Here is a 72089-nt window from a genome sequence, read left to right as displayed (position 1 = left end):
CAGATAATATGTACATGTAGGTAGAGTGAAAGTGACTATGCATAGATTATAAACAGAGAGTGGCAGCAGCGTAAAAGAGGGGTCTGGGTAGCCCTTTGATTAGCTAACAGTGTACATGACTAACAGGAGGAGACCTACCTAGCTAGCATAGCTAACAAGTTAGCATGAAAACACGGTTAAAACCAAAATACATTTCACATTACAAGAAACGACATACAACTTCTGTGACAGTTTGGACATAATTCTATGTCATCACTCAACATAGAGAACACCTCCATTGTCTTCTTGACATCATAATATTTATATTTTCCCCTACATTTACAGCAACAAATGCCCTCTGGTCACCCCTGTGTTGTTGTCTGTGCATGGCTGGCCTTCTCATTAGGCAGGATTAGGATGGCAGTCTATGGCCAAGATGCACCTCCAAAAACACATAAAACCTCACATAATTCTTCCCCCCCCCGAAAAAAAACTATTACAATTGCTCTCAACCTGTGGCATATGGGCTTATAAATGATGAGCTCTGATGCCGCCCTGTGATAAGCAGTGCCCACTTTGTCAAAGGCAAGGGACACAACATATGTCTCTTGTCCACTCCCAGCTCACCTCTCCGGGGTTGGAGAGATGCATCGCCGAGGCATTCCACTAACGTTCCGTCAAGAAAACCATCTGACATAAATCATGTAGCAGATGGAGGATATGGTAGAAAGAGTATGTGGCCTTTTTCTGTAGCCTACAGACTGGAGATAAAAATGGATGACAATGTAATGAGACGGACACTTTTTCTCATCGTGCAAGTTTCTCCGATCAAGTAGCCTAACCTAAATGACGCCCAATCAAAAAAGAAAAAATGCGCTTACATGTTAACAAACAACATATTCTAAAAACAGGGCAAAGTATAATGGATAATATGGAATGGACAATCAGGCTACTCACAACTGCTGTCCAGGAGTTTCATCCCGTGGGCTAAATTGTCATGATCAGTGGTTTCAAGTTTGTATCTGTAAAAAAAATTGCGAGCTGGTCATAGCGGGAAAGTGAAACACTTCTGCATTTCCTGTTGTGTAAACACACTGCAAATAGGCTCAGGATCACTCCTCCTGATAAAGTTGGATAGCCGATATTCAGAGCTTAAATAGCCACATTGATTAGTCACAGGAATCAGGACTAATAAAGCCAGTAACAGCCTGTTTTACAAACGATAGGCCATAGATGTCGACACTTTTGGCTATACCTCAATACAGACGGTCCGATGCTGACGCCGGTCTGGACGTCTGTTTTTGGTCCTTAATTTCCCCGTTCGCAGACGTTGTGTTTTTGTGTCCGGTCTGGATCAGCCTTGATTTGGCCCAAACATAGACGTCTATAAACGACGTCTTTTCAACTTTCATTCAGAACCGAAAGTTTTACCTGATTTCAACATCTAGAAAATACTTATTTTCAAAGTCCAGAAAATACGTATTTTTAACTTTAATTCAGAACCGAAAATTAACTTGATTCCAATGTCTGAAAAATACGTATTTTCACCTTTCATTCAGGACCTAAATCTTCAACTTCTGGAAAATACGTATTTTAGACGTCTTTTCAACGTAATTTTACCTACTGGGACTATTCTAGTTCTGCAGGGGGGCAGAACGGCCATTACCGGCCGTGTGTGTGTGTGTGTGTGTGTGCGTGCGTGCGTGCGTGCGTGCGACCTCAGCGTTGCCCTCTGCTCAGTGTTGATGCCCTGAGTCTGTGTTCTCTATAGCTCATGTCATCAGCATGGTCTTTTACCAGCCTCCTGCTGGCTTCTGGCTGGCCCTAAGGTCCACACACTGAAACAAATAGAAAATTAGTCTTGTGAGAATATGCCACAGAAGCTCTAGATCAACCAGAAAGAACCAAGAGATTTTTGGGAGCCTTTTTTGGAGCCTTTGAAAGGACAGTCATCAACTCAGCAACACTTCCCCATAGAAACACAATATCCTGAAAGTGTTGCCCTCATGAACTCATGCGTAATGTTTCCCCTTCAACAACAAAAAACAATCTCTGTTATGTCTTCAGTTACCCCATCAGTCACAGCAGCAGTGTCACCTCATTGCCGACATTATGATCTGAGAAACTAACTAATGATTTTTATAAGAGCTCAGTCCCTTGGTCTCTGGAGAGATGACGTGTGCAGAGATGACAGCTGTAAAGGTTATTTGTTAAAGTCTGTCTTCCCTGTTCCCTGCAGTCATAATTAGGAATGAAGGTTCACACACACACACACACACACACACACACACACACACACACACACACACACACACACACACACACACACACACACACACACACACACACACACACACACACACACACACACACACACACACACAGGCGGTTCAACACAGATAAGGTTATTGTCGTCCATATTATCATCCTGGCACAGCAAAGATGCTTTCCGTCACTGGGTTTGGTTCTCGGGAAAATGTTAATTCTGAAATGTTAATTCTGAAATGTTAATTCTGAAATGTTAATTCTACAATCTGAGTTAGACAGTTATTAGCTGTATCATAGAGGCTTTGGAATAATCCATGACTGATGTTCACTGAAATACTGGGATGTACTAACCCCTTTATATTCCATGGTGCTGGGTTAACATACTACAAGTTTCTTAAAGGGGTGAATCTGTTGCATAGGAGGGCGAGGGGGGGGAGGGCGAGGGGGTGGGGGCGGCAGACTCAGTGGGCTGTTTTGAAAACTGTACACTGTGTTCATGTACCTCAGATATCAAATAGGTATCTATCTTTCTCTGAACAGCTCCATCACAGAGATTCTGTCTACGGGCCCGATTCAGACTTAGGACATTTACGCCTTTCCTACGCACTTCTCAGTAGTTGGTATTCACACTTACCTTACGCAGGTGCGTAACGGGCTTTGCAGACTTGGTTCCATTGCGTACTGGCTAAATGTAATTCAACCGCTGAAAACCCTCCTACATACTGGCCAATAAGATTTTCTAATGGAGTTTTAATTTAATAGGAGTTTTCAGTACATTTTATCTAAAGCCATCACTTTCAGTATGGTTTTCTCGACGGACACTAGAATACATGGAGAGAACGGTTGAGAATGTCAGGGACCAATGAAACAAAGCCATGTAGGCTTAAATACACAAATATTCATCTCCATTTCAACACTAATTGGTTGATTTAAAAATACTCTGATCTTGTATATTATTTAGGGTTAGGAAAGTATTTATGAAATCAAAAAAATAAAATGGAGAGCCTTTACACACAAAATATAGTGAATCAAAAATACAATAGCTTGATTCATCCTAAAAGTTGGGATGGAGGAGAGGGATGGAGGAGAGGGATGGAGGAGAGGGATGAGGAGAGGGATGGAGGAGCGGGATGGAGGAGAGGGATGGGAGTAGAGGGATGGAGTAGAGGGATGGAGGAGAGGGATGGAGAAGGATGAGGAGAGGGATGGGAGGAGAGGGTTGGAGGAGAGGGATGAGGAGAAGGATGGAGGAGAGGGATAAGGAGAGGGATGGAGGAGAGGGATGAGGAGAGGGATGGAGGAGAGGGATGGAGGAGAGGGATAAGGAGAGGGATGGAGGAGAGGGATGAGAAGAGGGATGAGGAGGGGGATGAGGAGAGGGATGGAGGAGAGGGATGAGGAGAGGGATGGTGGAGAGGGATGGAGGAGAGGGATGGAGGAGAGGGATGGAGGAGAGGGATAAGGAGAGGGATCGAGGAGCGGGATGGAGGAGAGGGATAGAGGAGAGGGATGGAGGAGAGGGATGGATGGGAGGGATGGAGGGGAGGGATGGTAGGAGAGGGATGAGGAGAGGGATGGGAGGAGAGGGATGGAGGAGAGGGATGAGGAGAGGGATGGAGGGATGGGAGGAGAGGGATGGAGGAGAGGGATGAGAAGAGGGATGAGGAGGGGGATGAGGAGAGGGATGGAGGAGAGGGATGAGGAGAGGGATGGTGGAGAGGGATGGAGGAGAGGGATGGAGGAGAGGGTTGGAGGAGAGGGATAAGGAGAGGGATGGAGGAGAGGGATGGAGGAGAGGGATAAGGAGAGGGATCGAGGAGCGGGATGGAGGAGAGGGATAGAGGAGAGGGATGGAGGAGAGGGATGAGGAGAGGGTTGGAGGACAGGGATGGTGGAGAGGGATGAGGAGAGGGATGGAGGAGAGGGATGGAGGAGAGGGATGGAGGAGAGGGATGGAGGAGAGGGATGGAGGAGAGGGATGGAGTAGAGGGATGGAGGAGAGGGATGGATGGGGGGGATGGATGGATGGAGGAGAGGTGTTAAATGGGATGATTCAAGCTAACATCTCAAGTGTAACTATTGATTACATTGGACTGAGTTACCGTACTAGTACTGTATATACCTGTCTCTGGTGAAGGGCAGGTTTCCCAGACACAAACCGCCCTTAGTGTTCTGTTTTCTACTTTGTTTCCTGACTCTAGGTTAACTTGAGAAGAAAGACATGTTTGTAGATAAATGATAGCCTGTTTAAACCAGACTGAAATCTGTAGCTACACTGGTTTAAGTCTTTCAGTCTGGTTTAACCAGGCTATGGAATGTTGTAAACTGGTGTACATCCATCTAGGTCTCCAGCTGCCTTCCAGGGCCGGTACTGTGCTCCGCAACACAATATCTGTCAAATGTCAACCAAGACCTCTCTGTCTCCTCCGTACTGAGCCTTCACAGTGCATTCAGAGTGAATCAAAAAAGGTTACTTACAAATACCACAGAGTTCCTAATGTCTCAGAGAGCGGTGAACTGGAGAATGGCCAAAATAGGATTACTGAAGCTTGAATGCCTTGGATGTACTGTCGTGTCACTATCTCTATCTCCCCTGCAGGTCTCACAGGGAAGCCCTTCTACTGTCAGAGTACATCGTACAGGGAAGTCCTTCTACTGTCAGAGTACATCGTACAGGGAAGTCCTTCTACTGTCAGAGTACATCGTACAGGGAAGTCCTTCTACTGTCAGAGTACATCGTACAGGGAAGTCCTTCTACTGTCAGAGTACATCGTACAGGGAAGTCCTTCTACTGTCAGAGTACATCGTACAGGGAAGTCCTTCTACTGTCAGAGTACATCGTACAGGGAAGTCCTTCTACTGTCAGAGTACATCGTACAGAGAAGTCCTTCTACTGTCAGAGTACATCGTACAGGGAAGTCCTTCTACTGTCAGAGTACATCGTACAGGGAAGTCCTTCTACTGTCAGAGTACATCGTACAGGGAAGTCCTTCTACTGTCAGAGTACATCGTACAGGGAAGTCCTTCTACTGTCAGAGTACATCGTACAGGGAAGTCCTTTTACTGTCAGAGTACATCGTACAGGGACGTCCTTTTACTGTCAGAGTACATCGTACAGGGAAGTCCTTTTACTGTCAGAGTACATCGTACAGGGAAGTCCTTCTACTGTCAGAGTACATCGTACAGGGAAGTCCTTTTACTGTCAGAGTACATCGTACAGGGAAGTCCTTTTACTGTCAGAGTACATCGTACAGGGACGTCCTTTTACTGTCAGAGTACATCGTACAGGGAAGTCAGAGTACATCGTACAGGGAAGTCAGAGTACATCGTACAGGGAAGTCCTTCTACTGTCAGAGTACATCGTACAGGGAAGTCCTTCTACTGTCAGAGTACATCGTACAGGGAAGTCCTTCTACTGTCAGAGTACATCGTACAGGGAAGTCCTTTTACTGTCAGAGTACATCGTACAGGGAAGTCCTTCTACTGTCAGAGTACATCGTAGTGAGCTATGCCTGGCAATCCAACTCGACAGTTACCTCCTAAACCATGCAGAGATTATAGATACAGTAGTTTGATCCTGAGATTTGGGGAGGGAAGAGAGAGAGAGAGAACAGAGTTTAATACCAAGATGTTCATGCATTATAAACTGTAATATCTCTCATCATCTTCTCTCTTATATGGAATAATGGGATTTTTGATCCCAAACGTATTTTTTTTTTTCTCACATAATCCCTCTATGAACTAAATACTGTAACGGCCTAAACGATTTTAAAGATATTAAATGGTGAAAAAGCACAAGCAATCCAGTGATACTACCAGTGAAGTTTAAAGTGTGTGAAGACCCTTGGGCCCTTGTTTAAAGTAGTGCACTAAAAAGGGAATAGGGTGCCAAAGCCCCTATGGGCCCTGGTAAAAGTAGTGCACTAAAAAGGGAATAGGGTGCCAAAGCCCCTATGGGCCCTGGTAAAAGTAGTGCACTAAAAAGGGAATAGGGTGCCAAAGCCCCTATGGGCCCTTGTTGAAAGTAGTGCACTATAAAGGGAATAGGGTGCCATTTGGGATTCATCCATGAGTCAAGGACAAACTGCTTGTGAAGTTGAGAACTCCCCCCCCCCCCCACACACTTTTATATATTTTTACACAACCTAATAAGTCATATAGGGTTGAGAATCCTCAACATATCATCAATCAAACAAATATCAATCGATTGACAACATAAAGTTTTAAATTGCTTGCGGTGCAAAGAGTTGTTGTCGTATGCAGCCCACTCCACTTTGTCAGACTATCATCTAAAGACTGAAGCTTCTATGTTTTTATTTACTTAACCTTTATTTAGCCAGGGATCGGGAGACGTGAGTCAAAGCGTAACCTTCTGGTGCCCTTCTTTTGGAAAACACCATAATACGTCAAATAAGGCGAGAACATAATCATATACATATAAATGGATTATAACATAGATTTGGAGATTGCTTGTGCTCCTAGGTTCACAGATTTCTCAATCTATACACAGCTGTCTTTAACTTTAGAGTAACTACTACAGTACAGACAAGCTGCTGGGGGACACTGTTCTTGACTCAGTCGCCAAGCCACTGCCAGAGTTTACCAGATTGCTGTTGACAAAGATAATTTGCAAGGGCATCTGGAATCGATCAGGTAGAGACTCTCATTACCTCCGTTCCGTTTCCACACACACACACACGCACAAACACACACACACACACACACACACACCCCCAGAGCTGTAAGTAAAGCCAATACTGTGGCCCGGTATACCCACAGCCTCAAGGTCTCCTTCATGACTGAGGAACTCTGGGTAATAAAGTGGAATTATGGGTAATGACACCTCAACATAATGAGCACTTGGGACTATAAGGTTCTATCCGCAAAAATATGATTCTGAGATACACTATACAGTGCCTTTCGAGGCTGTTCAGACCCCTTAACTTTTTCCATATTTTGTTACTTTACAGCCTTATTCTAAAATGTATTATAGAAAACAATTTCGTCAGCAATCTACACACAATATCCCATAATGACATCACAATACCCCGTAATGACATCACAATACCTCATAATGACATCACATAACCCCATAATGACATCACAATACCCCATAATGACATCACAATACCTCATAATGACATCACATAACCCCATAATGACATCACAATACCCCATAATGACGGTTTTTAGAAATGTGTGCAAATGTATTACAAATACTTATGTAAATAAGGTATTTCTGTTTTGTATTTTTAATACATTTGCAAAAATTTCTAACAGCCTTTTTAGGATTTGGCATTATGTGGTATTGTGATGTCATTATGTGGTATTGAGTATTTAATCCATTTTAGAAATAAGGCTGTAACGTAACAAAATGTGGAACAAGTCAAGGGGTCTGAATACTTTCCTAATGCACTGTAGGTAAGGAACATTGAACAGAAAACGGTTTTGCCAATAACTCAAATTTTGACACAAATCCGGATAGAACCTTACTACCCCCCGGATAGTGGGTTGGCGCCCCCCCCTTGGATTGTGTCGTGGCAGAGATCTTTGTGAGCTATACTCGGCCTTGTCTCAGGATGGTAAGTTGGTGGTTGAAGATATCCCTCTAGTGGTGCGGGGGCTGTGCTTTGGCAAAGAGGGTGGGGTTATATCCTTCCTGTTTGGCCCTGTCCGGGGGTATCATCGGATGGGGCCACAGTGTCTCCTGACCCCTCCTGTCTCAGCCTCCAGTATTTATGCTGCAGTAGTTTATGTGTCGGGGGGCTAGGGTCAGTTTGTTATATCTGGAGTACTTTTCCTGTCTTATCCGGTGTCCTGTGTGAATTTTAGTATGCTCTCTCTAATTCTCTCCTTCTCTCTTTCTTTCTCTCTCTCGGAGGACCTGAGCCCTAGGACCATGCGTCAGGACTACCGGGCATGATGACTCCTTGCTGTCCCCAGTCCACCTGGCCTTGCTGCTGTTCCAGTTTCAACTGTTCTGCCTGCGGCTATGGAACCCTGACCTGTCCACCGGACGTGCTGTTTTCAACTCTCTAGAGACCGCAGGAGCGGTAGAGATACTCTTAATGATCGGCTATGAAAAGCCAACTGACATTTACTCCTGAGGTGCTGACTTGCTGCACCCTCGACAACTACTGTGATTATTATTATTTGACCATGCTGGTCATTTCTGAACATTTGAACATCTTGGCCATGTTCTGTTATAATCTCCACCCGGCACAGCCAGAAGAGGACTGGCCACTCCTCATAGCCTGGTTCCTCTCTAGGTTTCTTCCTAGGTTTTGGCCTTTCTAGGGAGTTTTTCCTAGCCACCGTGCCTCTACACCTGCATTGATTGCTGTTTGGGGTTTTAGGCTGGGTTTCTGTACAGCACATCGAGATATTAGCTGATGTACGAAGGGCTATATAAATAAATTTGATTTGATTTGATTTATAGTCCCAAACTCTCGATATTAAAGACTTTCTGAACCTGTGCACCTGATCTGAGATGGAGCTCTAACAGGAAGAAACAGATCACTTTATAGACTAGAGACATGGTAGCAGATCACTTTATAGACTAGAGACGTAGCAGCAGATCACTTTATAGACTAGAGACGTAGTAGCAGATCACTTTATAGACTAGAGACGTAGTAGCAGATCACTTTATAGACTAGAGACGTAGTAGCAGATCACTTTATAGACTAGAGATGTAGTAGCAGATCACTTTATAGACTAGAGACGTAGCAGCAGATCACTTTATAGACTAGAGATGTAGTAGCAGATCACTTTATAGACTAGAGATGTAGTAGCAGATCACTTTATAGACTAGAGACGTAGCAGCAGATCACTTTATAGACTAGAGATGTAGTAGCAGATCACTTTATAGACTAGAGATGTAGTAGCAGATCACTTTATAGACTAGAGATGTAGTAGCAGATCACTTTATAGACTAGAGATGTAGTAGCAGATCACTTTATAGACTAGAGATGTAGTAGCAGATCACTTTATAGACTAGAGATGTAGTAGCAGATCACTTTATAGACTAGAGATGTAGTAGCAGATCACTTTATAGACTAGAGATGTAGTAGCAGATCACTTTATAGACTAGAGATGTAGTAGCAGATCACTTTATAGACTAGAGACGTAGCAGCAGATCACTTTATAGACTAGAGATGTAGTAGCAGATCACTTTATAGACTAGAGATGTAGTAGCAGATCACTTTATAGACTAGAGATGTAGTAGCAGATCACTTTATAGACTAGAGATGTAGTAGCAGATCACTTTATAGACTAGAGATGTAGTAGCAGATCACTTTATAGACTAGAGATGTAGTAGCAGATCACTTTATAGACTAGAGATGTAGTAGCAGATCAAGAAGCACGAAGCATGTTTTTTTAGTGTCTGCTAAGCATTCATAAATGTAACGAGCACTGTTGTGTGTCAGGGAAAATGTACGGAGTAAAAAGTACATTCTTTTCTTTAGGGATGTAGTGAAGTAAAAGTGTAAAGTTGTCAAAAATATAAATAGTAAAGTAAAGTACAGATACCCCCCAAAACGACTTAAGTTGTACTTTAAAATATTTTTACTGAAGTACTTTATGCCACTGCTCTCATACGTCCAGTGTATGGAGGTGATATTACATAAGCCTATTTTCTGAGGTAAAAACAGAGAAAATAACTGGGTTTCTGTGTGTTGAGAGGTTTCTAGTGAGACGTGCTTTCCTCCTGGGAGTCAGACTGAGAAGGTTAAAGTGCAATCTACTGTCACCACCGTCCTTCCTCCTGCCTCGCTCTGCTAATGCTGCACACACACACATACACACACACACACACACACACACACACACACACACACACACATACACACACATACACACACACACACGCAGACACACGCAGACACACACACACACACATACACACACACACACACATACACACACACACACACAGACACATACACACAGACAGACACACGCAGACACACGCAGACACATACACACACACACAGACACATACACACACACACACAGACAGACACACGCAGACACACGCAGACACACACACATAGACACACATACACACACACACACACACACACACACAGACAGACACACACACACACACAGATAGACACACATGCAGACACACACACAGACACACACACACAGACAGACACACACGCACAGACACACGCAGACACACACAGACACTCACACACACGGACAGACAAACGCAGACACAAACACACGGACAGACACACGCAGACACACACACTCACACAGACACACACACACACACACATACCTTCCACTATCTTCCAGCTTTCACCTTGAGGTCATGCTGAATGATCCCATGTTAATATCATTTTGATTGTTAGTGAGAAGAGAGGAGGAGAAGAGGAGAGGAGGGGTCAAGGAGTCGAGGAGAGGAGGAGAGGAGAAGATGAGAGACAGAGAGGAAGAGAGGAGGAGAAGAGAAGAGGAGGAGATGAGGAGACAAGGAGTGGAGAGGAGATAAGCGGAGGAGAAGTGGAGAAGACTGGAGTGGAGGAGAGGAGGAGGAGTGGGGAGGAGTGGAGAGGAGGAGAGGAGAGGAGCATAGGAGAAGAGGAGTATAAGAGGAGGAGAGGAGAGGAGGAGGAGAGGAGAGAAGGAGTTGAGGAGTCGAGGATAGGAGAAGAGGAAGAGATGAAGAGAAGAGGAGAGGAGACGAGGAGTGGAGACGAGGAGAGGAGAGGAGACGAGGAAGAGAGGAGGAGAGGAGGAGAAGTCTCACACCTGGGCTGCGGTCCAAACACTTAAAAGACACACCCTATCGCCTCAGCCCTCAAATTAAGTGGACACTTCTGATGACGTATCATGACGTCTGACGAGTATACACTTGCAGGGCAAGGGGCGAGGGAGGAAGGAATGATTTTTAAAAACTTCTTAAGGCTAGGGGGCAGTATTCAAAAACCCGAGGAGAATCCATCCGGATTTTTTTTTTTTAGGTCATCACCCATTGAAAATGCTTGTCTATGGGAAATTCAAAGGAAATCCTCCCAGATTGCAGTTCCTATGGCTTCCACTAGATGTCAACAGTCTTTAGAAAGGGTTTCAGGCTTGTTTTTTGAAAAATTAGCTAGAATTTGTAGTTTTTCTAGGTGGCTCCCATTTTGACTGTAGTCTCGTGGCGGGCGTGGATGAGGGCTCGCACTTCGTTATTTATCTCCGGTAATGAACATACTATTCTCCGTCTTAAATTGTATCATTTATTTACATATTCGGGCACCTGAGGATTGATTAGAAACGTTGTTTGACTTGTTTGGACGAAGTTTATTGGTAACTTTTGGGATTCATTTGTCTACACTGAATCAAACGAGCCAACTAAACTGACTTTTTGGGGATATAAAGAAGGACTTTATCGAACAAAACGACCATTTGTTGTGTAGCTGGGACCCTTGGGTTTGCAAACAGAGGAAGATCTTCAAAGGTAAGTGATTTATTTTTTCGCTATTTCTGACTTTTGTGATGCCTCTGCTGGTTTGGAAAATGTTTTTAATGATTTTGTACGCAGGGCGCTGTCCTCAGATAATCGCATTGTATGCTTTCACCGTAAAGCCATTTTGAAATCTGACAAAGCAGCTGGATTAACAAGAAGTTAAGCTTTTAAATGATGTTTGACACTTGTATTTTCATGAATGTTTAATACTACGATTTTTGTATTTTGAATTTCGCGCTCTGCAGTTTCACCAGATGTTGGCGAGGTGGGTCACTAGCGCCCCACCTAGCCCATAGAGGTTTTAAATGGACCACCCTTGGCGCGAAATTTGTCACTCGTTCATCCCACGATGAATGTGTTTTCAGCCACCGGTAACTTGTGGGTGCTTTATATGCGCTACAGTCAATTATGAGTCCATGTCTACATATATTAAATATATAATTATTAATATACACCTACTGTATGACAGCTAGTAAATGAATTAGCTAACTATCGTTAGCCTGCCTAGCTGGAACTGAAGAAGAAGAAGGAAATTGTTTCATTTCTACAATTTCCAAAAGATAACCAAACAAAAAACATATTTACTTTTTACAAGACGTGTTTGAGCCTTCATGTTCATTAGTAGCACCATTTCTATCTTATTTGCATTCGATTTTACACTTGTATGTTGATCTCTCCATTGATGTTGTTTTTACGTTTTTGCTGACTTTTCTTAGCGGATGTATAATTAAATTATAGGACGTTCCAGGCCCCAGAAGTGAACATAATTGTACACTCGCAAAGCCGACTAAAAACGAGGGCTGAGGGGTTTGCGTTGCAAACTTCCCTTGCTTGGCTAATCATTTGGACCACCCTCCAAGATGGTGACGGGGATTCCCCCAAGGGCATAAGGCGAGGGTAAGTGGACGAGGGCGTGTCTTTTAAGTGCTTGGACCGCAAGCCCTGGTTATTGTTCTCTACTGACTATTCTGCAGTCAGTACACAACGGCACTTACAGTGATGCACAGTGAGAAATAAATAAATACAAACAATGTGCACACACACACACACACACACACACACACACACACACACACACACACACACACACACACACACACACACACACACACACACACACACACACACACACACACACACACACACACACACACACATCCCCTGGGAGCATAACCTGAAACGTCTCATGTTTCAACTCTTTCCCCCTGGGAACATAACCTTGAAGAACACAGTGTGTTTTCCAAGGGTTCCTGCTGAATCTTTTATGACAAAAGTTGTTTCCCCCCCCTGCTGTGATGACCCACCCTTACTGGAGTTCAAGTGAAGTGCAATTTCTTTATTTCCTCCATGGGATTTCAAGGCCAATGTACATCTATGTATTCCCTTCAGCTAGTTTACACAGTCACACTACTGGTTTGGTGCATAGCAGCAGCAGCTCAGCTAGTTTCCACCAGGACTTCTACAGACTCTATATGCTGGTTTCTCTGGGGGACTCTGACAGCAGTATCTCAGCTAGTTACCACCAGGGCTTCTACAGACTCTATATCCTGGTTTCTCTGGGGAACTCTGACATCAATATCTCAACTAGTTACCACCAGGGCTTCTACAGACTCTATATCCTGGTTTCTCTGGGGAACTCTGACAGCAGTATCTCAGCTAGTTACCACCAGAGCTTCTACAGACTCTATATCCTGGTTTCTCTGGGGGACTCTGACAGCAGTATCTCAACTAGTTACCACCAGGGCTTCTACAGACTCTATATCCTGGTTTCTCTGGGGAACTCTGACAGCAGTATCTCAGCTAGTTACCACCAGGGCTTCTACAGACTCTATATCCTGGTTTCTCTGGGGGACTCTGACAGCAGTATCTCAGCTAGTTACCACCAGGGCTTCTACAGACTCTATATCCTGGTTTCTCTGGGGAACTCTGACAGCAGCAGCTCAGCTACCTACCACCAGGGCTTCTACAGACTCTATATCCTGGTTTCTCTGGGGGACTCTGACAGCAGTATCTCAGCTAGTTACCACCAGGGCTTCTACAGACTCTATATCCTGGTTTCTCTGGGGAACTCTGACAGCAGTATCTCAGCTAGTTACCACCAGGGCTTCTACAGACTCTATATCCTGGTTTCTCTGGGGAACTCTGACAGCAGTATATCAGCTAGTTACCACCAGGGCTTCTACAGACTCTATATCCTGGTTTCTCTGGGGAACTCTGACATCAATATCTCAACTAGTTACCACCAGGACTTCTACAGACTCTATATCCTGGTTTCTCTGGGGAACTCTGACAGAAGTATCCTTTTGAAAAGTTCTTATTTGTCTTAATTCTGGTGCGGCGATAAAAAAACAACTAAACAAAACAAAACATGAAAGACCCACTGAATATTCATAACAGGTCATTACATTGAATCTACCAATATACCTTTTTACAAACATGCAGTAACATACAGTAACAAACAGTAACATACAGGCGATATTCACAGCTGTACTATTTGGAGGTAACTAACGTAGGAGAAAACCTATAGCATCAACTGCCACTTCTATTGTGTTACTTTCTATTGATCAGATCCCTATGAGCCCTGGTGAAAGTAGTGCACTATATAGGCAATAGGGTGCCATTTGAGACTCATTCTTGTTTGTAGTGAAGTCGTTGTTTTTTTGTATTTTGAAACTTTATTTAACTAGGCAAGTCAGTTAAGAACAAATTCTTATTTTCAATGACGGCCTAGGAACAGTGGGTTAACTGCCTTGTTCAGGGGCAGAACAACAGATTTTTACCTTGTCAGCTCGGGGGATTCGATCTTGCAAACTTTCGGTTACTAGTCCAAACCCCTGCAGCAGTGTCCCTGTTAGTAGTGAAGTCATTGTGAAGGCCAAGCCCCTGCAGCAGTGTCCCTGTTAGTAGTGAAGTCATTGTGAAGGCCAAGCCCCTGCAGCAGTGTCCCTGTTAGTAGTGAAGTCATTGTGAAGGCCAAGCCCCTGCAGCAGTGTCCCTGTTAGTAGTGAAGTCATTGTGAAGGCCAAGCCCCTGCAGCAGTGTCCCTGTTAGTAGTGAAGTCATTGTGAAGGCCAAGCCCCTGCAGCAGTGGAAGGACATAACACAACAGACGGTCTTTAGTGAAACACCAATTACATTCACCCCCCGGAGTTTCTCCAGTCTGCTATTCTGTTACTATGGATAAAAACGCAATGCGTTGGGTTCCTCCTGCTTCTAAATGCTGTTTGGGATCATTTCATCAGCTCATATTTTGCAGCTTTTTGAAGATGTCTAGTCTTGCAGCATGGCAGCATTGTTTGTGGGGAGCGCTTCTGTACAATATATTGCATACCAAGGTGGCTAGGTGGCTAACGCTATTATTATAACAAAGCCACGTTTTATTATGAACGCTATGCTGCATCTTAAATACTGTACTTGTGTCTGACAAGTGTCAATTAAACATAGTTGGCTATAGACTGACATCTAGTGAGCATGAATGGAAAGCATTCCAAAGATGGTATTTTACCAACATTCTAATAGGAATCATATTTTGAACTCGCTCAAGTAGCATTGGCGCCATCTAGTGGATGTGTATGGAACAACATCACATCTTTATTAACAGGCCAAGAACATAATGTACACATCCTTCTACAACTGAGGTATAATTGGCTCCTTCCAGCTAGGGTTAGATATGATTGGTTCGGTTGGTGGAAGTGTAACAGGGGTCAGATTATATTCATTTTTTGGGGTTGAACATGTCCACTGATATTTGTTGTTGGGGCCTTCCTCTTCTCCTTCTCCTCTTCTCTTCTTCCTCTTCTCCTATTTAATCTTTTATAACCACACAATCAAACACAGCCTAAAACCCTCTGTGGTTCACTCATACACAGGCATAACTGTGTCCCTCCATCACAGTGAAACAGTGAATGTTGTGCCTCAGTCACACACTGGTTGGTTGAATTCACTCTGCATCCAGCTCCCCCCCCCCCCCCTGTAAACATTGTAAAAGGGGGGCTAAAGCCAGAAGCAGCCTAGCCTACAGACCAAAGCTGTTCCAGTCCAGTCCTGGAGGGCCAATATACTTCTCGTTTTTGTTTCTACCTGGTAGTTAATTGCACTTACCTGGTGTCCCAGGTCTGAATTAGTCCCTGATTAGAAGGAGAGGATAAAAACCAGAAGGGTTTGGCCCTCCAGGACAACATTTAACAACCCTGCGTATATACACTGCTCAAAAAAATAAAGGGAACACTTAAACAACACAATGTAACTCCAAGTCAATCACACTTCTGTGAAATCAAACTGTCCACTTAGGAAGCAACACTGATTGACAATACATTTCACATGCTGTTGTGCAAATGGAATAGACAACAGGTGGAAATTATAGGCAGTTAGCAAGACACCCCCAATAAAGGAGTGGTTCTGCAGGTGGTGACCACAGACCACTTCTCAGTTCCTATGCTTCCTGGCTGATGTTTTGGTCAATTTTGAATGCTGGCGGTGCTTTCACTCTAGTGGTAGCATGAGACGGAGTCTACAACCCACACAAGTGGCTCAGGTAGTGCAGCTCATCCAGGATTGCACATCAATGCGAGCTGTGGCAAGAAGGTTTGCTGTGTCTGTCAGCGTAGTGTCCAGAGCATGGAGGCGCTACCAGGAGACAGGCCAGTACATCAGGAGACGTGGAGGAGGCCGTAGGAGGGCAACAACCCAGCAGCAGGACTGCTACCTCCGCATTTGTGCAAGGAGGAGCAGGAGGAGCACTCCCAGAGCCCTGCAAAATGACCTCCAGCAGGCCACAAATGTGCATGTGTCTGCTCAAACGGTCAGAAACAGACTCCATGAGGGTGGTATGAGGGCCCGACGTCCACAGGTGGGGGTTGTGCTTACAGCCCAACACCGTGCAGGACGTTTGGCATTTGCCAGAGAACACCAAGATTGGCAAATTCGCCACTGGCGCCCTGTGCTCTTCACAGATGAAAGCAGGTTCACACTGAGCACATGTGACAGACATGACAGAGTCTGGAGACGCCGTGGAGAACGTTCTGCTGCCTGCAACATCCTCCAGCATGACCGGTTTGGCGGTGGGTCAGTCATGGTGTGGGGTGGCATTTCTTTGGGGGGCCTCACAGCCCTCCATGTGCTCGCCAGAGGTTGCCTGGCTGCCATTAGGTACCGAGATGAGATCCTCAGACCCCTTGTGAGACCATATTCGGGTGCGGTTGGCCCTGGGTTCCTCCTAATAAAAGACAATGCTAGACCTCATGTGGCTGGAGTGTGTCAGCAGTTCCTGCAAGAGGAAGGCATTGATGCTATGGACTGGCCCGCCCGTTCCCCAGACCTGAATCCAATTGAGCACATCTGGGACATCATGTCTCGCTCCATCCACCAACGCCACGTTGCACCACAGACTGTCCAGGAGTTGGCGGATGCTTTAGTCCAGGTCTGGGAGGAGATCCCTCAGGAGACCATCCGCCACCTCATCAGGAGCATGCCCAGGCGTTGTAGGGAGGTCATACAGGCACGTGGAGGCCACACACACTACTGACCCTAATTTTGACTTGTTTTAAGGACATTACATCAAAGTTGGATCAGCCTGTAGTGTGGTTTTCCACTTTAATTTTGAGTGTGACTCCAAATCCAGATAAATTTGATTTCCATTGATAATTTTTGTGTGATTTTGTTGTCAGCACATTCAACTATGTAAAGAAAAAAGTATTTAATAAGAATATTTCATTCATTCAGATCTAGGATGTGTTATTTTAGTGTTCCCTTTATTTTTTTGAGCAGTGTATATACACTAGTTGTCACGATCGTCTTGATAAGAGAGAGAGGACCAAGGCGCAGCGCGTGAAAAATACATCTCCTTTTATTAAAGAGACAAAAATGAACGAAACAAAACAACAAACTGACGAACGTGAAGCTATCTTAACAAATAAGTGCTGACACTAAACACTTAGACATAGACATACCTAGAAACATTCACTCAACACAAACTCATACACTAAACCCAAAACGACCATATAACCATATAACCATATTTACCACCCAAAACGACAAAACACAAACATTCCCCATGTCACACCCTGACCTAACTAAAATAATAAAGAAAACAAAGAATACTAAGGCCAGGGCGTGACACTAGTATTCAAAAGTTTGGGGGCACTTAGAAATGTCCTTGTTTTTGAAAGAAAAGCTAATTTTTTTGTCCATTAAATAACACAACATTTATCAGAACTACAGTGTAGACATTGTTAATGTTGTAAATGACTATTGTAGCTGGAAACAACAGATTTTTAATGGAATATCTACATAGGCGTACTGAGGCCCATTATCAGCAACCATCACTCCTGTGTTCCATTGACATGTTGTGTTAACTAATCCAAGTTTATCATTTTAAAAGGATAATTGATCATTAGAAAACCCTTTTGCAATTATGTTAGCACAGCTGAAAACTGTTGTTCTGATTAAAGAAGCAATAAAACTGGCCTTCTTTAGACTAGTTGAGTATCTGGAGCGTCAGCATTTGTGGGTTCGATTACAGGCTCAAAATGGCCAGAAACAAATAACTTTCTTCTGAAACTCATCAGTCTATTCTTGTTCTGAGAAATGAAGGCTATTCCATGCGAGAAATTGCCAAGAAACTGAAGATCTCGTACAACTCTGTGTACTCCTCTCTTCACAGAACAGCGCAAACTGTCTCTAACCAGAATAGAAAGATGAGTGGGAGGCCCCGGTGGACAACTGAGTAAGAGGACAAGTACATTAGAGTGTCCTCAACGGGCAGCTTTAGGTGACTCCGGGATGCTGTTCTTCTAGGCAGAGTTGCAAAGGAAAAGCCATATCTCAGACTGGCCAATAAAAATAAAAGATTATGATGGGCAAAAGAACACAGACACTGGACATAGGAAGATTGGGAAAAAGTGTTATGGACAGACAAATCTAAGTTTGATGTGTTCAGATCACAAAGAAGAACATTCGTGAGACTCACTGGACTTCTGCCTGGCCGGCTCCCCTCTCTCCACTGGGATTCTCACCCTCTGACCCTATTACGGGGGCTGAGTCACTGGCTTACTGGTGCTCTTCCATGCCGTCCCTAGGAGGGGTGCGTCACTTGAGTGGGTTGAGTAACTGACGGGATCTTCCTGTCTGGGTTGGCGCTCCTCCTTGGGTTGTGCCGTGGCAGAGATCTTTGTGGGCTATACTCGGCCTTGTCTCAGGATGGTAAGTTGGTGGTTGAAGATATCCCTCTAGTGGTGTGGGGGCTGTGCTTTGGCAAAGTGGGTGGGGTTATATCCTTCCTGTTTGGCCCTGTCCGGGGGTATCATCTCGGGTTTGTGCAGTGGGGGAGATCTTCGTGAGCTATACTCTGCCTTGTCTCAGTGTAGTAGGTTGGTGGTTGAAGATATCCCGGTTGTGGTGTGGGTAAGTATGCTCCCTCTAATTCTCTCTTTTTCTCTCTTTCTTTTTCTCTCTCTCTTTCTCTCTCTCTTGCTCTCTTCTCTCGGAGGACCTGAGCCCTAGGACCATGTCTCAGGACTACCTGGCCTGATGACTCCTTGCTGTCTCCAGTCCACCTGGCCGTGCTGCTGCTCCAGTTTCAATTGCTCTGCCTGCGGCTATGGAACCCTGACCTGACCTGACATTTACTCCTGAGTTGCTGACCTGTTGCACCCTCTACAACCACTGTGATTATTATTGTCTGACCTTGCAGGTTATCTATGAACGTTTGAACATCTTGGCCATGTTCTGTTATAATCTCCACCGGGCACAACCAGAACAGGACTGGCCACCCCTCAGAGCCTGGTTCCTCTCTAGGTTTCTTCCTAGGTTCTGGCCTTTCTAGGGAGTTTTTCCTAGCCACTGTGCTTCTACATCTGCATTGCTTGCTGTTTGGGGTTTTAGGCTGGGTATCTGTACAGCACGTTGTGACATCGGCTGATGTAAAAAGGGCTTTATAAATATATTTGATTGATTGAATGTGATGGTCTGGGGGTGCTTTGGTGGTGGTAAAGTGGAAGATTTGTACAGGGTAAAAGGGATCTTGAAGAAGGAAGGCTATCACTTCATTTTGCAACGCCATGCCATAACCTGTGGACGGCGCTTAATTGGGGCCAATTTCCTCCTGCAACAGGACAATAACCCAAAGCACAGCTCCAAACTATGCAAGACCAATTTAGGGAAGAAGCAGTCAGCTGGTGTTCTGTCTATAATAGAGTGTCATGACGTTGGCCTGGGGGTAAATACCTCTTTTCCCCTTTCCTCTCCCTACTCTACTGATGTGACATTAGAAAGCCCCTTTGGTTAACATAGAAATTCTGGGAACATCAGAAGTTGGGGGGAAATGAACTATATTCTGGTAATCCGACCAAGTGAACATATGCGGTGGTACTTAAGGTATATTATGTCAGGTCGGTTGTCATCTGGCACATTCTCATCAATGATAGAATGACATAAACTCTACTGTGGAAAGTCTGCACATCAGAGGTATCGGATTCACATGGAATTGTTGTTTAATTGAAATGTTTAAATATGTAATTATTTGTGAAGAGATTAAATTTTAATTTTAGCTTCCAAATGAGAGATTTGGGTTTTCATAAGTTTAGGGCTCTGCTCAATCAGTGGCCCGCCCCTGTGAAGAGACATGGGTTATAAACTTTTCAGACACACCCCTCTCCTTCCAACTAGTACGCCATTGACGAAAATTTTACCTCCTGTTCCGAGGATGTGAGGACGACTGTCCTATGTCAGAATGGTTCAGATAATAACTACAGAACGAAGCCAACATCAGCATGAGCTTTGGTTGTGAATGGTATGAACTTTGAACTCGTATTCACTATAGAAGTGATACCTCCTAGACGTAGTTAGCAACAGCAGCTGCAAACGTAAATTAGGACAGACAGAGTATCCCGTCTACCACCCAGCAGCAGCAGCTGAGACACTCTTCAAAGGACAAAGGACCCGGTTGGGCAACACGGCCTTCCATCTACCACCAACCTACCGAAGCACAGCTCAGAGTAAATATTTATTGCATTTTCCTTTTCCAAATGGGCGGTAATTTAGAATGCATAAGATATTGTATTTACGATAGCACAGCTTCGCCCCTTTGTTCCTCAGTCTTCCCGCTCTTTCACTCAAACCCAGCCCTTTTCTTTTGTGTAACAAGCTGTCATATCTGTTCCGCCCGCTAGGGACGTTTTCCTTTATGATGTAATTTGTAATCAAGGTATGATTCTTTCCGTGTATATGTAATTCTGTTTGATTAGTTAGGTATTTAGAAAATAAATAATTAAACCCAATTTTGTATTGCTGATTCAACTTGTTAGCCAGGGTTCGTGAAGATAACCAAGAATTTACAACTTTCAGATGACACTGAAATAAGGTGACGATTAATATTGACTGCTATTGATGTAAAATATTACTAGGTCTTTAAGAGTTTATTTGGAAGATAACAGCTCTATAAATATTATTTTGTGGTGCCCCTCCTCTCTAGTTAATTACATTTACATGATTAGTTCAATCAGGTAATATTAATTACGGAGAAAGTATTTTTGTAGAATAGCATGTCATAACACTTAATCCGGCATAGCCAAAGACACGACAGGAGAGACCAGCACAGTCACCGGATCTCAACCCTATTGAGCTGTTGTGGGAGCAGTTTGACCGTATGGTACGTAAGAAGTGCCCATCAAGCCAATCCAATTTGTGGGAGGTGCTTCAGGAAGCATGGGGTGAAATCTCTTCAGATTACCTCAACAAATTGACAACTAGAATGAAAAAGGTCTACAAGGCTGTAATTGCTGCAAATGGAGGATTCTTTGACGAAAGCAAAGTTTGAAGGACACAATTATTATTTCAATTAAAAATCATTATTCATAACCTTGTCAACGTCTTGACTATATTTCCTATTCATTTTGCAACTCATTTCATGTATGTTTTCATGGAGAACAAGGACATTTCTAAGTGAGCCCCAAACTTTTGAACAGTAGTGTATATATATTTTATTTTATCTTTATTTAACTAGGCAAGGCTATGATAAGTAAGGATACTACAGTATAAAGCCCCTTACCCGACAAAAGTCACTGTGAGAGAACGTGAGACAAGAGAGAAGATGACAATGTGAGAATACAACAATTTGAAATGCCAATGGTAACTGTGAACACAACTCTGCTTTGATTCACTCTAGGATGTCATTTTTGAACTTTCAAGCAGAACTTGATATTGTGTCTAGCCCTCAAATCAAACATTACAACCAAAGAATCTATTGACCAGACTTGCCATTCATACACAGTGCCAGTGGAAACGTTGCACCTTTTAACACAAGGGAATAAAAACATGACATGAACAAAAGTATATAGTGTAATTATATAGTGTGCATATATATATATATATATAGTGTAATTATATAGTGTATATATATATATATAGTGTAATTATATAGTGTATATATATATAGTGTAATTATATAGTGTATATATATATAGTGTAATTATATAGTGTATATATATATTGTGTATATATATATATATAGTGTAATTATATAGTGTATATATATATACAGTGCATATAGTGTAATTATATAGTGTGTATATATATATATATATATATATATATATAGTGTAATTATATAGTGTGTGTATATATATATATATATATATATATATATATATATATATATATATAGTGTAATTATATAGTGTATACATATATACAGTGCATATAGTGTAATTATATAGTGTATATATATATAGTGTAATTATATAGTGTATATATATATAGTGTAATTATATAGTGTATATTTATTTATTTATTTTTATTTATTTATTTAACCTTTATTTAACCAGGTAGGCAAATTGAGAACACGTTCTCATTTACAATTGCGACCTGGCCAAGATAAAGCAAAGCAGTTCGACACATACAACAACACATAGTTACACATGGAGTAAAACAAACATATAGTCAATAATACAGTGAAAAAAAATAAGTCTATATACAATGTGAGCAAGTGAGGTGAGATAAGGGAGGTGAAGGCAAACAAATATATGTATAAATAAATAAAAATATAAAAAGGCCATGGAGGCGAAGTGAGTACAACACAGCAAGTAAAATAAATACTAAAAAAACACTGGAATGGTTGGTTTGCAGTGGAAGAAAGTGCAAAGTAGAGACAGAAATAATGGGGTGCAAAGGAGCAAAATAAATTAATAAATAATACAGTAGGTAAAGAGGTAGTTGTTTGGGCTAAATTGTAGATGGGTTATGTACAGGTGCAGTAATCTATGAGCTGCTCTGACAGCTGGTGCTTAAAGCTAGTGAGGGAGATAGGTGTTTCCAGTTTCAGAGATTTTTGTAGTTCGTTCCAGTCATTGGCAGCTGAGAACTGGAAGGAGAGGCGTCCAAAGGAAGAATTGGTTTTGGGGGTGACTAGAGAGATATACCTGCTGGAGCGCGTGCTACAGGTAGGTGCTGCTATGGTGACCAGCGAGCTGAGATAAGGGGGGACTTTACCTAGCAGGGTCTTGTAGATGACCTGGAACCAGTGGGTTTGGCGACGAGTATGAAGCGAGGGCCAGCCAACGAGAGTGTACAGGTCGCAGTGGTGGGTAGTATATGGGGCTTTGGTGACAAAACGGATGGCACTGTGATAGACTGCATCCAATTTATTGAGTAGGGTTTTGGAGGCTATTTTGTAAATGACATCACCGAAGTCGAGGATTGGTAGGATGGTCAGTTTTACAAGGGTATGTTTGGCAGCATGAGTAAAGGATGCTTTGTTGCGGAATAGGAAGCCAATTCTAGATTTGACTTTGGATTGGAGATGTTTGATGTGGGTCTGGAAGGAGAGTTTACAGTCTAACCAGACACCTAGGTATTTGTAGTTGTCCACATATTCTAAGTCAGAGCCGTCCAAAGTAGTGATGTTGGACAGGAGCAGGCAGCGATCGGTTGAAGAGCACGCATTTGGTTTTACTTGTATTTAAGAGCAGTTGGAGGCCACGGAAGGAGAGTTGTATGGCATTGAAGCTCGCCTGGAGGGTTGTTAACACAGTGTCAAAAGAAGGGCCAGAAGTATACAGAATAGTGTCGTCTGCGTAGAGGTGGATCAGAGAATCACCAGCAGCAAGAGCGACATCATTGATGTAAACAGAGAAGAGAGTCGGTCCAAGAATTGAACCCTGTGGCACCCCCATAGAGACTGCCAGAGGCCCGGACAACAGACCCTCCGATTTGACACACTGAACTCGATCAGAGAAGTAGTTGGTGAACCAGGCGAGGCACTCATTAGAGAAACCAAGGCTGTCGAGTCTGCCAATGAGGATGTGGTGATTGACAGAGTCAAAAGCCTTGGCCAGGTCAATGAATACGGCTGCACAGTATTGTTTCCTATCGATGGCGGTTACGATATCGTTTATGACCTTGAGCGTGGCTGAGGTGCACCCATGACCAGCTCTGAAACCAGATTGCATAGCGGAGAAGGTGTGGTGTGATTCGAAATGGTCGGTAATCTGTTTGTTGACTTGGCTTTCGAAGACCTTAGAAAGGCAGGGTAGGATAGATATAGGTCTGTAGCAGTTAGGGTCAAGGGTGTCCCCCCCTTTGAAGAGGGGGATAACCGCAGCTGCTTTCCAATCTTTGGGGATCTCAGACGACACGAAAGAGAGGTTGAAGAGGCTAGTAATAGGGGTGGCAACAATATCAGCAGATAGTTTTAGAAAGAAAGGGTCCAGATTATCTAGCCCGGCTGATTTGTAAGGGTCCAGATTTTGCAGCTCATTTAGAACATCAGCTGACTGTATTTGGGAGAAAGAGAAATGGGGAAGGCTTGGGCGAGTAGCAGAGGGGAGGGCAGTGCTGTTGTCCGGGGTAGGGTTAGCCAGGTGGAAAGCATGGCCAGCCGTAGAAAAATGCTTATTGAAATTCTCAATTATAGTGGATTTGTCGGTGGTGACAGTGTTTCCTATCTTCAGAGCGGTTGGAAGCTGGGAGGAGGTGTTCTTATTCTCCATGGACTTTACGGTGTCCCAGAACTTTTTTGAATTTGTGTTGCAGGAAGCAAATTTCTGCTTGAAAAAGCTAGCCTTGGCTGTTCTAACTGCCTGTGTATATTGGTTTCTGGCTTCCCTGAAAAGTTGCATATCACGGGGGCTGTTCGATGCTAATGCAGAACGCCATAGGATGTTTTTCTGTTGGTTAAGGGCAGTCAGGTCAGGAGAGAACCAAGGGCTATATCTGTTCCTGGTTCTAAATTTCTTGAATGGGGCATGCTTATTCAAGATGGTGATATATGATATATATATATATATATATATATAGTGCATATAGTGTAATTATATAGTGTGTATATATATATATATATATATATAGTGTAATTATATAGTGTGTGTATATATATATATATATATATATATATATATATATAGTGTAATTATATAGTGTATACATATATACAGTGCATATAGTGTAATTATATAGTGTATATATATATATATATATACTATATATAGTGCATATAGTGTAATTGAGTAGTGTATATATATAGTGTAATTATATAGTGTGTATATATATATACTATATATAGTGCATATAGTGTAATTGAGTAGTGTATATATATATATATATAGTGTAATTATATAGCGTGTGTATATATATATATATATATAGTGTAATTATATAGTGTATATATATATACAGTGCATATAGTGTAATTATATAGTGTATATATATATATATACTATATATAGTGCATATAGTGTAATTGAGTAGTGTATATATATATATATATATATATATAGTGTAATTATATAGTGTGTATATATATATACAGTGGGGAGAACAAGTATTTGATACACTGCCGATTTTGCAGGTTTTCCTACTTACAAAGCATGTAGAGGTCTGTAATTTTTATCATAGGTACACTTCAACTGTGAGAGACGGAATCTAAAACAAAAATCCAGAAAATCACATTGTATGATTTTTAAGTAATTCATTTGCATTTTATTGCATGACATAAGTATTTGATCACCTACCAACCAGTAAGAATTCCAGCTCTCACAGACCTGTTAGTTTTTCTTTAAGAAGCCCTCCTGTTCTCCACTCATTACCTGTATTAACTGCACCTGTTTGAACTCGTTACCTGTATAAAAGACACCTGTCCACACACTCAATCAAACAGACTCCAACCTCTCCACAATGGCCAAGACCAGAGAGCTGTGTAAGGACATCAGGGATAAAATTGTAGACCTGCACAACGCTGGGATGGGCTACAGGACAATAGGCAAGCAGCTTGGTGAGAAGGCAACAACTGTTGGCGCAATTATTAGAAAATAGAAGAAAATAGAAGAAGTTAAAGATGATGGTCAATCACCCTCGGTCTGGGGCTCCATGCAAGATCTCACCTCGTGGGGCATCAATGATCATGAGGAAGGTGAGGGATCAGCCCAGAACTACACGGCAGGACCTGGTCAATGACCTGAAGAGAGCTGGGACCACAGTCTCAAAGAAAACCATTAGTAACACACTACGACGTCATGGATTAAAATCCTGCAGCGCACGCAAGGTCGCCCTGCTCAAGCAGGCGCATGTCCAGGCCCGTCTGAAGTTTGCCAATGACCATCTGGATGATCCAGAGGAGGAATGGGAGAAGGTCATGTGGCCTGATGAGACAAAAATAGAGCTTTTTGGTCTAAACTCCACTCGCTGTGTTTGGAGGAAGAAGAAGGATGAGTACAACCCCAAGAACACCATCCCAACCGTGAAGCATGGAGGTGGAAACATCATTCTTTGGGGATGCTTTTCTGCAAAGGGGACAGGACGACTGCACCGTATTGAGGGGAGGATGGATGGGGCCATGTATTGCGAGATCTTAGCCAACAACCTCCTTCCCTCAGTAAGAGCATTGATGATGGGTCGTGGCTGGGTCTTCCAGCATGACAACGACCCGAAACACACAGCCAGGGCAACTAAGGAGTGGCTCCGTAAGAAGTATCTCAAGGTCCTGGAGTGGCCTAGCCAGTCTCCAGACCTGAACCCAATAGAAAATCTTTGGAGGGAGCTGAAAGTCCGTATTGCCCAGCGACAGCCCCGAAACCTGAAGGATCTGGAGAAGGTCTGTATGGAGGAGTGGGCCAAAATCCCTGCTGCAGTGTGTGCAAACCTGGTCAAGAACTACAGGAAACGTATGATCTCTGTAATTGCAAACAAAGGATTCTGTACCAAATATTACATTCTGCTTTTCTGATGTATCAAATACTTATGTCATGCAATAAAATGCTAATTAATTACTTAAAAATCATACAATGTGATTTTCTGGATTTTTGTTTTAGATTCCGTCTCTCACAGTTGAAGTGTACCTATGATAAAAATTACAGACCTCTACATGCTTTTTAAGTAGGAAAATCTGCAAAATCGGCAGTGTATCAAATACTTGTTCTCCCCACTGTATATATATATATATATATATATATGTATATATATATATATATATATATATATATATATATATATATATAGTGTAATTATATAGTGTATATATATATACAGTGCATATAGTGTAATTATATAGTGTATATATATATATATATATATATATATATATATACTATATATAGTGCATATAGTGTAATTGAGTAGTGTATATATATATATATAGTGTAATTATATAGTGTATATATATATATAGTGCATATAGTGTAATTGAGTAGAATGTCTCATATCCCCCCTATTGTTCGTCTCTAGACCCGACATCTGGGGGGGAAGTAGATACAACAATCCCACTGGTTCAGCAGCTGTATAGCCTTTATATATAATGGCCCACTATTAATCATTATCAAATAGCCACCCCAACTATTTACATTCACACCCATCAGCAGTTTTTACACTGCAGCTACTCACTGTTTATTATCTATGCATAGTCACTTCACAAACGACCTGGACTAATGACCTGTAGCCCCGCACATTGACTCGGTACCGGTACCCCCTGTATATAGCCTCCTTATTGCTATTTCATTTTCTTGTGTTACTTTTTTGATATATTTTTTTTCCTCAACTTCTTTAAATCTTACCGTGAAATGCTTACTTACCAGCCCTTAACCAACAGTTAAGGGCTGGTAAGTAAGCATTTCACGGTAAGATTTACACCTGTTGTATTAGTCGCGTGTGACAAATAAACTTTGATTTGATTTGAGTATGAGCTCTCCTGAGGATGGGTAAAGGTTTCCAGAAAACAAAAAGCCCCATCTCCGTGGCCATCTGACCACAAGCATTGAACTTTGGAAGTTGTGTTGTAACCGAGTTAAATGTCAAACCAGTTAGCAACTACACACAGCAGGCTACATATTGACATTGTGTGTGTCACCAAGGCCAGCCACGAGCGGACTAGCCGTCTCTCTTTCTCTCTCTCTCTCTATCTCTCTCTGTCTTTCACACACCCAGGTCCCCTGCTCAGACTGCATGAATCATTCAAAGTTTGCGTGCCACGTCATCGACTGTGTAATCGACTGACAGATTGCTATAACATATGACGTGGTTAACTGATAGGTAAAATACATATCCAGGCGTTGTAAGATGTGGAAGCCATCAGCAACGCCTGGGCAGAGGAGCATGTCCATGTCCTTACCCCCTCTCTCTCTCTCTCTCTCTCTCTCTCTCTCTCTCTCTCTCTCTCTCTCTCTCTCTCTCTCTCTCTCTCTCTCTCTCTCTCGGTCTCTGTCTCCCTCTCTCTCTCTCTCTCTGTCTCTCTCTCTCTCTGTCTCTGTCTCTGTCTCTGTCTCTGTCTCTGTCTCTCTGTCTCTGTCTCTCTCTCTCAATTTCAATTCAATTCAAGGGGCTTTATTGGCATGGAAAACATATGTTAACATTGCCAAAGCAAGTGAAATGGATAAACAAAAGTGATAAAACTGATTTGCTTCTCATAACACCTGTCTTCACATTATGGAAAGAAAATGTTTAATTCCTAATAAAAAAATAACATTTAAAATCGTCGTTTGGTCCTGCTGTAATCTACTGCGTGTGTTTCATCATCATTAACCTGACCCACGCGCTACCTGCCTCAGGCTGCCCCTTTAAAGGCCACGCTTTTGCAGAAAGCAGCTGCATGAGGCAATGTTGCGCAATCCTCGCATGCATGCCACACATGAGCGGCTCCATCCGAACCGTGTCAGCACATTCTGGACGAACGGAGCTCGTTTCAACCGCGGTAAAATAACGCACGCAGATGCACTTTGCTCAGACCACCGGCTATATCTTTAATACGCCTTTATGTACATACAACTAACTCTTTATTTTTTCTTCCACGTGGATGGATGACTCAACGTCGCGCTATCTCCTCCTCTGAATGATTGACATATCACCAGATCGGTTCATCGACAGTCAAGGTCTGGTTATACGGTAAGGGAAATCCCGTCCTGACATAACGCGTCAGATAGCAGACACCGAAGATCCCCATTTTTAACCAGATGTTTATTCGTGCGTAATTGTTCTCTCCCCTCCCTTATTCCGCGCATCAGTATTGTCAGTTCTGCACCTTATGGATGTGGAAAGACAACTCTTCCACGCGCATTATGGTCAACCCTTATTTAAACAGGAGCACTCACAACTAGTTCCCATTAGTCTGCCAGTGATAACAATCAACAGACCATCGGCTGATAAGTGATGCTGTTAGTATCACTAACTACTAACAGTAATAGTTAGCCCTTTTTGTTCAATATATATATATATATATTTTAACCATCAAACATGGACACCAAAGGTAAGAATTAAATGGTTTCCATCCTCTATCGACTGTAAATAACAGTGTGGGTTTATTCAATGTGGTTGACATTTTCTTGTCAGACGTTAATAATACTTACAATGTTTTTTTGGCCCAACATGTGGTCTGAGTTTAGTATATTCACGCAAATGATGGAAGTAATGCTAACTGCTGTAGATGAGTTCTGGAGTGTTTTTTCTATTCCAGATTACTACTGGACGATACGTTGGTTGTAGGCTAGTTGGCTACTAATCTAGATTGCTGCTGCAGTTTTATTGCCTGGCTACCCAAACTCCTTTCTCCGGCAAAAACGCTATGCCAAACCCACGAACCGGAACGATAGAGCAGCGGAATAATTCAGTTTGAGTCGTCAGGCAGTTATAGTGATTTATGAATGATTATGACCTGTTATGTGACCGTTATATAACCTGATAGCAGTAGTTGGGATTGTTGTTATTTCTGGTTCATATTGCTTTTAGGTCCTTGAGGTTGTGGTGGTAGTATATGACAGTAATTGACGTGACAAACATTTTCATTGAGTTGGCATTCTTTACAAAACAGTGGTTGATTTCTACAATATTTTGTTCCAGTGATTTAGAGTTCTGGAGAGTAGTACCTCTTGTTGTTGCTCTCATTCTATAGTAACACTACAGTATCAAACTCAGTTTACCACACCCTGTAGTCTACAATAGCTTTAAAATAGAATAGCATAGAATAACATAGCATAGCATATAATAACATAGCATAGAATAGCATAGCATATAATAGAATATAATAAAATATTATATAATAACATAGCATAGAATAGAATGGCATAGAATATAATAACATAGAATAGCATAGAATATAATAACATATATCAACATAGAATAGAATAGAATATAAAAGAATAGAATAGCATAGAGTATAATAACATAGCATGAAATAACATAGCATGGAATAGAATAGCATAGAATAGCATAGTATAGCATATAATAACATAGCATAGAATAGCATAGAATAGAATATAAAATAATAGCATAGAATAGCATAGAAAAGCATATCATAGAATAGAATAACATACAATAGAATAGCATAGCATATAATATAATACAATAACATAGCATAGAATAATATAGCATAGAAAATAATCACATATCATAGAATGTAATAACATACCATAGAATAACATAGAATATAATAGCATAGAATAGAATAACATAGAATAGAATAGCAAAGAATAGCATAGAATAGCATAGAATATAATAGAATAACATATCATAGAATGACATAGCATAGAAAATAATCACATATCATAGAATATAATAACATACCGTAAAATATAATAGCATAGAATATAATAACATAGCATGAAAAGAATAGCAAAGTATAGAATAGAATAACATAGCATAGAATAATATAGCATAGAATGCATAGAATAGAATCACATAGCATAGAATAACATAAAACAGAATAACATAGCATAGAATAACATAGCATGGAAAACATAGCATAGAATAACATAGCATAGAACAACATAGCTTAGAAAGACATGTAATAGAATATAATAACATAGCATATAATATTATAGCATTGAATAGAATAGAATAGCATAGAATAGAAAAACGAAGCATAGAATGACAGAATAGAATAGCATAGAATAACCTAGCATAGCATAGAATAGAATAGAATGACAATTCCTAGCAAAATAAAACAAATATACAAATACAGTATGTATACTGTATACAGTATATACAAATACAGTTGTTGTTGGTGTTATTTTTGTTGTGTATTTGTCCAGCAGTTTGCTTTAGTTCTTCTCTCCACTCTGAGTAAAGAGGAGTACGATGACAGAGTTCTGGAAGGAGCACAGCCGGCAGGCCACGGTTGAGGAAATGATGTTGGACTCTCATGCCCAGGAGCTGACCCAACATGAACTGCCTGAGATCCTCTCCCTGCTGCCCAGCCTTTCCGGCCAGAGGGTCCTGGAGCTGGGAGCCGGGATCGGGTCAGTGGGTCTATTGAACTATATCTATAAAACAACTGACCAGATAGACCGTTAATAACAACAAGTATATATTCTCTCTGTATAGACATGAGGTTTAACTGACCATGTGACCTGACAGGGAAAACTCCCTGGCCCTGGGCTATGATGGGAATCTGTTTTTTCTGGTCAGGTGACATTGACTCTTGTTGACAGTTGGCAGTTGACCCTCGCTGTCTGATGTGGAGGTGTTTGACCTTTGTGTTTGTTTGTTTGGTCTCTTCCAGTAGATACACCAGCCACCTGTTGACCAAGGCCAGTCACGTGACAGCGGTCGACTTTATGGAGAGCTTCGTGGAGAAGAACAGACAGGACAACAGTCACCATGGCAACGCCTCCTTCCTCCAGGCAGACGTCACCAAGCTAGACTTCCCCAAAAACAGGTCTGCTGTTTGATAGGATGTGTATAATATAATAATATTATAATAATATATTATAAAAGAGGTTTACAAAGTTTACCACAGTTACCAAATTCTTCTGGAATTTTGGTAATTAAAAGGTAAATTAGCAATTTTGGCAATTTTGAAAAAATTTATTAATATATATTATATATATTTTTATATCTGTGGCCATGTTGTCAATGCGTTTCTAGTGGATGGACAAAATGGTTCAAGAGAAAATAGCCTAATAATGAAAAAACTCTGCAACTCTTCCTACTGTTGACTTGTTTCATAACTGCCACCAGTTTGGCCCCAAAACATCGACAACAAACACATAGTGACATAGTAAAATCAATACAAGAGTGCGAAAAAATATGTCAAGGATATTTCATGCTGAAACCCTCATATTAAACAAAAATTGTATTCACTAAGTTGATGGTATATATTTAAGATGATGTTTTACAGCTTTGCCATACTATTGATTATTTTAAAATCATCTTATATATTTTATATGTAATAAGGCCACACAGAGGGCCAGAGATCATTACAGACACCTGTGATAATCTGTAGTACTCAAAAAGGACACTAGATTTAATCTTCTAAGATTTCAAGATTCCATTTATTTATCGAAAGATACCAAAATTCTGTCAGCGTTATTGGTAAACTTCGAAAGTTACTGGTAAACTTTACACCTCTAGGTCTGCGTCTCAGTATAAATTCTCTGTTGGGATTTTGGGGTGTTTTGTTGGCTCCCGAGTGGCGCAGCGGTCTAAGGCACTGCAACTCAGTACGAAAGGTGTCACTATAGGTACCTATAGAACCTGAATCCGGGCTGTATCACATTTGGCCGTGATTGGGAGTCCCATAGGGCGGCGCACAATTGGCCCAGCGTCGTCAGGGTTTGGCCGGAGTAGGCCCTCATTGTAAATAAGAATAGGAACTGACTTGCCTAGTTAAATAAAGGTTAAATAAGAAAATACATAAGTCTGTTGACATTGTGACTTTGGATTGATTAAGCTAAGGTTATTGTTTGGCTAAGGTTGGCTAAGGTTATTGTTTTACACTGGTTTGACGAGATGTCTCACCTACACCTTAGCATTCCGTTAGGCTAAGGTTTGACGAGATGTCTCACCTACACCTTAGCATTCCGTTAGGCTAAGGTTTGACGAGATGTCTCACCTACACCTTAGCATTCCGTTAGGCTAAGGTTTGACGAGATGTCTCACCTACACCTTAGCATTCCGTTAGGCTAAGGTTTGACGAGATGTCTCACCTACACCTTAGCATTCCGTTAGGCTAAGGTTTGACGAGATGTCTCACCTACACCTTAGCATTCCGTTAGGCTAAGGTTTGACGAGATGTCTCACCTACACCTTAGCATTCCGTTAGGCTAAGGTTTGACGAGATGTCTCACCTACACCTTAGCATTCCGTTAGGCTAAGGTTTGACGAGATGTCTCACCTACACCTGAATGAATCTCTTGGAACTGAAAACACTAATACGAGGTAACAAATTAGTGCTGTGTTCCTGTTCCTGTGCACTACTCTTGACCAGGGCCCATAAGGTAGTGGACTACTCTTGACCAGGGCCCATAGGGTAGTGCACTACTGTTGACCAGGGCCCATAGGGTAGTGCACTACTGTTGACCAGGGCCCATAGGGTAGTGCACTACTGTTGACCAGGGCCCATAGGGTAGTGTACTACTGTTGACCAGGGCCCATAGGGTAGTGCACTACTGTTGACCAGGGCCCATAGGGTAGGGCACTACTGTTGACCAAGGCCCATAGGGTAGTGCACTACTGTTGACCAGGGCCCATAGGGTAGTGCACTACTGTTGACCAGGGCCCATAGGGTAGTGCACTACTGTTGACCAGGGCCCATAGGGTAGTGCACTACTGTTGACCAGGGCCCATAGGGTAGTGCACTACTGTTGACCAGGGCCAATAGGGTAGTGCACTACTGTTGACCAGGGCCCATAGGGTAGTGCACTACTGTTCACCAGAGCCCATAGGGTAGTGCACTACTGTTGACCAGGGCCCATAGGGTAGTGTACTACTGTAGACCAGGGCCCATAGGGTAGTGTACTACTGTTGACCAGGGCCCATAGGGTAGTGTACTACTGTTGACCAGGGCCCATAGGGTAGTGCACTACTGTTGACCAGGGCCCATAGGGTAGTGCACTACTGTTGACCAGGGCCCATAGGGTGGTGCACTACTGTTGACCAGGGCCCATAGGGTAGTGCACTACTGTTGACCAGGGCCCATAGGGTAGTGCACTACTGTTGACCAGGGCCCATAGTGTAGTGCACTACTGTTGACCAGGGCCCATAGGGTAGTGCACTACTGTTGACCAGGGCCCATAGGGTAGTGCACTACTGTTGACCAGGGCCCATAGGGTAGTGCACTACTGTTGACCAGGGCCCATAGGGTAGTGCACTACTGTAGACCAGGGCCCATAGGGTAGGGCACTACTGTTGACCAGGGCCCATAGGGTAGTGCACTACTGTTGACCAGGGCCCATAGGGTAGTGCACTACTGTTGACCAGGGCCCATAGGGCTCATAAGTAGTGCACTACTGTTGACCAGGGCCCATAGGGTAGTGTACTACTGTTGACCAGGGCCCATAGGGTAGTGTACTACTGTTGACCAGGGCCCATAGGGTAGTGCACTACTGTTGACCAGGGCCCATAGGGTAGTGTACTACTGTAGACCAGGGCCCATAGGGTAGTGCACTACTGTTGACCAGGGCCCATAGGGTAGTGCACTACTGTTGACCAGGGCCCATAGGGTAGTGCACTACTGTTGACCAGGGCCCATAGGGTAGTGCACTACTGTTGACCAGGGCCCATAGGGTAGTGCACTACTGTTGACCAGGGCCCATAGGGTAGTGCACTACTGTTGACCAGGGCCCATAGGGTGGTGCACTACTGTTGACCAGGACCCATAGGGTAGTGTACTACTGTTGACCAGGGCCCATAGGGTAGTGTACTACTGTTGACCAGGGCCCATAGGGTAGTGTACTACTGTTGACCAGGGCCCATAGGGCTCTAAAGTAGTGCACTATAAAGGGAATACGGTGCCATTTTTGACACAGGCGTTGCATAAAGCCGATGGGTAACGCATTGCTACTTGGTATAAACTTTGTGAGCCTCTAAAACGTCCAGACTTATGATGTTATTCTGATGTGTACCCCCCCATCAGTTATGATGTTATTCTGATGTGTACCCCCCCATCAGTTATGATGTTATTCTGATGTGTACCCCCCCATCAGTTATGATGTTATTCTGATGTGTACTCCCCCATCAGTTATGATGTTATTCTGATGTGTACCCCCCCATCAGTTATGATGTTATTCTGATGTGTACTCCCCCCCATCAGTTATGATGTTATTCTGATGTGTACCCCCCCATCAGTTATGATGTTATTCTGATGTGTACCCCCCCATCAGTTATGATGTTATTCTGATGTGTACCCCCCCATCAGTTATGATGTTATTCTGATGTGTACCCCCCCATCAGTTATGATGTTATTCTGATGTGTACTCCCCCATCAGTTATGATGTTATTCTGATGTGTACCCCCCCATCAGTTATGATGTTATTCTGATGTGTACCCCCCCATCAGTTATGATGTTATTCTGATGTGTACCCCCCCATCAGTTATGATGTTATTCTGATGTGTACCCCCCCATCAGTTATGATGTTATTCTGATGTGTACCCCCCCATCAGTTATGATGTTATTCTGATGTGTACCCCCCCATCAGTTATGATGTTATTCTGATGTGTACTCCCCCTCTGATGTCCCCCCCCATCAGTTATGATGTTATTCTGATGTGTACCCCCCCCATCAGTTATGATGTTATTCTGATGTGTACCCCCCCCCCCCCCATCAGTTTTGACGTCATCTTCTCCAACTGGCTGCTGATGTATCTGAGTGACGAGGAGCTGAGGTCACTAACAGAGAGGATGCTGGGATGGCTCCGCCCCGGAGGATACCTGTTTTTCAGGGAGTCCTGCAACCACCAATCAGGTACGAGCTTTAATATCACCTGAATATCTATTGTGAGTCTTACAGTAGAGCGGAGAGGTTCGAGTCTGATGAATCCCTAGACCCTCCTGTAAAGCTGAGAGGTTTGAGTCTGATGAATCCCTAGACCCTCCTGTAAAGCTGAGAGGTTACAGTCTGATGAATCCCTAGACCCTCCTGTAAAGCTGAGAGGTTACAGTCTGATGAATCCCTAGACCCTCCTGTAAAGCTGAGAGGTTCGAGTCTGATGAATCCCTAGACCCTCCTGTAAAGCTGAGAGGTTACAGTCTGATGAATCCCTAGACCCTCCTGTAAAGCTGAGAGGTTCGAGTCTGATGAATCCCTAGACCCACCTGTAAAGCTGAGAGGTTACAGTCTGATGAATCCCTAGACCCTCCTGTAAAGCTGAGAGGTTACAGTCTGATGAATCCCTAGACCCTCCTGTAAAGCTGAGAGGTTCGAGTCTGATGAATCTCTAGATCCTCCTGTAGAGCTGAGAGTTTACTATCAAATGAATCCCTAGACCCTCCTGTAAAGCTGAGAGGTTACAGTCTGATGAATCCCTAGATCCTCCTGTAAAGCTGAGAGTTTACTATCAAATGAATCCCTAGACCCTCCTGTAAAGCTGAGAGGTTACAGTCTGATGAATCCCTAGACCCTCCTGTAAAGCTGAGAGGTTACAGTCTGATGAATCCCTAGACCCACCTGTAAAGCTGAGAGGTTACAGTCTGATTAATCCCTAGACCCTCCTGTAAAGCTGAGAGGTTACAGTCTGATGAATCCCTAGACCCTCCTGTAGAGATGAGAGGTTTGGATATGTGGAAGCAACATGGTGATATATCTACCCAGATACTCTTCTCATCCTGTCGTCCTCTCATAATTTAATACCTTACTTAACAGATCACTATTCAGTCCACTTTCACCTTCATGAGTTACATAAATTCACGTTAGATAGTCTACAATCTGACGTAAATTTAAGCCTTCTAGAGAGCGTGTGCCCTCAGGCCTGGAGGGAAGCTAAAGTCATTCACATTCCACACATTCATAGAAAATCGCAAAGAAAATCGTATTGGACTCGTGGTAGCTTCCTTCATGGTCACTTTTATGATTACAAACAGACTATATAAGTAGTGAGTGGCGTTACAAACAGACTATCTGCAATGAAAATCGTATTGGACTCGCAGTAGCGCAGTAATGCTGGTTAGCATATTATCTCAATTTGGGCCTACCCCCACACCAAAGCTAGTTAGCGTTGCTAGCTAACGACTCAGAATAATGACCAAACTCACCCCTGGATGTGTCAATTGCCAACAACTGACCCAGAAAATCGCTGAATTGGAGGGTAGAGTGTCTACTCTTCATCAGATTAAAGAAGATGAACAGCTGATTGACTCTTTGCTTGAGTCCGCCAAAAATGTGGTGAACCAAGCCATTTGCCCATGGCTTGTCACCGCGGCCTCGGAAGAGCCTGCAGCTGTGAGACATACTTTGATCCCGTTAGAAGAGCCTTGGCCATTACCGGGAGCCATACTCAAGCACCCGGTCTCCTCCACTCCCTCTGCTCCACCTCAGGAGCCATACTCAAGCACCCAGTCTCCTCCACTCCCTCTGCTCCACCTCAGGAGCCATACTCAAGCACCCGGTCTCCTCCACTCCCTCTGCTCCACCTCAGGAGCCATGGATTACTGTACGGAAACCAAAAAACCTTGGCAGGAAAACACCAAGTGATGCCTTGGATTTGGGAAAATAGATACCGGGTATTGGAAGAGTCTGAGATTTCTGCCTCTGGCCCCAAAAGAACAAACAACTTTGCCCGGAAGCAAGTGATACCCCTGCCATCTAAACAATTTACAACGAAACAGCTCTACAATTTGCTCCAAACAACTTTCTAGGAGGAAGATAACTCAAGAGAGACGCAACTTTAAAAAATTGACCAAGCAGTAGTCCCACTGTCCTTATTGTGAGCTCATCTATGATCAAAAATGTTTTATTAGGAAAGCAGAGACCATCTGTTACCCGGGACACCATCTGTACCCAGGACATTGACTGTATGATCCCACTACTCATTAGTGAACACCTGACTGCTTCAGCTATCACTGTCCATGTAGGGTCAAATGATATTCAACTACAGCAATCTGAGCAACATAAAAATGACTTTAAATCACTGATTCATACTCTACTTAAATCAGGTAAACAATGCATTATTTCAGGTCCACTCCCGTCTCCACGCTCTACGGATAATAATTTCAGTCGTATACGCCAGCTACATATCTGCCATAAAGGTTATTGTTGTTCAATATGTGGACAATTTTACAGCTTTTCTACATCGACCAAATGTATTTCTCCGGGATAGATTACATCTGAATAGGTATGGTACAAGCATGCTCTCCTCAAACCTGGCTCTAACTATAGCCTCAAACAGGGCATGTGAGAATTGACAATATATAGCCATGGGGGTTGATACTCGGAATTGGTCGATTCCCCATCAGACTATACTGACTGCCCCCCCCCCATAGCTTTACATAGCTCTACAGGTGCTGCTAACATGGATAAAACTGTTGATGGACTTTATGTTATTCTTACACTATTGTCAAGGAACCGTGTTGCCACTTCCTCGTACAGACAGAGGGGTATTGTTAGAAGTAATCTGGTCTCCATCCAACTCAGGCCTGTCAGCAGCTACACGAGGAAGCGTCGCTCATCTAATATTACCTTGAGTGTTCCATCTGATATGAGCTCTCGAAATAGTGGCCTTGGATTTATTCATTTGAATGCTAGAAGCTTGATCCAGAAGTTAGATTTGATTGAAATAATGGTCTCACAATCACATGCTGACATATTGAATATATCTGAATCCTGGCTCTGTGTCTCTGTTCCAGACAGATGTTCTGTTAGCTGGGTATAATGTGGGTAGAGGTGGAGGTATTGCCATACCTCCATACATAGGTGGGGTATCTGTACTTTTTACTTACCTTTTTCCTGACAACCAAAAGTACTTGTTACATTTTGAATGGTTAGCAGGACAGGAAAATGGTTCAATTCAAGCACTTATCAAGAGAACAAGTAGTCGTCCCTACTGCCTCTGGCCTGGCGGACTAAACACACATGCATGTTGTGTAAATAATGTCTGAGTGTTGGAGTGTGCCCCTGGCTATCTATACGTTTTAAAAGCAAAAAAAAAAGGTGCCGTCTGCTTTGCTTAATATAAGGAACGTTTAATTATTTATAGTATATTTAAAACCAAAATACTTTTAGACTTTTACTCAAGTAGGATTTTACTGGGTGACTTTTACTTGATTAACTTTCTATTAAGGTATCTATACTTTTACTCAAGTATGACAATTGGGTACTTTTCCACCACTGGTTATTTCACTCAATAGATATGGGACTCTATCAAAATTGGATTTGTTTTTCGAAGTATTTGTAGGTCTGTGTAATCTGAGGGAAATATGTGTCTCTAATATGGTCATACATTTGGCATGAGGTTTTGTGGGAAGTTTGCACATAGTCTGTTTTCTCTTGAGAACCAGGTCTGCCTACGGCAATCTTTCTTAATTACAAGGCTATGCTCACTGAGTCTATACATAGTCAAAGACTTCCTTAATTTTGGGTTAGTCACAGTGGTCAGGTATTCTGCCGCTGTGTACTCTCAGTTTAGGGCCAAATATCATTCTAGTTTGTTCAGTTTTTTTGTAAATTCTTTCCAATGCGTCAATTAATTATCTTTTTGTTTTCTCATGATTTGGTTGGGTCTAATTGTGTTGCTGTCTTGGGGCTCTGTGGGGTCTGTTTGTGTTTGTGAACAGAGCACCAGGACCAGCTTGCTTAGGGGTCTCTTCTCCAGGTTAATCTTTCTGTAGGTGTTGGCTTTGTTATGGAAGGTTTGTGAATCGCTTCCTCTTAGGTGGTTGTAGAATTTAACATCTCTTTTCTGGATTTTGATCATTAGCGGGTACGGCCTAATTCTGCTCTGCATGCATTATTTGGTGTTTTACGTTGTACACATTGGATATTTTTGCAGAATTCTGCATGCAGAGTCTCAATTTGGTGTTTGTCCCATTTTGTGAATTCTTGGTTGGTGAGCGGACCCCAGGCCATGAAGGGCAATGGGTTCTAAAACTAGGTTCTGTAACTGATGCAATGGGTCCTATAACTGATTCAAGTATTTTTAATCAGATCCTAATTGGTATGTCGAATTTTATGTCCCTTTTGATGGCACAGAAGGCTCTTCTTCTTCTCTCAGATCGTTCACAGCTTTGTGGAAGTTACCTGTGGCGCTGATGTTTAGGCCGAGGTATGTATCGTTTTTTGTGTTCTCTGGGCAACGGTGTCTAGATGGAATTTGTATTCGTGGTCCTGGCAACTGGACCTTATTTGGAACACCATTATTTTTGTCTTACTGAGATTTACTGTCAGGGCCCAGGTCTGATAGAATCTGTGGAGAATATCTAGGCTCTCCTTGGTTGGGGACAGAAGCACCAGATCATCAGCAAACAGTAGACATTTGACTTCAGATTCTAGTAGGGTGAGGCCGGGTGCTGCAGACTGTTCTAGTGCCCTCGCCAATTTGTTGATACAGTATATATGTTGAAGAGGGTGGGGCTTAAGCTGCATCCCTGTCTCACCCCCTGGCTCTCTGGAAAGAAATGTGTTTTTGGGGTGATCAGCCCTTGGTTCCAAATATTGGGGAATATGGCAAAGCTGAGGATAATGTTAAGAGTTTAAGTATAGCCAATTGGAATTTGTGGTCTGTATATTTTATCATTTCATTTAGGATAACATCAACCCCACAAGTCTTTTTGGGTTGTTGGGTTTGTATATTGTCCTGTAGTTCTGTCACGTTCCTGACCTGTTTTCTGTTGTTTTGTATGTGTTTGATGGTCAGGGCGTGAGTTTTGGGTGGGCAGTCTATGTTTTCTGTTTCTATGTTGGTTTTGGGTTGCCTGGTATGGCTCTCAATTAGAGACAGGTGTTTGACGTTTCCTCTGATTGAGAGTCATATTAAGGTAGGTTGTTCTCACTGTTTGTTTGTGGGGTGATTGTCTCCTGTGTCAGTATGTTACGCCACACGGGACTGTTCCGGTTTTTGTTTGTTTGTTTGTTTGTTTGTTTGTTTGTTTGTTTGTTTGTTTGTTTGTTTGTTTGTTTGTTTGTTTGTTTGTTTGTTTGTTTGTTTGTTCGTTTTATGTAGTCTGTTTCCTGGTTCATGCGTTCTTCACGTTGTATGTAAGTTCGGGTCCAGGTCTGTCTACATTCGTTTATTTGTTTTGTAATTATTCAAGTGTTCGTCGTGTTCTTCAGTTTTGTTTATTAAATCATTATGTATTCACAACCCGCTGCACGTTGGTCTAATCCTTGTTACTCCTCTTCGGATGAAGAGAAGGAGGAAGCCCGTTACAGAATCACCCACCAAACCCAGATCAAGCAGCAGGTTAACGGACAGCGCACGAAGCAGGATTTATGGTCTTGGGAGGAAATCATGGAAGGAAAGGGACCATGGGCTAAAGTTAAAGTGAATCGCTGCCCATGGGAACAGCTGGAGGCAGCTCGGAGAGCGGAGGAAACCGGAGAGAGGAACCGGCATTATGAGGGGACGCGTCTAGCACGGAAGCCCGAAAAGCCCGCAAGTACAACCCCAAAATTTCTTGGGGGGAGGCTAAGAGGTAGTGGGTCTAGGGCAGGTAGGAGACCTGCGCCCACTTCCCAGGCTAACCGTGGAGAGCGGGAGTACGGGCAGACACCGTGTTACGCAGTAGAGCGCACGGTGTCTCCTGTACGTGTGCATAGCCCGGTGCGGGTTATTCCACCTCCCCGCACTGGTAGGGCTAGATTGAGCATTGAGCCAAGTGCCATGAAGCCGGCTCTACATATCTGGCCACCAGTACGTCTCCTTGGGCCGGCTTACATGGCACCAGCCTTACGCATGGTGTCCCCGGTTCGCCTACATAGCCCGGTGCGGGTTATTCCACCTCCCCGCACTGGTCAGGCGACGGGGAGCATACAACCAGGTAAGGTTGGGCAGGTTCAGTGCTCAAGGGAGCCAGTACGCCTACACGGTCCGGTATTTCCGGCGCTACCTCCCCGCCCCAGCCCAGTACCACCAGTGCCTACACCACGCACCAGGTTTCCGGTGCGTTTCCAGAGCCCTGTTCCTCCTTCACGCACTCTCCCTATGGTGCGTGTCTCCAGCCCAGTGCCTACAGTTCCGGCACCACGCACTAAGCCACCTGTGCGTCTCCAGAGCCCTGTACGCACTGTTCCTTCTCCCCGCACTCGCCCTGAGGTGCGTGCCCTCAGCCCGGTACCTCCAGTTCCGGTACCACGCACCAGGCCTATAGTGCGCTTCGAGAGGTCAGTGTGCCCTGTTCCTGCTCCCCGCACTAGCCTTGAAGTGCGTGCCGTCATCCCGGTACCTCCAGTTCCGGCACCACGCACCAGGCCTACTGTGCGCCTCAGCAGGGCAGAGTCGGCCGTCTGCCCAACGCCTTCTGCACTGCCTGTCTGCCCAGCTCCGTCTGAGCCATCTGTCTGCCCAGCGCCGTCTGAGCCATCTGTCTGCCCAGCGCCGTCTGAGCCATCAGTCTGCCCAGCGCCGTCTGAGCCATCAGTCTGCCCAGCGCCTTCTGAGCCATCCGTCTGCCACGAGCCATTAGAGCCGCCCGTCTGTCCCGAGCCATTAGAGCCGCCCGTCTGTCCCGAGCCATTAGAGCCGTCCGTCAGTCAGGAGCAGCCAGAGCCGCCAGCCAGTCAGGAGCTGCCAGAGCCGCCAGCCAGTCAGGAGCTGCCAGAGCCGCCAGCCAGTCAGGAGCTGCCAGAGCCGCCAGCCAGTCAGGAGCTGCCAGAGCCGCCAGCCAGTCAGGAGCTGCCAGAGCCGCCAGCCAGTCAGGAGCTGCCAGAGCCGCCAGCCAGTCAGGAGCTGCCAGAGCCGCCAGCCAGTCAGGAGCTGCATGAGCTGCCCTACAGTCATGAGCTGCCCTACGGTCATGAGCTGCCCTACAGTCATGAGCTGCCCTACAGTCATGAGCTGCCCTCCAGTCATGAGCTGCCCTCCAGTCCGGAGCTGCCACTCAGTCCGGAGCTGCCAGTAGGACAGAGTTGTCCCTCTGTCCGGAGCTACCTCTCTGTCCGGAGCTACCTCTCTGTCCTGAGCTACCTCTATGTCCTGAGCTACCTCTCTGTCTTGAGCTACCTCTCTGTCCTGAGCTGTCTCCTCTATGTAGGGGGGACCTTAGTGAAGGTTCCTGGACCATGGTCGGGGGCGAGGGTCGCCACTCAAAGGACGCTGAGGGGGACAAAGACAGTGGTGGAGTGGTGTCCTCGTCCACCGCCGGAGCCGCCACCGCAGACAGATGCACACCCAGACCCTCCCCTTGAGTTTTAGGGGTGCGCCCGGAGTTCGCACCTTGAGGGGGGGGTTCTGTCACGTTCCTGACCTGTTTTCTGTTGTTTTGTATGTGTTTGATGGTCAGGGCGTGAGTTTTGGGTGGGCAGTCTATGTTTTCTGTTTCTATGTTGGTTTTGGGTTGCCTGGTATGGCTCTCAATTAGAGGCAGGTGTTTGACGTTTCCTCTGATTGAGAGTCATATTAAGGTAGGTTGTTCTCACTGTTTGTTTGTGGGGTGATTGTCTCCTGTGTCAGTGTCTGTATGTTACGCCACACGGGACTGTTCCGGTTTTTGTTTGTTTGTTTGTTTGTTTGTTTGTTCGTTCGTTTTATGTAGTCTGTTTCCTGGTTCATGCGTTCTTCACGTTGTATGTAAGTTCGGGTCCAGGTCTGTCTACATTCGTTTATTTGTTTTGTAATTATTCAAGTGTTCGTCGTGTTCTTCAGTTTTGTTTATTAAATCATTATGTATTCACAACCCGCTGCACGTTGGTCTAATCCTTGTTACTCCTCTTCGGATGAAGAGAAGGAGGAAGCCCGTTACAAGTTCATTCAATGTAATTGGAGAATCCAGTGGGTTCTGGTAGTCTTTAATAGTTGATTCTAAGATTTGTATTTGATCATGTACTGTATATGTTTTTACTGTTTTTTGTTTGGTCTTTGTTAAAGAGACAAAACGATTGGAGAAGTGATTTACCCATACATGTCCGTTTTGGATCGATAACTTTGTGTTGTTGTTTGTTTAGAGTTTTCCAATTTTCCCAGAAATGGTCAGATTCTATGGATTCTTCAATTACATAGAGCTGATTTCCGATGTGCTGTTCCTTCTTTTTCTGTAGTGTATTTCTTTTAGTGATTCATCATATTGAAGGCGCAGGTTTTCTGGGTCTCTGTGTTATTGGTTGGAAAGGTTTCTCAATTTCTTTCTTAGGTTTTTGCGTTCTTCATCAAACCAATTGTCATTGTTGTTCATTTTCTAAGGTTGTCTGTTTAACATTTTTTGATTTGATAAGAAAGCTGAGAGGTCAAATATAGTGTTTAGGTTTTCTAATGCCAAGTGTACACCTTCACTATTACAGTGAAACATTTTGTCCAGGAATACCATAGGAGTCCCCTCGACGCCTACCATTGGCTATATACATACCCAGCGTCCAACAGAGCTGCAGGAGTTGTGACCCATTTTTGTTGGTTATGTTGTCGTAGTTGTGTCTGGAGGGGAATATGGGGGAGGGAATGCTATCACCTCCAGGCAGGTGTTTGTCCCCATGTATACTGAGAGTGTCAGGTTCTTGTCCAGTTCTGGCATTTAGGTCGCCACAGACTAATACATGTCCCTGGGCCTGGAAATTGTTGATCTCCCCCTCTAGGATGGAGAAGCTGTCTTCATTAAAGTATGGGGATTCTATTGGGGGGATATAGGTAGCACACATGAGGACATGTTTCTCTGTTGAGATAATTTCCTTATTAATTTCTAGCCAGATGTAAAATGTTCCTGTTTTGACTAATTTAATAGAGTGGGTTAGGTCTGCTCTATACTAAATAAGCATACCCACTGAGTCTCTTCACTGTTTCACACCTGGTAGTTTGGTGGATGGGACTACCAGCTCTCGGTAACCTAGAGGGCAAGCAGTGGGTCCATCTCCTTTATCTCTGTCTATCTCTCTCTGTCTCTCTCTCTCTCTCTCTCTCTCTCTCTCTCTCTCTCTCTCTGTCTCTCTCTCTGTCTCTCTCTGTCTGTCTCTCTGTCTGTCTCTCTCTCTCTGTGTCTCTCTCTCTGTCTGTCTGTCTGTCTCTCTCTCTCTCTCTCTCTCTCTGTCTCTCTCTCTCTCTCTCTCTCTGTCTGTCTGTCTCTCTCTCCAGGTGACTGTAAGAGGACATTTAACCCCACCCACTACAGATCGTCGGCCCACTACAGTCACCTGATGACAACAACACTGCGGGAGGAGTCAGAGGGGGCGGAGAAGCAGGTGTTTGGCTTTGACAGCGTGCTCAATAAAATCGTGCAGACATACATCAAGGTAGGTTGCTTTATTGCTACTGACTGTGTTGTGTCTCAATGAATATAATGTGTGTAAAATACGTTTTAATGGCCATGTCAGGCTGTTTGGTGTGTGTGTGTGTGTGTGTGTGTGTGTGTGTGTGTGGCATCTTACTCTCCCCATATATTCCTGTCTCTTCCCCTCTTCAGATGAAGAACAACCAGAACCAGGTGTGTTGGCTGCTGGAGAAGGTGGGTCGGGACAGCGCCTGTCAAGAAGGCTTCAGAACCTTCCAGCAGTTCCTGGACAACCAGCAGTACACACGCAATGGCATCCTGCGATACGAGAAGATGTTTGGGGCAGGATACGTCAGCACTGGCGGACCCAGCACTACCAAGGTAGGGAGTCCTGCACACACTCACACGGGCATACACACACTCACGCATGCACACACACATAGCCAACATAGGTTTGGGACATCAAGACCCAGAGTAGAAAGTTTTTTTTTTTCTTATGGACAGATGGATATGTGAACCACGACAAAGTTGAATAAAAATCACTGAAACATGGAAGGACAACACACAGGAGAGGTTGTGTAGTTACTGTTTAGACTGGGTTACACAGACTGCCACAGTACTGTGCTCTTTTGGCCTACTCTATATACAAATACCAAACGTGTGTGTGTAGTTATTACTTGAATGGACTTGACACTTTCTGTTTTTTAACTTTGTGGTAAAAAAAGGAGTTTGTGGAGCTGCTGCACTTGAAGCCTGGGATGAAGGTGCTGGATGTAGGGTGTGGCATCGGTGGCGGAAACTTCTACATGGCAAAGGTCAGCCCAAGTGTCATTAGAGTATAGGAGAAATGGTCCAGTCCACTATATACACATTCACATTATAAACAATAGGATATGGTTAGGTCATATATCCCAATTATGATTATGACGATGATGTTCTGCAGGCCTTCGGCGTGGAGGTGCTGGGCCTGGACCTGTCAGCCAACATGGTGGATATCGCCATAGAGAGGGCCGTGGAGGAGAACCTTCCATCGGTGAGTCTGATTGGTCCCCATCCTCAGTTGAAAACGGCCATGTTGTTGCTCTCATCTGGAACTTGATCTGTTTAATGCTGAAACAGTTGTCCCATTCATTCAAGTTATTTCTGTGTGTTTCACATTCTAGGTTAGGGTTAGTGGGCCTACAATGAGAAACATACTAGGTTAGGGTTAGGGTTAGTGGGCCTACAATGAGAAACATACTAGGTTAGGGTTAGGGTTAGTGGGCCTACAATGAGAAACATACTAGGTTAGGGTTAGGGTTAGTGGGCCTACAATGAGAAACATACTAGGTTAGGGTTAGGGTTAGTGGGCCTACAATGAGAAACATACTAGGTTAGGGTTAGGGTTAGTGGGCCTACAATGAGAAACATACTAGGTTAGGGTTAGGGTTAGTGGGCCTACAATGAGAAACATACTAGGTTAGGGTTAGGGTTAGTGGGCCTACAATGAGAAACATACTAGGTTAGGGTTAGGGTTAGTGGGCCTACAATGAGAAACATACTAGGTTAGGGTTAGGGTTAGTGGGCCTACAATGAGAAACATACTAGGTTAGGGTTAGGGTTAGTGGGCCTACAATGAGAAACATACTAGGTTAGGGTTAGGGTTAGTGGGCCTACAATGAGAAACATACTAGGTTAGAGTTACTAGGTTTACAATGAGAAACATACTAGGTTAGAGTTACTAGGTTTACAATGAGAAACATACTAGGTTAGAGTTACTAGGTTTACAATGAGAAACATACTAGATTAGAGTTACTAGGTCTACAATGAGAAACATACTAGATTAGAGTTACTAGGTTTACAATGAGAAACATACTAGGTTAGAGTTACTAGGTTTACAATGAGAAACACACTAGATTAGAGTTACTAGGTCTACAATGAGAAACATACCAGGTTAGAGTTACTAGGTTTACAATGAGAAACATACTAGATTAGAGTTACTAGGTTTACAATGAGAAACATACTAGATTAGAGTTACTAGGTTTACAATGAGAAACATACTAGGTTAGAGTTACTAGGTTTACAATGAGAAACACACTAGATTAGAGTTACTAGGTCTACAATGAGAAACATACCAGGTTAGAGTTACTAGGTTTACAATGAGAAACATACTAGATTAGAGTTACTAGGTCTACAATGAGAAACATACTAGGTTAGAGTTACTAGGTTTACAATGAGAAACATACTAGGTTAGAGTTACTAGGTTTACAATGAGAAACATACTAGGTTAGGGTTAGGGTTAGTGGGCCTACAATGAGAAACATACTAGGTTAGAGTTACTAGGTTTATAATGAGAAAGGGAATGAAGTTCAAGCTATCTATTTTATTTCTATCAGCAGTTCTGTTGTCCTGAAAATGTTACGTTCTACATGTCTTTTAATGCTACATAGATTATGGTCAAGTTCATTGAATTATATTGAAATGCATTAGCAGTCTCAGTTCAAGGTGTTTTCGTGACAGGTTTTGCCATTTCCTGCAGGTCCATTTCGAGGTGGCTGACGCCACTAAGAGAGAGTTCCCAGAAGGGTCGTTTGATGTGGTCTACAGTCGAGACACCATCCTGCACATCGACGACAAATTGGCACTGTTCAAACGCTTCCATGTGAGTGTTTGTGTGTACACACACACACACACAACCGCACAACCACATAAATTTCAAAAACTAGTGTTGAGGACAAAGGTAGACAAAGTCCACTAAGGTAGGAATACTCCAGGGCTGTTTTGTGCAATACCTAACATCAATACGTTCACATAGGCAGACTAGATATCCTGCAATCTTCTTTAGCAGTTTGTTCAGTGTTTTTCCCCTCTACAGCTCCACAGTAAATGTCCTATTGTCTCTCATCAACACCTTAACATCAATTCCAGGCTATATTATATTTTGCTGGCTGTTTTTACCATCCAAAACGCTGTGTATCTTCATCTTCAGTCGTGGCTGAAGCCCGGTGGCCAGATTCTGATCACTGACTACTGCTGTGGAGAGAAGCCCTGGACTCCTCAGTTCCAGGAGTATGTCAAACAGAGAGGTTACATTCTCTACACCCCACCACAGTACGGCAAGGTAGGCCCAATCATAAACCTGATAATACCCTGATAATGTCACCCTGACCTGACTTTTACCGCATACGTTATAATATCTTATAATTATCCTGTGTAACTCCATGTACTGTGACTGTCTGTCTGCAGTTCCTACAACAGGCAGGTTTCTCTAACGTACAAGCCGAGGACAGGACAGCGCAGTTCATGCAGGTGATCCAGACAGAGCTGGAGAGAGCAGCAGCCATGAAAAACGAGTTCATTAAGGTAAATCATTTACTCTCTTTCATTCTCTCTCTCTCCCTCCCTCTCTCGCGCACACAAACAGTTGTAATAGTCGGGGATTTCTTTAACGAGTCGGACTGTAATATCTTGTGTTTCACCGAGTCGTGGCTGAACGACGACGTGGATAATATAGAGTCGGCTGGCTTCTCCGTGCATCGGCTGGACAGAACAGCTACGTCTGGTAAGAAGAGGGGTGGGGGTCTGTGTCTATTTGTCAATAACAGCTGGTGCACAAAATCAAATATTAAGGAAGTCTTGAGGTTTTGCACGCCTGAGGTAGAGTATCTCTTGATAAGCTGTAGACCACACTATTTACCAACAAGAGTTTTTATCTATATTTTTCGTAGTTGTCTATTTACCACCACAAACCGACGCTGGCACTAAGACCATACTCAACGAGGTGTATAAGGCCATAAGCAAACAGGAAAATGCTCATCCAGAGGCAGCGCTCCTAGTGGTCGGGGACTTTAATGCAGGGAAACTTAAATCCATTTTACCTCATTTCTACCAGCATGTTAAATGTGCAACCAAAGGGGAAAGGAACTCTGGACCACCATTACTCCACACACAGAGATTCGTACAAAGCTCTCCCTCACCATCCATTTACGAATCTGACGATAACTCAATCCTCCTGATTCCTGCTTACAAGCAAGTACCATTGACTCAATCAATACGAAAGAGGTCAGATAACGGCAGAGTCCTGCATCAGGCAACAACAAAATGAGCTGGTGGGATTTTTGAAAAATAGGCAAAATAGGTTTCTCTATTTTATATTTTTAGACAATACTAAACATACACATCCAAACTGCATCACACCTACCCACCTACCCAGACCCACCTACCCAGACCCACCTACCCAGACCCACCTACCCAGACCCACCTACCCAGACCCACCTACCCAGACCCACCTACCCAGACCCCCCTACCCAGACCCCCCTACCCAGACCCACCTACCCAGACCCACCTACCCAGACCCACCTACCCAGACCCACCTACCCAGACCCACCTACCCAGACCCACCTACCCACCTACCCAGACCCACCTACCCAGACCCACCTACCCAGACCCACCTACCCAGACCCACCTACCCAGACCCACCTACCCAGACCCACCTACCCAGACCCACCTACCCAGACCCACCTACCCACCTACCCAGACCCACCTACCCAGACCCACCTACCCAGACCCACCTACCCAGACCCACCTACCCAGACCCCCATCTCTAGCGCCCGCATCACTCTGCCACATTGCACCATTTTGTTTCTCCGTCGCCCACGAGAACTTTAAACATTTGGATAATAAAGCATTTAAAGGCCGACATTTTGTTGATTTTAATACGGACAAATTTGTAACTCCCCCCCATAGCATGGATTATTATAACCTAATGAAAACTAAAGTGAGTTTCTGAAACACGGAGTCCTTCTTTGCTGAGGTGAAGAAAAAACTGAATGAAAGAGAGTCCAGCGAGAATTTGTCAGCAAGCTGAGTGATTTACTCATTAATGGCTTTGGATCTAAAATAAACAAGCAACATTCTTTCTGATAGTCTTTAATGAATACATGTTTTGACCTTTTTAATCTGCTCATGTTGTGTGTGTTTAATTATTTTTGCTAACATTGCTAACTCAATATCACAGAACAGATTTACCCCAAAAGAAAAATGCATCAGGTATTATGTGCAATGTTTGATTTTGAGGGAATTCAATAATATATTTGTACCACTTTAGATGCTGCGTTTTATTTACAGTGGTGATGATGCAATGATGATGTGATGATGACAGCTGGAGGCATTTTGAAAACATGTTTTCAAAACACTTGTTTTTCCAAGTGTAGCAGGTCGTGAACTCTGCAGACAATGTTTCCATGATGGACTATTAGCAGGACAATAGACTCTTCATACCTCCATTTATTTACAAAATCGTCATTTAATAGCCCGGCTACTGTAGGTGTGAAAATCCCCCCAACTTGCAATGTATTCGATGCTTAAGTACTCTAAAGTCTTACATTTCTACCTCAAAACCTCATGCAACCGCAAAATGTTGGATAAAGGATATACTGTACCGTTTTTGGTTCATCAACATCTTTATGCTTTTGTTCATAAAATAAAGATAAAAGACTTTTAAAATGCAGATGTTTATTTCAATTACTGCACATCTCAGCTACATTTTAGTTGCACTTCCCTTCAGCTCCACGACGACGGGTAAAACCTTGCTGAGATGATCAATGTATTTGTTGCATTGTTGTATCGTCAGTTTCTCAAAACAAAACGTCTTGATGGCCTTCACCAGTTCACCTTTGCTTGTAGGCTTGGCAGAGTTACGGATGAATGTTTTCAGTTGACGCCAAACCAGTTTGATGGGGTTTAAATCAGGAGACCTACATGTAGAGATTAAAACAACATTTTTAGATATACTGTAGGCGACATGAGTCTCAGTCGAGTAATGTGCTGTTAAAAGTGTTGTAGGTCTTTCATTTAACTACATAAATGTCTACTTACTCTGCTGGTGTCTCGAACCAGTTGATGCCCTCATTTGCAATGCAAACCCGTGCGGCAGTGTGTGTTGGGTGATTGTCTGCATTTGGAGAAGAAAAAAAATCTATTTAGCCGAACAGCCAACATTGGGTACAACACTTGAAATACATGCAAATAGGCCTAAACGTAATAAAATGTTGTTATTATCCTACCTTGAAAGGAACGATGTGGTCCCAGAAACACCTCTCTGACATAGGGCCCAGCATAGCTCTTGATGATTTCTTCCTCAAAGAAACCTCAAGCCGTGGAGGCAATTATTGTGGAACACGTAGCAAGTCCATGAGGTGTAGGCTACAATATTTGATGTACCTTTTGCTTTGTAAATAGTTCAACTTACCATCAAAAATCCAATATGGGCCTGGTCCCTGGCGACGAATTGCTCTCCACACATGGAGTTTGAGCGGATTGATCCACGCATAGGCCTGCACCATGCGATGTTGTTTGTTTGTCAGACGAATCCTTGTGTTGAAACTACAGAACAGTACAAAACAAGAGAACACGAGGTTAATGTTCTGAAAAATATATATTATAATATATATATACAGTGGGGAGAACAAGTATTTGATACACTGCCGATTTTGAAGGTTTTCCTACTTACAAAGCATGTAGAGGTCTGTCATTTTTATCATAGGTACACTTCAACTGTGAGAGACGGAATCTAAAACAAAAATCCAGAAAATCACATTGTATGATTTTTAAGTAATTAAATTGCATTTTATTGCGTGACATAAGTATTTGATCACCTACCAACCAGTAAGAATTCCGGCTCTCACAGACCTGTTAGTTTTTCTTTTAGAAGCCCTCCTGTTCTCCACTCATTACCTGTATTAACTGCACCTGTTTGAACTTGTTACCTGTATAAAAGACACCTGTACACACACTCAATCAAACAGACTCCAATCTCTCCACAATGGCCAAGACCAGAGAGCTGTGTAAGGACATCAGGGATAAAATTGTAGACCTGCACAAGGCTGGGATGGGCTACAGGACAATAGGCAAGCAGCTTGGTGAGAAGGCAACAACTGTTGGCGCAATTATTAGAAAATGGAAGATGTTCAAGATGACGGTCAATCACCCTCGGTCTGGGGCTCCATGCAAGATCTCACCTCGTGGGGCATCAATGATCATAAGGAAGGTGAGGGATCAGCCCAGAACTACACGGCAGGACCTGGTCAATGACCTGAAGAGAGCTGGGACCACAGTCTCAAAGAAAACCATTAGTAACACACTACGCTGTCATGGATTGAAATCCTGCAGCGCACGCAAGGTCCCCCTGCTCAAGCCAGCGCATGTCCAGGCCCGTCTGAAGTTTGCCAATGACCATCTGGATGATCCAGAGGAGGAATGGGAGAAGGTCATGTGGTCTGATGAGACAAAAATAGAGCTTTTTGGTCTAAACTCCACTCGCCGTGTTTGGAGGAAGAAGAAGGTTGAGTACAACCCCAAGAACACCCTCCCAACCGTGAAGCATGGAGGTGGAAACATAATTCTTTGGGGATGCTTTTCTGCAAAGGGGACAGGACGACTGCACCGTATTGAGGGGAGGATGGATGGGGCCATGTATCGCGAGATCTTGGCCAACAACCTCCTTCCCTCAGTAAGAGCATTGAAGATGGGTCGTGGCTGGGTCTTCCAGCATGACAACGACCCGAAACACACAGCCAGGGCAACTAAGGAGTGGCTCCGTAAGAAGCATCTCAAGGTCCTGGAGTGGCCTAGCCAGTCTCCAGACCTGAACCCAATAGAAAATCTTTGGAGGGAGCTGAACGTCCGTATTGCCCACCGACAGCCCCGAAACCTGAAGGATGTGGAGAAGGTATGTATGGAGGAGTGGGCCAAAATCCCTGCTGCAGTGTGTGCAAACCTGGTCAATAACTACAGGAAACGTATGATCTTTGTAATTGCAAACAAAGGTTTCTGTACCAAATATTAAGTTCTGCTTTTCTGATGTATCAAATACTTATGTCATGCAATAAAATGCAAATTAATTACTTAAAAATCATACAATGTGATTTTCTGGATTTTTGTTTTAGATTCCGTCTCTCACAGTTGAAGTGTACCTATGATAAAAATTACAGACCTCTACATGCTTTGTAAGTAGGAAAACCTTCAAAATCGGCAGTGTATCAAATACTTGTTCTCCCCACTGTATATATTATAAAGCATGTCTTACCGAGCCGTTCCATAAGCCCACTGAAGTTTCTGCAACTGTCTCATGACTATGCTTAGAACGTTTTTTTTGCCGTGCTGTGTTTCCAGCAGATTCCACATGGCATTTGTCGATATATTATTATCATCACCAGCCATCAGTGGATCGATGGCTTGAAGAGTCTTGCTGGAAATGTGCAGCCGACAATAAAGACCAGATTAGTTGAAGCATAGTTTTTAGCATTATTAGGCCTACTTTACAGTATTGTAGCCTACTTGTACCTGTTCATTTTCCTGGAATTTCGTGTTCGGCGTAGCACAGGCATCTGATGATAGCGAATAGCACTGTCCGTGACCAAAATCCCCAAGTCTACCAGTATTGTTGAAATGTCTCCAGTAGATTTTCCGTTCCTCCTGAAAGCTCTAATCTGCTCTTCTTAAATGAATAGAGATCCTGGTCGTGGAGCAACGGTATGTTACAGCATAATCAAAGTGAGGACAATCGGCGATCTGCTGTGTACTTATGGTCTGTTGAAACCTGGAGTCACGCCTTTCCAGTACTCCTCACCCCGCCCCTAACTCCACCCCGCCCCTAACTCCACCCCGCCCCTAACTCCACCCCGCCCCTAACTCCACCCCGCCCCTAACTCCACCCTTAACACAGTTACCATTCACCCTTGATGGGCTGTCAGCAGGACAATAGACTCTTGTCGAGTTTAGGGACTTTAAATGTACACAGTATTAATGAAGCTCCATTTCTAACGATCTATCACATACAGTCTGTTCTAACTAAAAAAAAAAAAGTTTTAAAGTCTCTAGTACAGCCAATATTTTAAAAAACAGTCAAATGAATTCATGAATTAAATGGTCTTAGCCGTGAATGTAAAATGAATCAAGGCTCCTTTTTTGCTATTTAGTTTAAGAAGTAAAACGCTTGACTGTATTTAATGACATGAATGACTTGTATGCTGTATGATGACAAGCACAAATTAATGAGAGATTTAATAACTTGGCTTCTCAAAGATGCCTCTGGTGGGCTAACTAGCACTAACTACCATGGCAACAATGGCTGATACTTAAAAAATGTGCCATAGAATTCTGCGGCACCCAGCAAGCTGTTCTGCAGTACGCAGCAACTTTTAAAGGAAGAACCACTGTATGCATAGTCACTTTACCTCTACTACATATTACCTCAATTACCTCGACTAACACCCTGTATATAGCCTCCACATTGACTCTGTACCGTAACACCCTGTATATAGCCTCCACATTGACTCTGTACCAGTACCCCCTGTATATAGCCTCCACATTGACTCTGTACCAGTGCCCCCTGTATATAGCCTCCACATTGACTCTGTACCGGTACCCCCTGTATATAGCCTCCACATTGACTCTGTACCGGTACCCCCTGTATATAGCCTCCACATTGACTCTGTACCGGTACCCCCTGTATATAGCCTCCACATTGACTCTGTACCGGTACCCCCTGTATATAGCCTCCACATTGACTCTGTACCGGTACCCCCTGTATATAGCCTCCACATTGACTCTGTACCGGTACCCCCTGTATATAGCCTCCACATTGACTCTGTACCGGTACCCCCTGTATATAGCCTCCACATTGACTCTGTACCGGTACCCCCTGTATATAGCCTCCACATTGACTCTGTACCAGTACACCTTGTATATAGCCTCCACATTGACTCTGTACCGGTACCTCCTGTATATAGCCTCCACATTGACTCTGTACCAGTACCTCCTGTATATAGCCTCCACATTGACTCTGTACCAGTACCCCCTGTATATAGTCTCCACATTGACTCTGTACCGGTATCCCTTGTATATAGTCTCCACATTGACTCTGTATCGGTATCCCCTGTATATAGCCTCGCTATTGTTGACTTTTTACCCCTTTTCTCTCCCCAATTTCGTGATATCCAATTGGTAGTTACAGTCTTGTCCCATCGCTGCAACTCCAGTACGGACACAGGAGAGGCAAAGGTTGAGATCCGTGCTTCCTCCGAAACAAGACCCCGTCAAGCCGCACTGCTTCTTGACACACTGCTCGCTTTACCCGGAAGCCAGCCGCACCAATGTGTCGGAGGAAACATCGTACAGCTGGCGACCGTAGTCAACGTGCATTGCGCCCGGCCCGCCACAAGGAGTCGCTAGATCGCGACGGACAAGAACATCCCAGCAGGCCAAACCCTCCCCCTAACCCGGACGATGCTGGGCCAATTGTGTACCGCCTCATGGGTCTCCCGGTTGCGTCCGGCTGCACCACAGCCTGGGATCGAACCAGGGTCTGTAGTGACGCCTCTAGCACTGCGATGCAGTGCCTTCAACCGCTGCCCCACACAGGAGGCCCCAGTAAATACTTTCTTAACACTTATTTTTCTAAAAACTGCATTGTTGGTTAAGGGCTTGTAAGTAAGTATTTCACTGTCAGGTCTACTACACCTGTTGTATTCGGCGCAGGTGACAAATACAATTTGATTTGATTTTGATTCATGTTGATACTTTGTTAGACTGTTAAACCCATGCTATCCTGTATCTTGGGTCTTTTCCTAGGAGTTCTCAGAGGAAGACTACCTGGCAATAGTCAACGGCTGGAGCGACAAACTGAAACGCTGCAACACTGGGGACCAACGCTGGGGCCTATTCCACGCAACAAGGAACTGAGAGAGACGGACGGAGAGAGAGAGGAGAGAAAGAGAGAGAAGTATCCCTTCAGGAGGGAGGGTTCAGTGCCTGGTCCCAGCTCTACTGCTAACAGATCAACTAGAGGAGCTTACTAGACATCAGTACCCTCTAATCTGAGATGACCTTGTGGCACGTACAGATTGTGAAGTATTTGATAAATCGTTGTTATCCAGGGAGCAGTCTTAACTGGTGTCTTTGGTTTGAAAGGCGAAAATGATCTTTTTACCAAACTAAATTTTATTAGACGTTTTCACTTTGTGTAAATTTGACCAAACTATTGTTTTGTTATCAAATGTGAATGTGCATCATTTCCCAGTCTGTACTATCAACATACCATAGTTTGATAAGTTTTACAAATAAAATGTTGAAAACACTCTGTTGCCCAGGCTTGAATTAGTTTCTGTCTGTTCTTGTGGCTGTCTCCACCTCATTGTTCTGCCTACATGGCAAAAATACCTCTGTATTGACTTGTATTTACAAGGTCTGCCACTAGGCAGTAGTAAAAGAGGTAGGCTAAGATTCAAATCTAATATGCAGGATATTTAATAGCAGGATTCTATTGTGGAATTATTATGCCTGTTACGTTACATTGGGTTCCATTATCACCATGGTCACCATTATCACCATGGCCACCATGTCACCATCCATCATATGATGCTGCATTTTGCATCATATCAAATCAAATGTTTATTTGTCACATGCTCCAAATACAACAGGTGTAGTATAGACCTTACAGTGAAATGCTATGATGCTAAATGTTCTGTATTTTGAAAGTTGAAAAAGTCTTAAACTTGATTGCTGACATGTAAAAAGCCTCCTTAACAAAAGGCTCTTTAACAACTTCTTTCCCCAAGCCATAAGACTGCTGAACAATTCATCAAATGGCCCCCCAGACTATTTACAACCCCTCCCCCTCCCCCTTTGTTTTTACACTGCTGCTACTGCAGTATCTTATCTATTCATAGTCACTTTACCAAATGACCTCAACTAACCTTTAACCCCTGCACATTGACTCAATACCGGTACCCTCTGTATATAGCCTCCTTATTGTTATTTTATTGTGTTACTTTTAATTTTAATTTTTTACTTTAGTTTTATTAGTAAATATTTTCTAAACTCTATTTCTTGAACTGTTTTGTTGGTTTAAGGGCTTGTAAGTAAGCATTATAACCTGCCCAGGGACTGCGGTTGAAAATTAGCCGGCTGGCTAAAACCGGCACTTTTACTGAAACGTTGATTAATGTGCACTGTCCCTGTAAAAATAAAATAAACTCAATTACACGGTAAGGTCTACACCGGCCATGTGACAAATTAAAATGTGATTTGATTTGTATCAACAATGGACGAATAAAACAAATACCAAAAGACAGTTTTTTTGGGTGGAGTTTTCCTTTAACTGGGAAAAATAACCTACCCAACCCTGCCTATGGAGTACACTAACTCTGACCAGAGTCCTATCGGGAATAGAATCCCTCTGACCAGAGTCCTATTGGGAATAGAATCCCTCTGACCAGAGTCCTATCGGGAATAGAATCCCTCTGGCCAGAGTCCTATAGGGAATAGAATCCCTCTGACCAGAGTCCTATAGGGAATAGAATCCCTCAGACCAGGGTCCTATAGGGAATAGAATCCCTCTGACCAGAGTCCTATAGGGAATAGGATCCCTCTGACCAGAGTCCTATAGGGAATAGAATCTCTCTGACCAGAGTCCTATAGAGAATAGAATCCCTCTGACCAGAGTCCTATCGGGAATAGAATCCCTCTGACCAGAGTCCTATAGGGAATAGAATCCCTCTGACCAGAGTCCTATAGAGAATAGAATCCCTCTGACCAGAGTCCTATAGGGAATAGAATCCCTCTGACCAGAGTTCTATAGGGAATAGAATCCCTCTGACCAGAGTCATATCGGGAATAGAATATCTCTGACCAGAGTCCTATAGGGAATAGAATCTCTCTGACCAGAGTCCTATAGGGAATAGAATCTCTCTGACCAGAGTCCTATAGGGAATAGAATATCTCTGACCAGAGTCCTATAGGGAATAGAATCTCTCTGACCAGAGTCCTATAGGGAATAGAATCTCTCTGACCAGAGTCCTATAGGGAATAGAATCTCTCTGACCAGAGTCCTATAGGGAATAGAATCTCTCTGACCAGAGTCCTATAGAGAATAGAATCCCTCTGACCAGAGTCCTATCGGGAATAGAATCCCTCTGACCAGGGTCCTATAGGGAATAGAATCCCTCTGACCAGAGTCCTATAGAGAATAGAATCCCTCTGACCAGAGTCCTATAGGGAATAGAATCCCTCTGACCAGAGTTCTATAGGGAATAGAATATCTCTGACCAGAGTCCTATAGGGAATAGAATCTCTCTGACCAGAGTCCTATAGGGAATAGAATCTCTCTGACCAGAGTCCTATAGGGAATATAATATCTCTGACCAGAGTCCTATAGGGAGTAGAATCCCTCTGACCAGAGTCCTATAGGGAATAGAATCCCTCTGACCAGAGTCCTATAGGGAATAGAATCCCTCTGACCAGAGTCCTATAGGGAATAGAATCCCTCTGACCAGAGTCCTATAGGGAATAGAATCCCTCTGACCAGAGTCCTATATGGAATAGAATCCCTCTGACCAGAGTCCTATAGGGAATAGAATCCCTCTGACCAGAGTCCTATAGAGAATAGAATCTCTCTGACCAGAGTCCTATAGGGAATAGAATCTCTCTGACCAGAGTCCTATAGGGAATAGAATCCCTCTGACCAGAGTCCTATCGGGAATAGAATCCCTCTGACCAGAGTCCTATAGGGAATAGAATCTCTCTGACCAGAGTCCTATAGGGAATAGAATCCCTCTGACCAGAGTCCTATAGGGAATAGAATCCCTCTGACCAGAGTCCTATAGAGAATAGAATCTCTCTGACCAGAGTCCTATAGGGAATAGAATCTCTCTGACCAGAGTCCTATAGGGAATAGAATCTCGAATCTCTCTGACCAGAGTCCTATAGGGAATAGAATCTCTCTGACCAGAGTCCTATAGAGAATAGAATCCCTCTGACCAGAGTCCTATCGGGAATAGAATCCCTCTGACCAGGGTCCTATAGGGAATAGAATCCCTCTGACCAGAGTCCTATAGAGAATAGAATCCCTCTGACCAGAGTCCTATAGGGAATAGAATCCCTCTGACCAGAGTTCTATAGGGAATAGAATATCTCTGACCAGAGTCCTATAGGGAATAGAATCTCTCTGACCAGAGTCCTATAGGGAATAGAATCTCTCTGACCAGAGTCCTATAGGGAATATAATATCTCTGACCAGAGTCCTATAGGGAGTAGAATCCCTCTGACCAGAGTCCTATAGGGAATAGAATCCCTCTGACCAGAGTCCTATAGGGAATAGAATCCCTCTGACCAGAGTCCTATAGGGAATAGAATCCCTCTGACCAGAGTCCTATAGGGAATAGAATCCCTCTGACCAGAGTCCTATATGGAATAGAATCCCTCTGACCAGAGTCCTATAGGGAATAGAATCCCTCTGACCAGAGTCCTATAGAGAATAGAATCTCTCTGACCAGAGTCCTATAGGGAATAGAATCTCTCTGACCAGAGTCCTATAGGGAATAGAATCCCTCTGACCAGAGTCCTATCGGGAATAGAATCCCTCTGACCAGAGTCCTATAGGGAATAGAATCTCTCTGACCAGAGTCCTATAGGGAATAGAATCCCTCTGACCAGAGTCCTATAGGGAATAGAATCCCTCTGACCAGAGTCCTATAGAGAATAGAATCCCTCTGACCAGAGTCCTATATGGAATAGAATCCCTCTGACCAGAGTCCTATAGAGAATAGAATCTCTCTGACCAGAGTCCTATAGGGAATAGAATCCCTCTGACCAGAGTCCTATAGGGAATAGAATCCCTCTGACCAGAGTCCTATATGGAATATAATCCCTCTGACCAGAGTCCTATAGAGAATATAATCCCTCTGACCAGAGTCATATCGGGAATATAATCCCTCTGACCAGAGTCCTATCGGGAATATAATCCCTCTGACCAGAGTCCTATCGGGAATAGAATCCCTCTGACCAGAGTCCTATAGAGAATAGAATCCCTCTGACCAGAGTCATATCGGGAATAGAATCCCTCTGACCAGAGTCCTATCGGGAATAGAATCCCTCTGACCAGAGTTCTATAGGGAATAGAATCCCTCTGACCAGAGTCCTATAGGGAATAGAATCCCTCTGACCAGAGTCCTATAGAGAATATAATCCCTTTGACCAGAGTCCTATCGGGAATAGAATCCCTCTGACCAGTCCTATAGGGAATAGAATCCCTCTGACCAGAGTCCTATAGGGAATAGAATCCCTCTGACCAGAGTCCTATAGGGAATAGAATCTCTCTGACCAGAGTCCTATCGGGAATAGAATCCCTCTGACCAGAGTCCTATAGGGAATAGAATCTCTCTGACCAGAGTCCTATCAGGAATACAATCCCTCTGACCAGAGTCCTATCGGGAATAGAATCCCTCTGACCAGACTCCTATAGGGAATAGAATCCCTCTGACCAGAGTCCTATATGGAATAGAATCCCTCTGACCAGAGTCCTATAGGGAGAAGAATCTCTCTGACCAGAGTCCTATAGGGAATAGAATCCCTCTGACCAGAGTCCTATAGGGAATAGAATCCCCCTGACCAGAGTTCTATAGGGAATAGAATCCCTCTGACCAGAGTCCTATAGGGAATAGAATCCCTCTGACCAGAGTCCTATATGGAATAGAATCCCTCTGACCAGAGTCCTATAGGGAATAGAATCTCTCTGACCAGAGTCCTATAGGGAATAGAATCCCTCTGACCAGGGTCCTATAGGGAATAGAATCCCTCTGACCAGGGTCCTATAGGGAATAGAATCCCTATGACCAGAGTCCTATAGGGAATAGGATCCCTCTGACCAGAGTCCTATAGGGAATAGAATCCCTCTGACCAGAGTCCTATAGGGAATAGAATCCCTCTGACCAGAGTCCTATAGAGAATAGAATCCCTCTGACCAGATTTCTATAGGGAATAGAATCCCTCTGACCAGAGTCCTATAGGGAATAGAATCCCTCTGACCAGAGTCCTATAGGGAATAGAATCCCTATGACCAGAGTCCTATAGGGAATAGGATCCCTCTGACCAGAGTCCTATAGGGAATAGAATCCCTCTGACCAGAGTCCTATAGGGAATAGAATCCCTCTGACCAGATTTCTATAGGGAATAGAATCCCTCTGACCAGAGTCCTATAGGGAATAGAATCCCTCTGACCAGAGTCCTATAGGGAATAGAATCCCTCTGACCAGAGTCCTATAGGGAATAGAATCTCTCTGACCAGAGTCCTATAGAGAATATAATCCCTCTGACCAGAGTCATATCGGGAATATAATCCCTCTGACCAGAGTCCTATCGGGAATAGAATCCCTCTGACCAGAGTCATATCGGGAATAGAATCCCTCTGACCAGAGTCCTATCGGGAATATAATCCCTCTGACCAGAGTCCTATCGGGAATAGAATCCCTCTGACCAGAGTCCTATAGAGAATAGAATCCCTCTGACCAGAGTCATATCGGGAATAGAATCCCTCTGACCAGAGTCCTATCGGGAATAGAATCCCTCTGACCAGAGTTCTATAGGGAATAGAATCCTTCTGACCAGAGTCCTATAGGGAATAGAATCCCTCTGACCAGAGTCCTATAGAGAATATAATCCCTTTGACCAGAGTCCTATCGGGAATAGAATCCCTCTGACCAGTCCTATAGGGAATAGAATCCCTCTGACCAGAGTCCTATAGGGAATAGAATCCCTCTGACCAGAGTCCTATAGGGAATAGAATCTCTCTGACCAGAGTCCTATCGGGAATAGAATCCCTCTGACCAGAGTCCTATAGGGAATAGAATCTCTCTGACCAGAGTCCTATCGGGAATATAATCCCTCTGACCAGAGTCCTATCGGGAATAGAATCCCTCTGACCAGAGTCCTATAGGGAATAGAATCCCTCTGACCAGAGTCCTATATGGAATAGAATCCCTCTGACCAGAGTCCTATAGAGAATAGAATCCCTCTGACCAGAGTCATATCGGGAATAGAATCCCTCTGACCAGAGTCCTATCGGGAATAGAATCCCTCTGACCAGAGTTCTATAGGGAATAGAATCCCTCTGACCAGAGTCCTATAGGGAATAGAATCCCTCTGACCAGAGTCCTATAGAGAATATAATCCCTTTGACCAGAGTCCTATCGGGAATAGAATCCCTCTGACCAGTCCTATAGGGAATAGAATCCCTCTGACCAGAGTCCTATAGGGAATAGAATCCCTCTGACCAGAGTCCTATAGGGAATAGAATCTCTCTGACCAGAGTCCTATCGGGAATAGAATCCCTCTGACCAGAGTCCTATAGGGAATAGAATCTCTCTGACCAGAGTCCTATCGGGAATATAATCCCTCTGACCAGAGTCCTATCGGGAATAGAATCCCTCTGACCAGAGTCCTATAGGGAATAGAATCCCTCTGACCAGAGTCCTATATGGAATAGAATCCCTCTGACCAGAGTCCTATAGGGAATAGAATCTCTCTGACCAGAGTCCTATAGGGAATAGAATCCCTCTGACCAGAGTCCTATAGGGAATAGAATCCCTCTGACCAGAGTCCTATAGGGAATAGAATCCCTCTGACCAGAGTCCTATAGGGAATAGAATCCCCCTGACCAGAGTTCTATAGGGAATAGAATCTCTCTGACCAGAGTCCTATAGGGAATAGAATCCCTCTGACCAGAATCCTATATGGAATAGAATCCCTCTGACCAGAGTCCTATAGGGAATAGAATCTCTCTGACCAGAGTCCTATAGGGAATAGAATCCCTCTGACCAGGGTCCTATAGGGAATAGAATCCCTCTGACCAGAGTCATATAGGGAATAGAATCCCTATGACCAGAGTCCTATAGGGAATAGGATCCCTCTGACCAGGGTCCTATAGGGAATAGAATCCCTCTGACCAGAGTCCTATAGGGAATAGAATCCCTATGACCAGAGTCCTATAGGGAATAGGATCCCTCTGACCAGAGTCCTATAGGGAATAGAATCCCTCTGACCAGAGTCCTATAGGGAATAGAATCCCTCTGACCAGAGTCCTATAGAGAATAGATCCTGACCAGATTTTTATAGGGAATAGAATCCCTCTGACCAGATTTTTATAGGGAATAGAATCCCTCTGACCAGAGTCCTATAGGGAATAGAATCCCTCTGACCAGAGTCCTATAGGGAATAGAATCCCTCTGACCAGAGTCCTATAGGGAATAGAATCTCTCTGACCAGAGTCCTATAGGGAATAGGGGATACAACTTCTATCATCTCTCCTTTCTGTCCGTTCCTGTCCCATTCTACTCAGCATCACAATAGGCCAGCTGACGATCAGGTGGGCTGTTTTGACCCCATGCTGTTTCTCAATAGGCCAGGCAATGGCCAGATAATCAGTTTGCTAATGTGTCTTGGTTGGGTTCATTCATACACCCCCTTCCTACCCCTATCTCCTTCACAGGGCCATTCTCACCTTCTCCCATCCCTGGTAACTCCTGAGGTCTCATTTGCCATGTAACCCCCAGGATAAATCACTGGCTGGGGAAACATCCCCCAACCCCACTCTATCCTGAATCAACCAAGACCCCCCCCCACCTATACAGACATCTATGATAAATGACATAGTAGAACATGAGACTCTTACATTGTAGTATTGAAGCTCACTCCAGACACTGAAGCCAATAGCCTTGTGGGCTCTGCTGCTGGACTTCCCGGTGAGGAGGATTCTTCTTCTTATTTCTGTTTGATGGTAAGTGCTTTGTCATTTGTTTGGTTGTTGTTCTTCCTCCTAGATCTGTGTTGACGCTAGTAAAACATGTATCTTACTGTGTATCTTTGTTTATTGACTGTATGTTTTGTTTATTCCTGTAACGGCATTCCTCTTCGTCTGAGGAGGAGTAGGAAGGATCGGACCAATGTGCAGCGTGGTAAGTGTTCGTCATTTTATTAAACTGCATTGAACACTAAAATACTGTGTCCAGGAAGGGCGTGATAGAGAAGGGAGGCTGGAGATTAGAACAACATGGAGAGGTTTACACCGTACGCTCCGTCCCCGAACCTCTCATCACCCTCTCATTGAAGCTGAGACAGGAGCCCTCGAGCATCAGAGTGACATTGGACTGGGACGGAGGAACTGACCTTCTCTGACCTTCTCTCATTGAAGCTGAGACAGGAGCCCTCGAGCATCAGCGTGACATTGGACTGGGACGGAGGAACGCTGACCTTCTCTCATTGAAGCTGAGACAGGAGCCCTCGAGGATCAGCGTGACATTGGACTGGGACGGAGGAACTGACCTTCTCTGACCTTCTCTCATTGAAGCTGAGACAGGAGCCCTCGAGCATCAGCGTGACATTGGACTGGGACGGAGGAACGCTGACCTTCTCTCATTGAAGCTGAGACAGGAGCCCTCGAGGATCAGAGTGACATTGGACTGGGACGGAGGAACGCTGACCTTCTCTGATCCGCATTACAAGGAACATCTCCACACGTTCACACACACCTTCACAGAGAAAGTCTTTCTGTATCTGAGCAGTGGGTGTAAAGCCTTTACTTTGAGGATCTTACCAGTGAAGGTCCACGTAGCAGCTGAACAGCCCAGTTAGAACAGAGGCCACCTCTGTATTCCACCTTTAACAGATTAAAATGTCATAAAAAAATGTTTTGTTCATTTCGGAGAGTTTCATGCAAACCCACTTTTACCACAGAAGTTAAGTGAACAAACATTTGATTGTTAAAGATTCCTGGACTTTTTATTTGATTCTGATACACCTGAACCAAACAAAAATACACTATAGTAAGCCTCTCTCTATTTCTCTCTCCCCTCTCTATTTCTCTCTCCCCTCTCTATTTCTCTCCCCCTCTATTTCTCCCCCTCTCTATTTCTCTCTCCCCCCTCTATTTATCCACCCCCTCTCTATTTCTCCACCCCCTCTCTATTTCTCCACCCCCTCTCTATTTCTCTCCCCCTCTCTATTTCTCCCCCCTCTCTCTATTTCTCTCCCCCTCTCTATTTCTCTCCCCACTCTCTATTTCTCCCCCTCTCTATTTCTCCCCCTCTCTATTTCACCCCCCTCTCTATTTCTCCACCCCCTCTCTATTTCTCCACCCCCTCTCTATTTCTCCCCCCCTCTCTATTTCTCCACCCCCTCTCTATTTCTCCACCCCCTCTCTATTTCTCCACCCCCTCTCTATTTCTCCACCCCCTCTCTATTTCTCCCCCCCTCTCTATTTCTCCACCCCCTCTCTATTTCTCCCCCCCTCTCTATTTCACCCCCTCTCTATTTCTCCACCCCCTCTCTATTTCTCCACCCCCTCTCTATTTCTCCCCCCCTCTCTATTTCTCCCCCTCTCTATTTCTCCCCCCTCTCTCTATTTCTCCCCCTCTCTATTTCTCTCTCCCCTCTCTATTTCTCTCTCCCCTCTCTATTTCTCTCTCCCCTCTCTATTTCTCTCTCCCCTCTCTATTTCTCTCTCCCCTCTCTATTTCTCCCCCTCTCTATTTCTCCCCCTCTCTATTTCTCCCCCCTCTCTCTATTTCTCTCCCCTCTCTCTATTTCTCTCCCCTCTCTCTATTTCTCTCCCCCTCTCTATTTCTCCCCCCTCTCTATTTTGTCCCCCTCTCTATTTCTCCCCCTCTCTATTTCTCCCCCTCTCTATTTCTCTCCCCCTCTCTATTTCTCCCCCTCTCTATTTCTCCCCCTCTCTATTTCTCCCCCCTCTCTATTTCTCCCCCTCTCTATTTCTCCCCCTCTCTATTTCTCTCCCCCTCTCTATTTCTCCCCCTCTCTATTTCTCCCCTCTCTATTTCTCTCCCCTCTCTATTTCTCCCTCCTCCGGTAGTCTTAAATAAATATAGTTTAAAACAAAAGTACTCAAAACAAAACAGTACTTAAACAAAGAAGACACCTGTACCATGTCAGATATAGAGTTGAAATGTATTACATTTTTAGTTTGCCTCCCAATATTACAATTTATATACATCACAGAAGACTGAAATTTAACCAATCCGTTTGACATTGAAACACCACATTTTCTGCATGTTTTTAAAAAATAATGTTGATTAATTATGAAATTATGAAAAACAATAACATTTCACTCATGAGGCCACGAGGTCATTTGACTGCAGGAAATGGCTGCGGGCGTGGCCTTTTGTATAATTTAACCTTTATTTAACTAGGCAAGTCAGTTAAGAACAAGTTCTTATTTACAGTGACAGCCTACTCCGGCCAAACCCACACGACGCTTGGCCAATTGTGCGCCGCCCTATGGGACTCCCAATCACGGCCGGATGTGAGGCAGCCTGGATTCGAACCGGGTACTGCAGTGACACCTCTAGCACTGAGAGACCACTGCGCTACTGAGGAGCCCGAGTGTTTGTGAAGCCTTCCTGTTTGTGTCATTAAGGCGATCCCCTTACTATGTGCTGGTCGGCGTGCCTTGGGAGAACAGGAGCAGTGGGGATGTTCTGTTAAAGTATGAGAAATAGGAACGATTGTAAATGTAGTGTCTTTAGGCCTAGACCGGCTCACCTTCTCCCTGGTTACGCCCTCCGTGAGTGTTGCTACACATTATTATGGTCTGTTTGAGTATGTGAATGAACCGTATCAACCTAGTGATATTTAGTCAGTGAGAAATCTGCTATTTCTCTCAGTTGGAGTCTGTCTTGTAGGAGAGTTGTACACATCTCCTTGGAGCTAGAGATATATGGAGATTTATGATGCTGAAAAATTTAAATAAATAACTGTTGCATCCTGCTATTGTTGTCTGACTCCAGTCCGTGATGTAAGGAACCTGTGTTATGTTTAGCTTAGTCCCGAGGGCCTCACCTGGCATATATATAAGGTGACGTAGAATGGCTACAGGAATAGGGTTGGGTGTATTCCCCCCCCCTCCCCACGTTAAATAAATTGTACCGTATTGTAGCATATTATGAGATGATAGTAAAGCACGGTCAAATGTGCTTATGACAAGTCTTATAATGTATTATAACTGCGTCACAATGCATTATAGACCTCTATAGCTGTTAAATAAACATTTTCTAAGCAAAAAGGTCTGTTTCAAAATGGGTAATTCTGCATTATCTAATCTAATCCCTCCAGATGTGTTCTGAACTCACCTTGGCAACAGGTGATGTCAACAGACAGGGGAGGTACTGTCGGCCAATTGGTCCTGAGCTAGATGACCTCATAGTAGGAGGAGGGGAGTATGAACAGCTCCTCGTATTTAATTGAACATTGTTTCACCTTTATTTAACCAGGTAGAACAGGTGAGAACAAGTTCTCATTTACAACTGCCACCAGGCCAAGATAAAGCAAAGCAGTGAGACACAAACAACACAGAGTTACACATAAACAAACGTACAGTCAATAACAACAATAGAAAAATCTATGTCCCGGGGAGTGAGGCTCATATGGTGCCCTATTCCCTACATAATACACTACTTTTGAACAGAGCCCTATGGGAATAGGGAATAGGGTGCTATTTGGGACTCAGAGCTGTAGGTGATTACATGGGCTTGTGTCTCAAAGTGAATCCTATTCCCAAACCCCTAATGTAATGCACTTCTTTGATCAAAGAAGGGGCCTATGGGCCCTGGTCAAATGTAGTGCACTACCCTATGGGCCCTGGTCAAATGTAGTGCACTACCCTATGGGCCCTGGTCAAATGTAGTGCACTACCCTATGGGCCCTGGTCAAATGTAGTGCACTACCCTATGGGCCCTGGTCAAATGTAGTGCACTACCCTATGGGCCCTGGTCAAATGTAGTGCACTACCCTATGGGCCCTGGTCAAATGTAGTGCACTACCCTATGGGCCCTGGTCAAATGTAGTGCACTACGTAGAAACTAGGGTGACTTTTGGGACATAGCCATGGTAACAACTCCTATATCAGGAGGCGGGATTTAGTACCAGGGAAGAAGACAAAGACTTTGACAGCCTTGTCGTACTCCTTCCTGCAGTCCCTGTCTTCACAGTACATGGGGAAGGTTTTTTCTCCGGTAGAGTTGGACAGGGTCAGGGTGCCGTACCGGTCATGCCGCACGGGTACATACACGAAGAAACAAGAGTCCCTCACACCAGAGTCACACAGGCCTACATACAGCATCTCTCTACAAACAGAGAGGTGAGAAATTAGTCCTTCACACCAGAGTCACACAGGCCTACATACAGCATCTCTGTACAAACAGAGAGGTGAGAAATGAGTCCCTCTCACCAGAGTCACACAGGCCTACATACAGCATCTCCGTACAAACAGAGAGGTGAGAAATGAGTCCTTCACACCAGAGTCACACAGGCCTACATACAGCATCTCCGTACAAACAGAGAGGTGAGAAATGAGTCCTTCACACCAGAGTCACACAGGCCTACATACAGCATCTCCGTACAAACAGAGAGGTGAGAAATGAGTCCTTCACACCAGAGTCACACAGGCCTACATACAGCATCTCTGTACAAACAGAGAGGTGAGAAATGAGTCCCTCTCACCAGAGTCACACATGCCTACATACAGCATCTATGTACAAACAGAGAGGTGAGAAATTTGTCCTTCACACCAGAGTCACACAGGCCTACATACAGCATCGCTATACAAACAGAGAGGTGAGAAATGAGTCCCTCTCACCAGAGTCACACAGGTCTACATACAGCATCTCTGTACAAACAGAGAGGTGAGAAATGAGTCCCTCACACCAGAGTCACACAGGCCTACATACAGCATCTCTGTACAAACAGAGAGGTGAGAAATGAGTCCCTCTCACCAGAGTCACACAGGTCTACATACAGCATCTCTGTACAAACAGAGAGGTGAGAAATGAGTCCCTCTCACCAGAGTCACACATGCCTACATACAGCATCTCTGTACAAACAGAGAGGTGAGAAATGAGTCCCTCACACCAGAGTCACACAGGCCTACATACAGCATCACTATACAAACAGAGAGGTGAGAAATGAGTCCCTCACACCAGAGTCACACATGCCTACATACAGCATCTCTGTACAAACAGAGAGGTGAGAAATGAGTCTCTCACACACAACCCATTTAAAATGACCATCACTCAGAAACTTATAGGATCTTTGTTCTTTATTGGACAATCCTGGCAAGACCTCTTTTTTAATATTTAAGTTTTATACAGGGAAGACAACATTGAGACTCAGGCCACTTTCTCTAGTGAGCCCTTGTTGCCGTGGAGGCCTGTTTCCATGGCACCCTGTCCCATCACATCGTCAGGACCGGAGTCTCACCTGAGTCTCACCTCGTCGTCGTCCTCCAGGTAAGCAGGAACGCCTCACGCAACAGGGGTTTCCTTTACACCTCAGCTTCATGGTGTCGCCGGCCCCGGACACTCAGACGGTCCCCTACACGCTGGAACTCCCCTTTGTTCACCTTCTACGGTATAAAACCAGGAGAGGAGAAACACGCAAGGCAGTTTACCTTTAGTGGTCATTATGTTAAAACACAAGAGAAGCCCTCACACTGCTTTTGCTAGTATCACTTATTTTTATTCAAGCTTACGTGTCGGCCTTCATCACAACTTTTGTGAACGCTTGTAATTAGCACCCATTAGTAGACATTGCTCCACCAACATCCGTCCATTGCATCAAAAATCTCAGACGTGTGAGTGTTTTTTTGGATTTGTGCACATAATGTTTACCTTTAATGTATACTACGTATATGTACAGATTTGACGAAGATCCCAATCTGTCATGGCAGCCTCACAATTATGAAAATGCAAAACAAGGATTTCTTTCATGTGAATAATTTAAATGTTTTCACTCCTACCTGTGTCAGGTGAACAGGTCCCTGGTTGGCTGCTGCTGTGGGAGCCAGTGTTGCTTTAGCTTTGGGTTTACCTGTTCCCCTCACTGGCTTACCGTTACTGGGTTTGGGCTTAGGGCCTGGTGGGCTGGTCCGTCCCTCCTGCTCCCCTCACTGGCTTACCGTTACTGGGTTTGGGCTTACGGCCTGGTGGGCTGGTCCGTCCCTCCTGCTCCCCTCACTGGCTTACCGTTACTGGGTTTGGGCTTAGGGCCTGGTGGGCTGGTCCGTCCCTCCTGCTCCCCTCACTGGCTTACCGTTACTGGGTTTAGGCTTAGGGCCTGGTGGGCTGGTCCGTCCCTCCTGCTCCCCTCACTGGCTTACCGTTACTGGGTTTAGGCTTAGGGCCTGGTGGGCTGGTCCGTCCCTCCTGCTCCCCTCACTGGCTTACCGTTACTGGGTTTAGGCTTAGGGCCTGGTGGGCTGGTCCGTCCCTCCTGCTCCCCTCACTGGCTTACCGTTACTGGGTTTAGGCTTAGGGCCTGGTGGGCTGGTCCGTCCCTCCTGCTCCCCTCACTGGCTTACCGTTACTGGGTTTAGGCTTAGGGCCTGGTGGGCTGGTCCGTCCCTCCTGCTCCCCTCACTGGCTTACCGTTACTGGGTTTGGGCTTAGGGCCTGGTGGGCTGGTCCGTCCCTCCTGCTCCCCTCACTGGGTTACCGTTACTGGGTTTGGGCTTACGGCCTGGTGGGCTGGTCCGTCCCTCCTGCTCATCCTGCTGGCACTGTTCTGCATTGCAAGTATCAAATAGTGAATTTGTATTCTTTGAAATACACATAACCATAGTTACAAGCACAGTATGCTTCAGGTTAATGCAACAAATAAAAGCATGAAGAGTCTAATGTTGATTTGCCATACTATGGCAATAACAGGAATATCCTGCAAGGAATTTACAATACAGACAGACAGCATGAGGTGAAACCAAATGAAATGTAATGTAACTAACACAAGAAATACCATCAAAGTTCACAGTAAGTCAGAGTAATGCAGCCATCTACTAATCTCCTCCTGCACCTCACTAGTCCACAGAGAGGAAATACAGTCACTTACCAAACTCCAGGTTTAACCCACAGATGAGGAAAGCCCCCAATAACACCAGCCTCGACCTCTCCCCTGGGCCGTTTACTGCCACCGTGGCTCCTGTGATGTACAGACCAATGAACCCACCGACTGACTGACCGCAGGATTAACAGTTCACAAGGTTCACAACCGCAGTACAACAGGGAACGCATCAAGGAGGGAAAGAAGGGGGTAGAGAGAGAAGGAGAGATGGAGAGAGGTTGGGAGGGAGAAGGAGGGAGAAGGAGGGAGAGAGAAGGAGAGAGGGAGTGGGAGGGAGAGAGAAGGAGAGAGGGAGAGGGAGGGAGGGAGAGAGGGAGAGGGAGGGAGAGAGAAGGAGGTTGGGTGCGTGACTGCAAAGTGAGTGGTCAGCTGTTTAGGCAAATCACACACATTCCTCTACTGTCGACCAAAAGAGAATGGAAGAGAGAAAGAGAAAGAGAAAGAGCAGGAGAGGGAGAGGGAGAGGCGGAGAGAGAGGGAGGCAGAGAGAGAGAGAGAGGGAGAGAGAGAGAGAGAGAGGGAGAGAGAAGTAGGGAGGGAGCGAAAGAGAGACAGAGAGAGAGGGAGAGAGAGGGAGAGAGAAAGGCAGAGAGAGAGGGAGAGAGAGAGAGAGAGAGGGAGAAGTAGGGAGGGAGCGAAAGAGAGACATAGAGAGAGGGAGACAGAGAGGCAGATAGAAGGAGAAATCGAGGGAGAGAGGGAGAGAGAGATAGAAAGAGAGAGATAGAGATAGAGAGAAATATATATAGGGAGAGAGACACAAAGACCTACAAAGAATTAGAAAACAAATCCCATATCTACTGGGTGAAATACCACAGTGTGCCATCACAGCAGCAAGATGTGTGACCTGTTGCCTCAAGAAAAGGGCAACCAGTGAAGAACAAACACCATTGTAAATACATCCCATATTTATGTTGATTTATTTTTCCTACTGTACTTGAACTGTTTGCACATAATATGACATTTAAAATGTCTTTATTCTTTTGGAACTTTTGTGAGTTTAATGTTTACTGTTATTTTTTTATTGTTTATTTCACTTTTGTTTATTATCTAGTTCAGTGGATCCCAAACTTTTCATAGTCCCGTACCCCTTCAAACATTCAACCTCCAGCTGAGTACCCCCTCTAGC

The 72089-nt window shown here is 44.1% G+C and overlaps 1 protein-coding gene and 1 pseudogene across 5 annotated transcripts; one reads left to right on the top strand and one right to left on the bottom strand.

Annotated features, from left to right (window-relative positions):
- The first annotated feature begins 28761 nt into the window (after positions 1–28761).
- LOC139581763 (uncharacterized) lies at positions 28762–56360 on the top strand. Of its 5 annotated transcripts, none has more exons than XM_071411902.1 (13): positions 28762–28883; positions 29041–29074; positions 31255–31422; positions 31686–31841; positions 35731–35867; positions 45109–45266; positions 45437–45625; positions 45970–46059; positions 46188–46277; positions 47763–47885; positions 48213–48344; positions 48470–48586; positions 55856–56360. In XM_071411902.1, exons 1-13 carry the CDS (start codon positions 28790–28792, stop codon positions 55964–55966), a joined length of 1599 nt encoding a protein of 532 aa, XP_071268003.1. In that variant the 5' UTR covers positions 28762–28789; the 3' UTR covers positions 55967–56360. The 5 variants fall into 5 exon arrangements, with proteins under 5 accessions (XP_071268003.1, XP_071268002.1, XP_071268005.1 ...); XM_071411901.1 differs by having other exon boundaries at positions 31248–31422; XM_071411904.1 differs by lacking the exon at positions 28762–28883 and having other exon boundaries at positions 28912–29074; positions 31253–31422.
- Positions 56361–64047: 7687 nt separating this feature from the next.
- Positions 64048–71084, bottom strand: LOC139581947 (platelet-derived growth factor receptor-like protein; annotated as a pseudogene).
- Positions 71085–72089: the final 1005 nt, after the last annotated feature.

Source organism: Salvelinus alpinus, chromosome 7 (assembly GCF_045679555.1).
Source record: "Salvelinus alpinus chromosome 7, SLU_Salpinus.1, whole genome shotgun sequence".
Lineage (NCBI taxonomy): Eukaryota > Metazoa > Chordata > Actinopteri > Salmoniformes > Salmonidae > Salvelinus > Salvelinus alpinus.
This window is presented reverse-complemented; position numbering and strand designations above follow the sequence as displayed.

Bases quoted from the DNA above. Each gene is read 5' to 3' on its own strand.
- LOC139581763 (XM_071411901.1), top strand. From the start codon at position 28,782: ATGAGGCAATGTTGCGCAATCCTCGCATGCATGCCACACATGAGCGGC. The intron at 35,868-45,108 runs GTACGAGCTTTA...CTCTCTCTCCAG, and splicing joins GTCCTGCAACCACCAATCAG to GTGACTGTAAGAGGACATTT. The intron at 48,345-48,469 runs GTAGGCCCAATC...GTCTGTCTGCAG, and splicing joins CCCCACCACAGTACGGCAAG to TTCCTACAACAGGCAGGTTT.